General features: G+C 33.7%; 3 protein-coding genes across 7 annotated transcripts in view; all 3 read right to left on the bottom strand.

Annotated features, from left to right (window-relative positions):
- Positions 1-1,378: 1,378 nt before the first annotated feature.
- On the bottom strand, positions 1,379-38,181 carry LOC148620514 (fatty acid synthase-like). Its single transcript, XM_088581430.1, has 29 exons — positions 38,058-38,181; positions 36,610-36,824; positions 35,404-35,556; positions 33,866-34,039; positions 33,255-33,455; positions 31,783-31,905; positions 29,882-30,112; positions 28,166-28,590; positions 27,430-27,663; positions 26,866-27,055; positions 21,957-22,186; positions 21,086-21,387; positions 20,283-20,665; positions 19,454-19,687; positions 18,867-19,040; positions 17,455-18,640; positions 16,657-16,799; positions 16,012-16,316; positions 15,166-15,523; positions 13,977-14,099; positions 13,368-13,591; positions 12,769-13,107; positions 11,515-11,761; positions 10,803-11,048; positions 10,087-10,413; positions 9,069-9,187; positions 8,078-8,338; positions 6,136-6,381; positions 1,379-5,245 (listed from the first exon to the last, which is right to left on the bottom strand). The coding sequence occupies exons 2-29, from the start codon at positions 36,818-36,820 to the stop codon at positions 5,144-5,146; spliced, it is 7,491 nt and encodes a 2,496-aa protein (XP_088437556.1). The 5' UTR covers positions 36,821-36,824; positions 38,058-38,181; the 3' UTR covers positions 1,379-5,143.
- Positions 38,182-42,171: 3,990 nt separating this feature from the next.
- Positions 42,172-59,630, bottom strand: LOC148620515 (ubiquitin domain-containing protein UBFD1-like). Of its 4 annotated transcripts, none has more exons than XM_088581433.1 (8): positions 59,584-59,630; positions 51,175-51,291; positions 50,227-50,373; positions 48,616-48,651; positions 47,909-48,084; positions 46,678-46,852; positions 45,268-45,350; positions 42,172-42,427 (listed from the first exon to the last, which is right to left on the bottom strand). In XM_088581433.1, the coding sequence occupies exons 1-8, from the start codon at positions 59,615-59,617 to the stop codon at positions 42,317-42,319; spliced, it is 879 nt and encodes a 292-aa protein (XP_088437559.1). In that variant the 5' UTR covers positions 59,618-59,630; the 3' UTR covers positions 42,172-42,316. The 4 variants fall into 4 exon arrangements, with proteins under 4 accessions (XP_088437559.1, XP_088437560.1, XP_088437562.1 ...); XM_088581434.1 differs by having other exon boundaries at positions 51,175-51,288; positions 59,584-59,627; XM_088581436.1 differs by lacking the exon at positions 59,584-59,630 and adding an exon at positions 59,488-59,533 and having other exon boundaries at positions 51,175-51,288.
- A 2,317-nt stretch (positions 59,631-61,947) lies between these two features.
- LOC148620516 (uncharacterized) overlaps positions 61,948-72,089 on the bottom strand; it is a 20,907-nt gene continuing 10,765 nt past the window's right edge. For both annotated transcript variants that reach the window (XM_088581432.1, XM_088581431.1), the window contains exons 14-27: positions 72,009-72,089; positions 71,613-71,816; positions 71,031-71,158; positions 70,086-70,215; positions 68,750-68,946; positions 68,414-68,507; positions 68,038-68,263; positions 67,619-67,800; positions 66,976-67,128; positions 66,174-66,319; positions 65,245-65,387; positions 64,703-64,800; positions 64,101-64,245; positions 61,948-62,690 (exon numbers count right to left, since the gene is read on the bottom strand). The exon at positions 72,009-72,089 is cut by the window's right edge and continues 72 nt beyond it. In XM_088581432.1, the coding sequence (XP_088437558.1) occupies positions 62,617-62,690; positions 64,101-64,245; positions 64,703-64,800; positions 65,245-65,387; positions 66,174-66,319; positions 66,976-67,128; positions 67,619-67,800; positions 68,038-68,263; positions 68,414-68,507; positions 68,750-68,946; positions 70,086-70,215; positions 71,031-71,158; positions 71,613-71,816; positions 72,009-72,089 (2,001 nt within the window). In that variant the 3' untranslated portion in view covers positions 61,948-62,616. The remainder of the gene's footprint in view (positions 62,691-64,100; positions 64,246-64,702; positions 64,801-65,244; positions 65,388-66,173; positions 66,320-66,975; positions 67,129-67,618; positions 67,801-68,037; positions 68,264-68,413; positions 68,508-68,749; positions 68,947-70,085; positions 70,216-71,030; positions 71,159-71,612; positions 71,817-72,008) is intronic.

Genomic DNA, 72,089 nt, shown 5'->3' on the forward strand with positions numbered 1-72,089 from the left:
GGCGGATCAAGAATATTAAAAAGAAAGAGGGGCTCTGATCAAGACGATCAAAAAACAGGGGATACTATCTATCGTTTGCTATATTTACTGTCTATAAGTTGGTATAAACTTTCTTTTTTTGCGGCGTACACATACATGTACAGAACAGTTGTAGTAAGTGGTTTGTGCATTAAATTGTGCGTTACTTCTGTTGTCACATTTTGACACGGTAAAAAGTTGTTTTGAACATTTACAATGTCATAATGTTTTAATTTTCGAACAGCTAATCATGTCTGTCTGCTTCACGCAAAGAATGAATAAGTGAGCCCCTTTATGGTTCACTCTTATTCTAATTTGTTATACTCTAAATTAAACTGAATATGGGATCACAACTGTAAAAGTATCTTCGCTACCCTAGGGTTACGGTCTTGCCCCCTCCCTTTACGCAATGTGAAGGGCAGGACCGTAACCCTTGGCTAACGAAGATGGTGTAATATATAGGAATCGGAAATAAGCCACTCATAATTTGGAAACTTTTAATCGGTCTATATGATAGTAAATGTCGATTTTATTTGAAATAATCCATTTACAAAAAATCTTTGTAACGTTCTCTTTTTCACCGTCACATACTAGATAACTTTTAAGCAATGCCAGAGTTTCCCTCCTTCGTTTTAACCGGAATGGCATCATTTATATAAGAACAGATCGACGGGGGCTTAAGGAAAAACAGAGAAAAGGCATTAAAATTAATATCATAGCAATGAACTTGGTGCAAACTCCAGAATATTTTTTTTTATCAAGCTTGGCTTGCTAGTTAATTCTTTAAGTTTATATATGTTATTCTCATGACTACTTTGTTATTTTTGGTGCTTTGTCTTGACTATGGATATCATATTCTTCATTCCAATTTCCTGAAAACTATCATTGTTGAGCGCTCGATTATTGAATAACAGAAAAAAAAATATGTCAAACTTTTTATCTATCTGCTTAAAGAAGCACTTAAAATCTTGACCATGTCAAAAAATAAATTACTTTGGATGATATTCATGCTTTTCTGTTGTACCAACGTTACAGTTCGGAAACAGAACAGGGTATCCGGGCATTGATTTCATATTTTACCATTTAGTATAATTAGCAGTTAAAATATGGGAAAATTGTAAACTCATTTTGCAAAGCCCATGTTGCAGATCGAATCAAGAACTTTGTGTTTATTTTATTTGTTATTCAGTAAAAAATATTTAGACATACATTGTAATACTCTACAGTGTCTTATTATCGCTTAATCATTGAAAATGCACTAAAAGGCAACCAATTTTAGGGGCATTTTTGTTCTGTGTGTTGTGCTGATTGTTAGGGTTTTTTTCTGTTTGATATTGTAAGTTACTAAAATAGACAGAAGTTCTGTAAGTTATGATGTTTTATTTTCAGGTTCCAAAGATCAAGTTTACAATACATATATATTCAATAGACAATTACAATCAATCATTTTATAAAATCATGCAACAATAAATCAATAAACAATGATGAACCTATATAGTCCCCAATACAACTTATTTCAAAGGGGAATAACTCATCAGGGGAATAACTCAATAGTTATTTCATCAAAAAGGGAGAGACCTAACTCAAGAGCTTAACTCATATAACTAAATATATTTATTTGAACATGTCAGACAATTTACAATATTATAAATAAATGTTGTTTCTTAATAATTGCCTTTTCATAAATGCAAGTTATCTAATTAATCAAATGTGATACCTAAATATATGTATTAAAAAGGGGACTTTATATTTCTTATAATAAAAATACTGTATGCAAGACTTGCTAAATTGACATAAAAAGTAACAATATGTATTTTTGCTATCAGAGTCAATCTGAATTTTATGCATTCAAAACATGAACATATTAAATCACAATATAGCTATATTATATAATGGATATCTCAGTCTCCTGGCTTCAATCATTTCTGCAATTTCTATTAGTTAAACTTATTCAAGTAATCACTAGAATTAGCCTTTGAAGAATATATGTGTTCAAAATCTTTAGCGACAGAAATTTACACTTACAATTATCTCCCATGAACTAATTAATTACAAAACTTACTCCGGAGTAAATATGATAAATTCCGTAATTTAGCGGTGTTCTCTTTTTAAACGCCCCGAGCAGGTCCGGGTGTTAAAAGAATAGGCCTGCAGCAGCGCTAAGCTTGTCGTAAAATGCGACTAAATAGTGCTCAGAAACCTAGCCGGGGGCTAGGCGCTCTGCCCACAGAGCAACTGGGATGTGTGCCCCCAGGTGGTGGAATGGGGTATTCCTGGCGTGTTACATGCTGGGGTTGTCAGGCTATAATACGGAAAACCTGACCGCAAACCATAGTGGTGCACCGTGTTGGGAAAGATGCCACGTTCCTCGCACGTTAAAGAACCCTGCTGTGGTATTCGATAGGAGTAGGAACCTTTGCGCTTCGCCACAGGAGGCTAAATTGCCCGACCTTACCCATCCCCCTTTTTCCAGTGGCAATCAAAATTTGTCGACCCTATTATCCTTGTGACCCATCCTTTTTTTTTCATTTCATGTTCATTTTATCACCCATTTCATGTTCATTGTCTGAATATAGCTGAAATATTGCTGCTCGGACGTTAAACCCCAACAAACAAACAAACAAACTCTTTTTAAACATTTAACCTTTTTAATTATTTTTAAACCTGATATCATTCAAACTTATAATAACTCATTATTACCATAAAACTTAGTTACAGCTCACTTTAACATTTCAGAACTTATTGAAGAGAACATGTTCATTTTTCATTAAAAAATGTTATGTACAATTTATCCCTTAAGTACAACAGATAGTAAGAAATCTTGACACAAATTAATTATAAAATTAGTTTTAACTTATCTAATTCAAAAATCATGTATTAAATTAATTGTAACATTAACTAATCTAAAATAGACAGAAGTTCTGTAAGTTATGATGTTTTATTTTCAGATTCCAAAGATCAAGTGACGCTAAAACATAATTTTGGATATTCGAAATTTTAGTCACATGACCTTTGGACTTTACTATTTTATCTTATCAAAATTGATCGTACTTTGTCTTTCTTTCAATGGAAATATAAAATTTCCATATTTTGTCTATTTTTCTCTCATGACATGTGATTTAATAGTCGGATTAATTTTGACGGAAAAAGTTCTTTTTTTACATTTTTGAAATTGTATACATGTGATCTTATCCAAGTGTATTGGGGTCGATTTATCTTTGACCCCTCCTCTAATTAATGCAAAATAGCAGAAAACTTTACCGTTTTTCACTTTGATAGTACGATATTCAAAAAATACATTGATCTATCTTTCCATTGACATATGATACAGCCTCTAGGCCCATTAAACTCGAAAACTAAAGCAGTTTTTCATACCTGCCGCAGCACTAAATACATGACTATGGATATTGTATACTGATAATATCTACTATACCTATAGAGCATTTTAACTATTGTATTCTATGCATTAATGTGATTTAGTTGTTATACTATACTGGGAAGGGAAACTGTATGTATTTTTTCGAGTCACCCGGTTACATGAATAACGTTACTAAAACGTTACAATGTTAATTTTTTATAAAATTTCAAAGCCAATAGACTTTGACTGCAGGGACACATGCATGAAATAGATACATAATTTTAATAACGTTAATGAAACTGCATTCCATTTATGATTAACCGGTAATAAATATATTTTTAACAAATTAATAACAAGAACAAAATAGTTGAAAAAATTGGAAAAACAATTCAAGCAAAAATTCTGGTAACAAAACAAACCAAAGTCTTTTGATCCTTTCAAAAATTATAGGGTCAGATACAGTCAATTTCAAAGATTATATGGTGTACTATAAAACTGTTATTAAATATAAAAGTGAATGTTAACCACCGATTGCAGGGATACCAATAGTAAACAGTATCTAACTTCATACTTTATTGAAATTTTGCTCCACTTCATACTTATTCTGAAATTTTGTTCCACTTCATTTTTTTTACTAATTTTCAAACCTGTCTATGAATTGGTTTGCAATTACATTAAAAAAGCTATTATTTTCTTACACTGTATTCATACTCAAATAAAACCAATTTCAGCATAAAAATAATTTCAAAGATGGACATAAGATTTTCCATATTTAATCAGTTTGAATTTTTCCGCCAACTGTATTTGGTAAAGATTAATTCTCTTCATCTCAATCACAATATTTTAATGAAATGATGAAGAATTTGAATAAAAAGTATGTTAAATGTAACATGCCTATTGAATTTAATGTTCCTTGACACACTCTGCAAAAGATATATTTCCTATATGCAAAGTATTTTCCTTAACATCATTCCAGGTCAAAAACACGCCCCTTAAATCTTCAACTGAAGACTAGATAATAATATTATTTGCAGCAATGATAGAATACTTTCAAGTCTAATAATTGCCTAAATATATTTTCTGATTATGAAAGAGATATTGATTGATATGAAAGGAATAACGTATTGACTATAATAAGTGTGTAGTGACCAGAAACAGTAGAGAACGGGTGTCATAAGGTATTTTCATCCCGAAGGATCAAAATTCATATAGGATTTTATTTCAACTGGTGGACGTTTTCTAAATTTTCATATAAACCGCTCACCAGTCAATACATATTCTAATATGACGTCTTCATATCGTCATACAGTATATGTCAGTACAACCCCACCTGACACTGTCTCTTTTCTTTCGTTGTCGCTTCGAGACAAAATACTCATTTAAAAAAGTTAACGCGCGCGATGATTTAGCGGCTGAGAGGTTACCTAATTGAAATCAATTATATAAGTACACACATTTAACACATACGATGACATAAATATGCAAATTTAATCCAACTTCCATACGGGGGAGGTTAAACGGAACAGTCGTTATTTTGGGTACGCCTAGGTAAATTTTTGTCACAAAAATTACCGTATTTGTCATATTAGACAAGAAATAATTACTTCCGGGGGTAGATTTGTACTCATTTTAACAAGGGTAAGGCATTTATATTCGATTATTTAACACCGAGCGACAGCGACAGCAAATCTACCCCCACCACGAATTATTTCTTAAACAACATGTATGAACATGTTATTTTACATTAACAAATCAGTTAATTCATAATCAAATCTTGAGCAAATTGGCAGTTTCCTGTGAGTTTTCTCCTCTTACAAATGTTTCATTGTCTCCCCGTACCTTACGTATGGAAATTTTTTCCATGCACACCTGAAAAAATAATGAAGCCAAATTCATTAATCTTGGCTATATTGTAATTTCATATTAAATTAAAATTTCCTTCACATATTAATAATAAATAAAAACTGTTCACTGTTATTAATATGTTTGAAAAGTTTTAATACATGTACCATGTCAATGAACTTGTTGACTGTTTTGTTTAGTTTGTTTTGTATATGGATTGACATGAGCACCTCTCAATGTTACAGGTCAACCAGATAACACAAACTCTTCTTGCGCATGTTACATGCTACAATTTTATTTGGAACTATCATAGTTTGCTTCTGGCTATTTCTTTTTTCAATATTTTTAGCTACATTATTTTCCTCAAGCTTCTTATATTCGAATACGACTCAAACCTTGGTTATCAATAACACGTGTGTTAAACTTTCATTATGCTTTTACAAATAACCCTAAAGAAGCTATGTATTTAGCGAATATACTGCTTTTTTTTTCTAAAATGTGCACTTTATATCGAGAATGGAATTGGTGACTATCCCAAAAGATAACAACCCCACCGGGATGAAAAATGTCAGCTTAAGGCCATTCATGAACTTTAAATGAACAACGTTTTAAGAGTTATCAAGGGTACCAACGTTCTAGAGGAAATCAAAAGAAAGTAATCCAGGGACAAAGACTAATGATGGAAAACAGAAACACACAACAAAGCACATCAAGTAACTAAAGATATTTTGATTCACAGACCAACAAAATTATAAATATTAGCACTGATGTAGGCAGACAAATGCCAATAAAATCGTGACTTCAATATTGTTTGTGAGTGCAAAATATATAATTGTAGTGGCAGACAGATGTAAGTTTACACACAGTCCAGTTGTTTGCTGAATTTGGAATAAACATGTGTTACCACGGTAACTAACCTGGTGCAGTCCATAGTCATCATTCTCTGAGTTGTCCGAGCTGGATTCTGCCTTAATCAGTGTCACCTCACATCTGATTAGACCCTGTGGTGTATAGTTATCTGATATCAGCAGTCGCTGTAGAAAACCCTTTGCAGCCAACAATATATCATTCTGGTCTTTAAATAAACCAGTTGCCATCAGTGTTTGAGAAGTCAGTGTTAGTCTGGACTCTAGGTCTGGCTCTGATTTTAATGCTTGGGAATCCTGCCAAGAACAGAACATATGAAACAATTGAAATTATATTTTGAGTTATCTACACTTCAGAAATGTTCTGAGTTCCACAGGCACATTTGACAAGAAAATGTTACACGAAAAAAGGATTAAAATAAAAAAGAAATAATAAAGAAAAATCGATCAAAGTATACTTTACATTCAAGTCAATGATCAGTTTGATAAAATCAATCCCATTAAACAAGTATCATTCACATATCCAATATTATACATATTTCGTCTGTGAAAAAAAGTAAGTTTTAATCAGCAAGGAAAAAAGTTTAATTTTAGACACCGAAAGTAACTTCTCAGCATTTCATTATCAATGTTGGTCATCTAAATTGAACTAAGCAGATGTATTGGAAAAAGTCCAGAAGCATCAAACATAATTATTAATTAAAAGACATCATAATCCGAAGAAATAGTGATGAAGTGAAAACAACGAAATGAGACGATCTCTACAAACTGCACATGATATAATAATATAACAATTTATTACCTAATTATAAGGTTTTATCTTTTTTATTAAATATACACATATTTTTCTCTATTTTCAAAATTTATTCAGGACAGGGCGATCTATTGCACTGTCGATGTACTAGTGAACGGTGCAATAGTCTCATTGAGGAGTCTTTGCACTGACCCCATAATGACCTTTATCTAAGCCTTTTGATTGGTTGAACTTTTTTAAGCGCTTCATTGAATTGGAATTTACACACAAAAAACTCGTGTGTAAAAACGTAGATGTGACTTTCGTCTGCCAATTCGTAAACATGGAGCGGTTTGCCAATGTCGGGGAATGTATTTGAGACAAAATACCCACAAAATGGATTTTGTTATTTTCAGGTGACAGTTTTGACAAACTTGTATTTTCAATGCAGACATAATCAAAATACTTGGAAAACAACAAAGAAAATGCATTTACAAAAAATTGCTATAGGTCCTCTAAGGCTGTCAATTTCTTATTCCTGGTCGAATGGTTGTCTCTTTGACATATTCCCCATTTCCATTCTTTATTATATCTCATAGACAAATTAGATAATAAAACAGTTATTAAATGGGTTGGATGCAATAGACCAGAACATTTGTCCTTTGGTACAAATGTTTTGGACTATTGCCGTTGGCGTCGTGCAATAGAACACCTGATCATTCTCAGTACCTCAGGACAAATATTCTGGTCTATTGCATCCAACCCATTTAATAATTGTATACTATTCTCCTTGACCAATAACAATTTACAATTTTTGTATGAAACAAGGGCTAACAGGTGAAATAATTTATATTAATTCATAATATTTTCAAACTTAACTTAGATCGATAGTATCAACCATATTTTATAATTTGGAATTAATAATTTTATTGTAATTATTCAACAAAGTTCGAAAGAAATTGGTAAAAAAATGAAGGCTCTATGAAGGCAAAAACAATTTTTGACGAATGGAAGGAGGGATTAAAAACATAATAACCCGACAACTTTGTTGCATTGGGGTACACATATTAATGTAATTAGGCAATGTCTCAAAGTACAGGTACAATATTAATGTAATTAGGCAATGACTCAAAGTACAATCAACATAATTGATAATGCAATCAAATAAACAAGAACATTAATCTGACGGACATACAAAACTTTCCATTACCATTGGCTGAATAAACACACAAACCCCATTAGACAGACATAGCTACATACCTGTAAGACTTTTCCAGTTGTAAACATCTCGACGAAGGACATCAGTGCTTCAATTTCTGTCATCACATCATTATCTATGGTTTTGGCCTGACGTCTTGCCCCAGTGTGAGTTGATACAAATGTATGAGAACCATCTAACAGGTACAGATGTTCCACTTTCTGGTTCACCTCTAACTGCAAAGTCATCTCCATAGCAACCATAGCTCCAAAAGTGTATCCTCCAATAAAATATGGTCCCTCTGCCTGTATAGTTTTGATTTTCTAATGCGAAAAAAGGAGATATATCATTACATGAAAAACCGAGTAAGGTGTAACGATTTCATTCCGTCGACATCCCATACATATCACGATTCTTGCACTCATTTAGTATACAGATAGGACACACTTGTGTTGTTTCCACATAATTTCAATGAATTATAAGAAATGACACATTGTCACGACCTTACGGTATGGCTAGATTTAATCCAATACAGTTTTAGAACTGAATAGTTGTTTCACATTGCAGACAATAAAATTTCAGATTGAAAAACAAAAATATTCTGTCTTTACTCCGTTTTTGGTTTCTGATTTAGCTAATCAAGGAACCACCACCAATACTCCCTAAAACCAGAGAAAAACTTTACATATTTGCATATTTTTTAGACCTGGATTATGTTGGTCTCAACAGAACGAGTTTACATGTACAACCTAAAACTTCAAACTTGAAAGTCATATTTATTTCTAGAGTTTATTAACAATAATAAGCAGGTCTGATTTTGATGGTGAATGGAAATCAGAAATTAATCAAGTTTTATTGATGGAAGGATCTCACATGGTTACCTGAAATAAATCATCGAGAGCCTGAAATCTCCTGTACATATTGTAATTTCTGCAGTACAATTATTTCAAGTTTCAGTAATAAAGTGCCACAACGAAGGAATGAACCAGTTTGCACAGCGTTCATACATTTTTAGGTGGACTCAGTCCCCCTCATTTTACAATAATCGCTCACCTGTATATAATAAGCCGCCATGATATACACTGAATCATCCGGCACTTCTGTTGAACACTGTAGTCCATAAACTGTACATGTCATGTGACTTACTACTTCTTGTAGACTTTTCAAATTCCCTAAAAATAAAAAAAAAGAGCAGGAATCAACTGATGGTGAACAAATGAAACTAGTTATAAGAATGAATGAGACCAACTTCCACAACAAATTAAAGAGTTGAAAGTACATTATACCGAGCTAGAATTATTAGAATTAGGGTTGGGACTGATTACTTTCAAATGTAATCTTTTACATATAAATACTTTCGGGGAAAAAATCAGAATTACATCCTGATTACAAGATATTCTTCATTCAATCTTTTGCATAGATAATATAATGACATACATGTGTGTATTTTACAAAATAATTCATATAATTTTCAAGCAGAAGAAATGATTTATGAAAAACAAAATTATATTACTAATTTATACTATGAGAATCAATTAATAGTCATAGATTCCTCTCCTCGGACATAAAAAAAAGTAGTACGAGAACCATACCAGTGCACCTGGTCCATGCCCTCAGTTTTTAAAGGAGTCTAGGTTGGCCATTTACCTTTTGATTACCATTCAAATACTGGTCCCTTTGATTTAAATTCCCTTATATACATCAATGAACTCCCCAAATCAGATTTTATTCCTTATAATTATAAACCTTATAAACTATTACAAGAAGTGGCTTTGCAGCAATTCGTTTCATTAAAACGAAAAGTCAATCTTACCATGTGCAGATTTATACAAAGCAACAGTTAATTAAAAAATGAACAACTACAACCACCAGAATCAAATCAATCAATGCTAGAATCATAAGGTCAAAACAGAAAAGTTTAAAATTTCATTCTACAAAGACACACTAATATACAAGTTTCTCACTGAGACGACCGAATCAGTAGAAGAAATCACGATGATAATCTTTAGTCAAACTCGTGTTTAAAACTAATAATGATTTTGAAAAAAGTTTTACTATGTACAAAAGGTACCTTCAATAGGATGCACCAAGAAAATAATTTTAGAATTATCTGCCCCTTTCTTCATTAGAATACAACTATCCTTAGGAACCAAACATTCCATATCAAATCTGTAAATATAATTATTCTGTGTGTCTGATGCTTTTGAAGATTCATTTTTACAGATATGGCAATCTATTTCCCTTAGTTTGGCAAGAGACAGCAGTTGAATTTCTCTCATGGACAATGAAATTTCAAAATCTCTCTCCAATGTCTGCTTGACTTCCACTCCCGTTAGTGAATCAAGGCCAAGGTCACCAAGACTCGCGTCAGGTTTAATAGAACTGAAATCTTTTATACCTATAGATGAATAAACAAAAATAATAGGATGATCAATTTTCAATTCAGTTTTATAAAGATAGTACTGAATCAAATGTTAGATACCTAATAATTTCAATGTGAATTAAATTCTATAATCCCGCTTCTGGATTTTGTTCAGCCAAGTGTCACAATACTTTTATCGTGATTGTACTACTGATTTTGAACATTATTTCTCCTATTTCATACACTGAAATGAATTTGGAAACCAAACTTTCTATAAAGAATACCTATACAAAGCTTGTTTCAAAATATCAAATAAATGTGATCAGTAGTTGTAAAGACAAATGTAACGAAAATGTTGTTGGTGGACAAAAAGACACCATGACAACAATAAACCAATCAGGGATATAAACTATCCTATTACAAACCTAAAATATGACAAACAGCATCAACCAGAATGGCCTGAGAATTTCCATCTGAGTTTTTTTTACTCTGTTTCTCGGCCGGAACATAACAAGATACAACTGAATGATGCTGGTTGAGAAACTGATCGAGTACATGTAAACAAGAGTTCATCCTCTGAGGAAGTGTACCACTAATTACTGTATCATTGGTTCCAATGGTTTCCAAGACAACACCAACATCTCCTATAGCTCCCCACTGTATTGCTAAACCTGAGTAAACAGATGAGAAGAAGCTATAACTCACTGTTTGCCATTCAGTAAGACAGACATTAAAAAAGTATTGCTGCATTTTTATACATATATTAGTTTTCATGGAAGAAGTAGTATTAATGGAGAATTCAATTTGTTAAGTAAGGACTACCTAATGCAATGACTCAAATAAGTGTTAGTCCTGGTCCACAACCCAAAATACCGGAACTACCAAATTTCATTTACACAGGTACTGGACTATCAACCCTTTGTTATTATCCGCAAGTGGTCCTATGTTTCAAAACTTTAAAAAATCCAGGACATTCAACTCTTAAAATGAAATTTTAACCCTTGAAATGTAATACTAAAAAAAAAACAATGAAAAAAAGTGTAAATCACGCAGAGTACAAAAGCCTTATTTCATTTCAATCACCAAGAATGACAACTTTTGAAATATGAACATGTCAGACCAGAACAATGAACATACCAGGAAAGCCATGATCTTTCCTGCTTTCACATATTCTTTCCATCACAGAATTGGCATATCCATAATTTGATTGACCAGCATTGCCACGCCCACAGCTAACAGATGAGAAGACAACAAACCAATCAAGACTCTCCTTACATAACTGCCTGGTGATTGTATCTAAATTGAGGGTACCAGTTACTTTTGGTTTACAAACAGCATCAAAATTTTCCTTGGTCAAATTTTCAAGGAAGCCATCTTGTAATACCTGTGAAAAAGAAAGATTTCATATACTTCTTCATGTTAAAGTATTGTATGAATGTTAAATAAAAATGTAAAAATAACATAGCTCAATAAAGTATGGGTATAATAAGTTACGAAGACCATATCGTTTTTAAGAAAGAAGAGTAAAAACACAGGTTTGGGTTAAATATATTATAAAGAGTAACCTCCCATGCTCATTTTTGCACTCTGGGTGGCTTAAATATCCAAATATCAATTATAATGCAAATTAAATCATGCCTTTAGGGAAAAAATGTCTTCCAAATCATGTCAACCCTATTGGCGAAAAAAGTGACATTTTGCAAAAAAGGACATCTAAAGGGACACCAAAATGACATCCCTCAATGTTGTGTTGTATTTAATATCTATGGACACGTACTAAAATACAAATCATCACATAGGAAGAACAAATCAATCTCAGACTCCATAATCTCAAAAGAACTAACTTTCCCCTGTTTTAATTATTCCAGGAAAGATGAATCCAATTACTTGAAAAAAAAATTAAGTAATTTCACCTATTCATATTCCAAGAAAGGTGACTACTATTCATCAAAAGATATTTGGGGGTGGGGCACGGGGTAACGATAACTATGGTCCTAACTTTTGTGTAAATAATCCACTCTTACTGAAATTTGAAATCAATCGGTATTTTATGATACTCAGTATCTGTACAAAGTTTGAAAAGATCGTTTGATATCTAGGGAAGTTATCATCAGGAAACTGTCAGGGGATGGACAGACAGACAAACGGACACTTAACTACAATATTTTTATTGGGAATCTCATAATACTTTGCTAACTGGTGTGACCAGATATAAAGATATATCAGGTCAACTGAATCACAACAGAATCTATGAGTCTTTCAAGTTGCATTTCAACCATCCAGTTGGTTTTCTCAATTCCGCAGATCAGCTCATAAAACAAAAATGGGAGAAACAAAAGTAAACACAATTAGTCTCCTACCCATTGTGGTCAGAGACAATCATTTACTTACCATAGCAAGGTGAAAGAGTCCTCCTACTTGTCCCATCTGAGTTGTCTCCCTGATTAGTTCTTCTGTATCCCTAATATCAACAATATCGTGTTTTGAAACCAATACACTGATTCCCTGTCTTCTCCATTTCTCTACCTTCCTTGCCTGGTACCCTGTTCTAATACCTGACCTTGATGTGAGGGTCAAGAACTTTGCTCCTCTGTCAATCAACCACTGGGCCAGTTCTAGACCAAATCCGCCCAGACCTCCTGTGACTATATAGGATTTCATTGGATGACAATAACTCCTTGGTAAAGCTGGAATAGTTAGTGTAGAAGTTGACTGGATTTCACTCTGTACCTGAAGCGATAAATTGTTGGGATCAAAAACAAATAAACTACCAAAACTATAAAACAACTTCATGGTTAAATAGACCATCACAAAGAACGTCAACTGTAAACTTGTATAAGAAAAAATGTTAAACCTTTATATTTTTCTGTTTTTCTAATTTGTAGACTATATTTTTGATTTATTCCCTTTTTACTTGGTCAAACTGACCAACAAACAAGTCAGTTTTAATGTCAATATGTACAATGTACAAGCTCTCATTTCTACTATACCTCAATCAGCACTTTTCCAACGTGTTTACCCTGGGCCATGAATCTGAAAGCCTCCTCCACTTGTGTATTATCAAACACTGTAGATTTCAAAGGTCTAACTGCACCAGACTGAATTCCTTGGGTCAATAATTTCGACACCTCTAACCAGTCATGGTTATCTTCCTCAAACAAAGCATCTAACAAGATACCATGGAAACTGATATTCTTCAGAAACACTGACATACCTGAAATAAAATACATGTATAATCTTATTGAATAAGCATTACCATATTTGTATAAAATTGACTGCAATTAATTGATAAATGCAAAATTGCTGCATTTTTTAAGTTGATAGTATAACATGGGGTCAAAACTATTTTATGGTCAAAATAATGTCAGGAAATGTAAATAGTGTAACTTAAGGAACAATTGTTAAAACTCTGATGTTTTCAAAAACCAATTGTTTTTCTGTTTATTGGTGACATCAAATATTTTCATTGGATATTGCAGATTACTTTTTATACCACTGCAGTTGCCTGGCTGAGATAGTGAAAAAACATCAGTAAGAACAATATACAAATCATAAATTAACATTCACTCTAAAAGAATAAAAAAACTTCATCAACCTACCCAAAGGAGTGTTATTAGAAAGATCAAATTTGCCGATCTCCAAAAATCTTCCATGTTGGGCCAAGACCCTTACACTGGCCTGAAGTTTGTCTTCTGATAGAGAATTCAATACGACGTCTACACCTGAAAAATTCTGAAATTCTGAAATTTACAGGCTTATCATTGTAGACCATGTGATTGAGTTTATTTCTTCATAAAAAGTAGAAAGGATTTCTTGACTTCTATATATCTTTGCATGAAGTAGTTTGCCTCCATTTTGTGGGTTAATACTAGTACCTTTTATGGACAGATGCGGACACTTTCTTAATTTCCGTAAGTACAATTGAGGAAAAGCTAATAGATCTACTATCATCACGAACTCGTGGATCGTTACTTTTTATCCATCTGCACCATGAATACTGATTTGTTCAACGTTTCCCAGTTTTCTTTTCCTCTTTCGCCTATCCCGGACTTGACTTTTTATGAGCAACTCGGCGGGTGTTTCTAGAAAAGCAGAGGACACTTACCCTACCTTGCACCTGGTCCATGCTCCCAGTTTTTGGTGGAGTCCGAGTTGCTCATTTACTTTTGTTTCTTTGTATGCATTATTTTAGTTACTTTATGTTCCGTGTTGTGTATGTTTCCTATGTCTGGTCTTTGTCCCTGGATTACATTCTTTTGATTTTCGCTAGAATTTTGGTTCCCTTAATTACTCTATTTATCAAAGTAACGTATTTCAATTCTACCAAATATCGAAACAAACCTTTCGTTTCTGGCTTGAAACTTTGTTAAGAAACTGATAAAAACGAACCAACTAAAATCCAAATAATCGTACGAAAATCAAGTGTCTTCAAACGATGAAGACGCTGTCAGCGCAATGCACGACCACATATGTTTTTGCAGGCGTATGAAGATTGATCTTAATTTTGTTATAGATCTAATTAAATGAGAATTTTCTTTTTGCGGAACTTCACTATTAAGACTGCGTACAACCGAACCACATCTCGTTTGGATGGTAACTGTCACTGTCTAACAAATGTTATTTTCATATGAAAGCTCACTGTGTGCTTTCTATCAAAATTTAAGACGTAATTAATTAAAATGTTTGATAGAAAAATTACACCTATCAGATTACAGACAAAGTTCATTGATCCAATCAGAGAACATTTCACTTCTGAAATTAATTATTAGTCTATGGAAACTGCAATACCTTTCCCTTTTGTGACTTTCATGATGTGAGAAGCAAACTCAGTTGATCTAGAAGAACTGAAATGTTTATCTTTGAGCTGAGGGAACATTTTCTGTAGGTATTTCTTCTTCTCTGCAGATCCAACGGTTGTATACACCTCACAGTCATAATGTAAAGCTATATTTATTGCAGCCTGGCCAACTCCACCACTTCCTGAATGTATCAGGATTCTGTCCCCAGGTTTTATCTTCCCTCTCACCACCATGGCGTAGTAAGCTGTGGTGTAAACAACTGGTACTGTGGCAGCTTCCTTCATTGACCAACTGTCAGGAACTGACCACAGAAACTTTTTACTGATATCTACCGCGGTGGCAAGACCCTGATGCAGAAAAACAAACTGTCACGTGGTGACCATAGACACTTTTTACTGACTTCTACTTTGGTGACAAGACCCCGAAACAGGGATAAAAACTGTAAAATACTGACCATAAAACCTTTGCTGACTTCTATTGCGGTGGCAAGAACCTAATAAAGGCATTCACTGTAAAGCATTGACAACACATAGTAAGGTTTAACTAATGAAGTGGCTTAGAACCTGAAACCTAAACTGATGATAAGGTTCATTATTTGACATTCTGTCGTAGCGGTATTGTTTGATTAATGATAATTTGGACTTCCAAAAAATGAATTAAAATTTTTGCCGGCCAAAAAAAACTTTCTACAAAATGCGCTGAAAGAAAATGACTTTAAAAACATAAAAAAAAACAATCCAAACTTTCATTCCCATTAGAAATAATAAGTAATAGGGTTTGCCTACAGAGTAATAAATAAGTTAATACTTTGCTATTTGTTCTTATATATTCCTACCCTTGCAGGGACAAGGCCCATGACTCTGTTTCTAGTTGCATCGACGCCAGACACTTCCATTCCGAGAATGCAATCATGTTCGTGTACAGCAAGGTCTCCTGGAATAGCATCAGCTGGAAGTCTACCTGTGGCTAACATCACATCTCTGAAGTTTAGTGCAGCATACTGGACATAACAAAGCTCTTTACCCTTGGTATTTGATAAGTTTTTCAGGGGAGATTCAACCCACATTAGGCTGGAAAGGTCTCCTTTAGTATTGACATTGATATAGGCATGCCGACAGGATTTCTTCTGATACAATGTATCTAAATTGCAAAACATGCTTACTCAATATTTAAGATTAACTTATTATTATTATTATTTTTCTTTCAGTTTTATTAGAGCTTATATCGACACTATAGTAAGATACTCTGAAAGTTCCTTGACAAAATTTCTGTTGTTAATTATATCAAAATAACTGCTTTTCATTTTGAAATACACAGAACCAGAAATGTTAGATAATAACAGACTATGTCTGTATATGTATATGTCTCATGAACTTTATGGAATTGGTACAGATTAGACTGCTTCATTTTTGTCATTATAGAAATGAAACTTTCTACAAGAAAAAAATTTACAAGAAATGTATCATTATATTCTGCAAACCTTTGTCTAAATGAATATGTCTAAATGATCCCCATTTTCCATTTTTGTAAACATTCATTAACAAGTCTCTGTCCAAAACCTGTCTGAAGTCTTTATCTTCAAATGAAAGGTTTAATTCTATTCCATCACAGTTGAAAATGCATCTGAAATATATTGATTGTTTTTAGTTGTACATAAAAGTCGAAGATTATCAAAATCGTGGACTTTTTTGTTAGAAGGGGAGAATAAGGTCTTCGTTTAAATAAGCTTAGACAATTCAATTTGTATTGTTCAACGAAGACTGACAAGAATTCATGACTGCAGTTGACAAATGAACAGATATGGTGGAACGTGACATTCTTTTTTGTCATCTAGCAAAATCATACATACAAAATATTGGCGGGAAAATATTCCCTAGAAATGTAATGAGTAATCAATTTTTTGTTAAATGCTACTATCAAACAAGAACCTGGGGAATCCCAGTTTTCCTTTTTAAAAATGAAAGAATATCAGGTTACTGTTCTGTATTAAAATTTAAAGAAATTTTATATACCAGTTTTTAATGAAATAATAAAAATTCCCTGCACAATCTAAAACAGTTAAAAAGTGCATATTGTGGCCTAAATTATCTCCAAAATAACTTCGGTGACCTATTTTTTTTCATATCAAAATTTAAAAGTATTTGCATTGAAGGTCATCCTTGAGCAAAAATGAAAAATTTTGTACTAAAAATATTAGGTACACTGCAAATATTACTAAAATACATGCATAACAAATATAAAACTATGTTTCTTTTTAAGATAGAAAAACATTCTACACCTCAACTTATCACAACCAAGCTCCTGTTTCAGACAATTGAACATTCCCAGAATTCCACTTTTGGGTTCAAAGTTCACAGCAAGCCAAAGGGTCTCCTCCTGGTAATTGAGTACTGCCTGTTTTAACTGACTGAACCAGGAACCAGTCAAATCTTCAATAGGCAATAATAAACCAGACTTAACATCACTTCTGGTTTTTGGACGGATCAAAAACACTGTAGACAAATTGCCAGATCTTTTAAAAATGACATTGAAACCAACTTCATCAAATATTTTGCACCATCTTTGTTCATCACAATAGCAAATACAAGTCCGATCATCATCTAGCAACAAGTCTTCCTCCCATAGTCTATCTAGCGCTAATGCTGTTGGAAAATTTCTAGTTATTTCTTCTATTAAAAGGAAGCCATTGTCATTCAAAGCAAACGACAAATTTAGAAGTGCGTTGGTTATGTTTGTTTGCCTACAGAGAAAGTCTTTCAAGATTAAAATATCAACATTTTTAACATTTGCAGGAGTATTTATCCCAAGATCCCACTCAGTGATATCAAAATCTAATTGCTCATTTTCACTGGCACCAGGTTGGTCACATGATATGTAAGAAACTGACACCATTGGCTGAGAATCGATCAATGGGATTACTTGTTTGTGTAGCTGAGTTCTGCTGGCACCCATCTCCACAATTTTTAAGGATTGATGCAGCATATTTTCTATAACAATGTCTAAACATAGCTTAAGTATTTGTGGATTGCACAACAATGATAAAGAACTTCTTATATCTCTTGATGAAACACGTTCGCTGTCAGCATCAGTATTTTCAAACACATTGTTCAAGTAAATAAATATTTCACCATTCGAATATTGGAAATCCTTCAATGATTTTTTCTGAGAGTCAAGGCGTCTTAACTGCTTGCAGAACTTTTTTATTCTTTCAAATTTAGATCCATAACCCTTGTTATTGTAGAAACCCTGAAGTTTCTGAACAACAAAATCAGAGCAGAAGCATAAATATTCACTGAGATTAGTGTTATATTGAATATCACAAATATATGGGACAAAACTATATTGCTCTAGTACAGGTCTGGGCTGTTGATGGCGTCGCGGTGCCACAGTGGAATGCAGTCCTAGGATTTCAACCCCACCTGCTTTACAGGTGTCCAGTTCTTTATCGAAACTCACGTAGGTTACTGAAAATAGGAAAGTTAAAATCATATAGAATGATTAGATATTATCTGAAAAATTGAGTTATATCAGTTTATCGTCTGCAAAAATGTTGAATGTTAAAATTCGAAGTTAAATACCTTAGGTGTATACACGAAAGTTGTAGAGTCACAAAATACATCCGTATCAAAATTTGTAACATCGGAATGACCATAGAAGGAGAATAAACCCAGAATGATACATGTTGCTCACCATTTTTACCATCTGCAGTACAGTAGACTCTGTTCAGGTGTATGGAAGGATCAACTGATAGTGATGTTATCCTTGTATGAAGTCGTAGACATACGTGAGAGAGTATTGACATCTGTAGCATGGCGTCTAAGTACGGTACCCAGTTACCATTCCATAATAATTCACCAACATCACCTGCAAAGAATTATACCTGTATATCTGTTCCAAGGTGGTAGACTTAATTCTTCATTTACATTATATCAGATATCATAAAACAGGAAAAACTAGTCCGCCAGACGTGAAAAGTGGCAGTTGTTAAAGTTAGTAGCAAACAAAAATACAGTAGATAGTAAAATCTATCTAAACTTAATCTTGAGCAAATCAGAAACCTGTCTGAACCGAACCCTGAAAAATCTACAAAAGTTTATATAATCCTGAAACCTGTCTGAACCAAACTTTTTCTGAATCTTTAAAGCTGGTCACCTTCCTAAACTGAACAATATTTTCAGTCTTTCATTCGTCCGGTTCATTTCTGCTATATTTATATCAAATTTAGGGCCAAAGTTCAAACAAGGATTGCATAATTCAAATTCTGAAAAAAAATCTACCTTCTAAAGTAGTTCTATGTATGCCTCTGAAGTCTGTTCCATAGTCATAACCCCTGAGTCTCAATTCTTTGTAGATATCAGATGATATCAGAGTGAAATCCACCTGCTCTCTGTTAACTGGGTCAATGGTCGTAGTCAGTTGATATATACACCCATGACAGGTCAAAGTGTTCCTCTCAGAGATCTCAAAGATTCCTGTAGATTCCATGATTTTAACATTAAACTTTACCTTTCCTAAAATAAGACACAAGATCTTGCAGCATGTATTACTGAAATTCATATATCAATTCAAAATTTACTGATGTAGTTAGTATTTATTCAACTCCAATTGATGACTAAATAATCAAGTGTGAAAAGACATTTTTCAACAGCTTGCAATTATGACTTAAACTATTACCTTCAATTTATTTCCATCTGGAAAGAAAAGTAGTTGAATTACACTGTTGTGTAAGACTAGTTCTTGCATCAACGGATTTAGATTATACGCTGGTAGATTGTTTTCGTTTCACCATATCCGTTCTATTTCCATTGACTCTGATATGTATTAGATACATCATTTGCATGTATAACTTTTCATTGTATAATACGGCAAAAAATTATTTATATTTTACGTGATTTTATTGTTGATTTAAAAATGTACGGATTGCTTACCGTTTTCACTTGACAGTTTGTATTTTGTAAAGAACTTGTGGTTTGATTAAATCAAGAAAACCACAAACAATGGTACCTTACTATCAACGATTTTTCTACAAAATAATCAGGAAGGTATTCAATAATGAGAACTAACGTAGCAAAAATACAAATTATTATTTGTCATGGCAAGTTTTACCTTCAGATTGAAGAATTGTTGCCCTAATAATATTCACATTCTCAAACTTGACAGGCATTTCTTCATAAACATGCCCTTTCATTTTTGCAAGAGTTTTCCAAGCCAAAACAAGATAACCAGTTGCAGGAAACAAAACACGTCCATCGATTGCATGACCAATCAGATAGCTGTCAGATGAGTTGGCTGCTATTTCAATCTCATAGATAGCACCGCCTTGAGAATCTGAGGCTCCAGTAGGAAAATCGTCAACTTTTGGAACATCCCAGGATACAGAATGATCCCATCCTACTAATGGAGAAATCATTGGGGTTCCCCTAGGAACTGGAAATTTCACTGGTGAGCAGATTTTCATTGGATCCATATGTACTCCATTCAAGAAGCATCTGAAACAATTTCTAAGTGTTAGATGGATCAAGGGAAAATGATGGCATAGTAATTTTATAATTCATGAAAATATCGGAAGTGAACAGGTGACTGAATCTTTACATTTTCTACATTTTGTCTTTATTAAACATATACATGTACATGTATTTATATTTAAGGAATAACACACATCTACTACATAAACATTGCATTTTACTATATGTGTAAATGGTTGAATTTTCTGTAGTAGTCATTCTCTTCAGAAATTGACTTACCATACCTCATTTTAATTAGAGAAAGTTAAATCTTTATATGAATTGTTTTTCCGTAATAAAGTGCAATTTTTTCATAAGCATGGAGTTCTTTCGAAATGTAAGTAGCTATATCAACCCAAACTATCTACTGAAAATTAAACGGAAAGGTACTCAGTTGAAATTTACTTTCCAAGACTAGACAAGAAGAGTTCCACATTGTCCCGATGTCCTCGTTTCATTAATCCAACAAATGTGCACTTCGACCCCAGGGACCTTTGCAGTATAGTCTGCAGAAGACAATGTGGGGCTATCTCTATGACAACAGCGTTCTTTGGTACATGGTTTAGTGCCTCTTGGAACAATACGGGACTAACCAAGTTGTTAACATAGTACTCAGCTGATGAATATTTGGCCAAATCTGTATGCCAGTTGCTTGCTGGAATTGATGTACTAATCCATTTACTGCTTCTTTGTTTTGGTACAATAGTCTACAATTTGTGATATACTTTGTATTTTTTGTACCAACTTAATGAGTTTTATAAGATGAAAGTGTTGAGATAATGATATGTATCTACTTATGACAAACCTTTTTTAAAAAGCAATCATCACAAAATAATTACATTTACTAAGCAAATCATTAAAATACGCAGGTCTAATTGGATAATCGGGTATATGTGATGTCTCATGAGTTGATGAATCTCATCTTCATATATAGCAGCCCCACAATCAAGTGGACAGCTGTTATTGATAACTGTGTTTTGCCAATTCTTGATGTATAGCTAACATTGAATACAAATGAAGTGGAAAATCATGTGACATGTAATTATAAGAATTGAATATTTCATTTTTGATTGTTCGTGGTCGTGTAGAAACATGGACCGTTACACTATTTGGACACAAAGCTTTAGCACCCCATTGAATGCTTTAACACGCCGAAAAAAAATACACACATAATACATCTCAATTCAGTCCTAGTTAACTTTACCCAAACACAGTACTAACAACACCAATGATATTTTGTTAGAACAAAGCTGGCCTTAAGACTTTTAATGCTTACATTTAAGAGAGCAGTCTTAAGGGTAGGTGCTGTATCAGCCATGTATTGGGAATGGAATGCTACCCCAGAACTGTTGACTTCTTTAGCAAATATTTGTCTTCCCTTGAGCTCTTTTACAAATTCTGACACCAGTGTAGCTGGACCTGATACTGTGACAGTATCTTCTGAGTTGTGACAGGCAGGTACAACTCCTGGAGGACACTGCTTCTTGGATTCTTTCCACGATAGCCCTAGAAGAAAGCTCTGATAATAAAATTTCGTGTTGTACAAAACCTGTTTATGCTACTTTTAAAACAAATCGTATTAGCAGTTGGTACAGTGACAGAGAATCAATTTATCACCATATTGGGGTTAATACTTAATGTTCATCATAATTACTGCTAATGAGTATTTTCAAGGCATGATATGTTAACTGTTGAATATAGAGCCTCCACAACTGTAAATATGAAATAAAACATTTGCCAGAGCTTCGTCACACAGTTCTTATGATTTAATGTCTAGCTGTACCAAGCTTAATAAAAATACTGTAAACACAGAGGTAAATCTTAGTGATACCAAGGGCACACCTATTTTACAATTCCATAATTTGCCGACACGAATATAGATGTTCCATAATTTAATTATCATTTATTACATAATTGTTAGGAACAAGTATAATGTGAATGAGGCATATATTTTAAGATATTTTATGTACGTGTATGTTCATACAACAAACAGGAACATAAAATACACTTTAATTACACACTGCTGAAAATAACAATTACAACGAGTGTGAAATTACGAAACCCATGTGCACGTCAATATCATCCTGTAATACCATGTGAATTCATATAATCATCAGGTTTTAGGTTATTCGAATGAAGAACTAGTGAGTGTTTGGGTAGCCTTATTGCTCTCAAAGCTATTGAATAGACTTTACAAAATGATATTTAATGGGTAGTTGATACTGAAAATAGTTGCATCCCTACTTCTGGAACAGCCCTACGTTTAAATGTTTAAAAGATATTATTAATTTGTCGGAATCCCTGATCAAAATTACAACCTGTACAAAACCTTTGTATAATTGAAGTGCAATTCAATGTATCTTGCTGTTTTAGGTAAAACAAAAAGAGAACCATAAGCTGTAGAACATCAACAACAGAGAAGAGCAGCATGATGTATAGAGAGTAATATCAATGTCAAACAATGAATCTACTGGCGCTCACAACATACTGAGTCACAATGTTTTCATTGATAATATGACACTTCATATAATGATAATCCCTTTTTCCATCGGGTCCTGCTATTTCTGCTAGACCGTTGGTACAGCATCCAACATATCTGAATCTTTTAAATTAATGCTAATGTTTGAACCTGTTTATTACAAACTTATCCCTTAATCTAATTCTAATCACTCCCAATTGTCTGGATCTTTTTATACCCAAATGGACAACTAACAATATGATCGATGGCCATCTTAACTCCATAAATGGATCATGACTAATATTGCTACCATTGGTCAAATGGCCATAACCTCTTCTAATGGTCCAAGGAGTAGCCACTCTGCTAATGGTAAAATTGCTACACTTGTAATGATCGAATGACTAACTTCTAATGGCAGAATGACTGACACCACTTTTAATGGTCAAACTGCTAACCACACTTGTAATAGGTGAAAGAAAAACCACCCTTCAATTGGTCGAATGACTAACCACACTTTTAATGGTCAAATTGCTTATCACACTTGTAATGGTCGAATGACAAACCACACTTCTATTGATCGAATGTCTGACACTATTTTCAATGGTTAATCCCTCTTCTAATGGACAAAATACGAATCCCTCTACTAATGGTTCCATTTTTAATAGTTCAAGTAGTCACCACCTCTTATAGTCCAATGGTTAACCTCATTTCTACTGGTTCAAATACAAATCAATAAAAGTGAAGGAACAAATCGGACTCTTTTTTAGAAATACCCATCGAGTTGCTCATAAAAATTCAAATCCGGGGTAGACAAAAGAGGAAAAGAAAACTATGATACTTTGAACAAATTGGTTCTCATGGCGCAGAAAATGTATCATAACGCTGTAATAAATAATCCTGTGTGTTTCTGTACAGATTTTATATCACACGTATGTACATGATCATGAGATCAAACTAAACTGTTTGTCTACTTGTCAAAATTATCTCTATGATGGCATTTACAGCTTTCATCTTGTAAGTATAAAATAAATTTTCATTTTTGCATAAATTGCATTGGACTTCTAGTATTAGAGAAAGAAAACCAAATATTAAGCCACAGAGAACTACCATCAACATCACAATGACAAAAGCTGTAAATACAACCCTAGAACATGGACAAAGCTCAAATTCGCTCACCGTGCAAGAACTGAATCCATCGATTAAACGAAAAAATCTTGTGAAATATATTGATATTATTAAAGTTCAATATTAATTGCTCATGAACCTGCAGAAAATTAAAGAATGGCCAAATGTCTACGCAAATTTATATGTAGAGATGTTTATATGTGCTATTCTCACAAGTATTTGAATAGTTGGACTGCAAAGAAATTTGAGATCTCTAAATGGTACAAACGTTAATATATTAGAGTTCAGATTTAGCGGACTATCTAAAAAGGAGTATGGTTGAAAGCGACCAAATATACATATCATTATTGAAAAGAATAAGCAAATATTCAAAGAAGTAAGAAGAAAAATAATGCATTAAATATTCCCAAATGTATGCGTTATATAACTTAACCACTAGCATTTTGAACTTTGACAAACAACCGGGTGTGACATCATGTGCCCGGAAGGGTAAGTATATCCGCCCCAAGCGGCATCTAGAAAGTGATTATATTTCAGTAATAATCAAGCTACGATAGTACAGCTCTGCAATGTGTCAATCACTATACGCACGCGTGCGAAATCTGTCGTTTTATTATATAGACATAGCTCATTACTTGGAAATTGTGGAAAAATATCAGTAAAATTAAATTCATGAAATGAAATCTTAAAATGAAACATATACCATTATCAATTATCTTTTGAAACCGGTGGAATTTGACCTTGAACGTGATGTCACAAAGCAATAAATCATGCACTGAAATTCATTATCGAGCCAAAAATTCTCTTGAAAATGTCAAAGGAAACAAAATGTACTCTCTCTCTCTCTCTCTCTCTCTCTCCCTCTCTCCCCCCCCTTTCTCTCTCTCTCTCTCTCTCTCAACGCATTAACTCGGGCTGCTCGAAAATAAAATTGCAACAACTAAGCGACAGGAGATAGGTTTCTATCTTGAAACCATATTATTTCTTTATTTTGCTGAAAACAGTCACTGTACTGAAATTTATGCTTTCGTAATTAAAGCAATGTTCAGCTTTGTTTACAGGTCGGAATCATAAGAGTCTTCATCGTGACATTATGCAATATAGTTTTACTACAGAAGTATCTACAGCGTGGTTTTCAAACCATGTTAAGATTTAACTCCAACCTAGACATAACTTGTCAACTATATGTATTAGAGCCCGATGTAACTTGCATATTGCATTTTGTCAGAATCCAGATGAAAATAGGTCAGAAGGATCTTTTTTTCATAGTTGAAAGGTTGGTTGAAATTAGCATCAGACATCAGTAACCATTTCCTGTTAAAGTCATGTAAAATGAAAAAAAGAGGAGATTTGATTTCGTGCGTCTTTCAAAAAAGACAATAAACCAACTCGAATGATTATCGTCAGCTAAAAGCCAACCTTTGTCTTCGATAGACGAGGAGGAAATCCTCATACCACAGGACAGACTGCAGCTGTCCTCAAAACAACATTATACTGTTATCTTTGCAAGAGCTATCTGTCTATCTACCGATCTATCTATCTATGTATCTACATATATAGCACCATATGTAGCTGCTCAAGTGGATGATAAAGGAACATATGACCTTTTTAGGAGTAAACCTTTGTTAAAAAATCACGGCTGATATGAAAAGAAACAAATACTTGCATGTATAAAAAGATTTATTTCAATGTGCTTTGCATGTATACTGTAAAATGGCTTAATCGAGCAAACATTGGTAAGTACATGCAATATTAATCGATATATTGCATCTCTTTCCTTGTAGTTTTTACATTATCTATTTATTTGTATTTTTAGTATAATCATTTTCTTTTAATTTTTTTATCCATTTCCTTGCATTTATTTACGATCAAAATACAAATTTTCTTATGGTATTTTGTACAAGTAATATCCTTCAATGTATGTATGATCTATCGAAAGATGGTTCACTCATATTGTTTCTTTGATTACAGTTTGTTTTATTATCTAATTTGCATAAAGTGTATCGTTATCTCATTTTGTTTTGCAAAATTTACTGCATGGGATGATACAAAAACAATAATTTCAGTATGATTTATTCATATGAGCGACTTGAGGTTTTTTTTTGTTTATTTGTTTGTTTTTTGTGCTTTACTAGCGATCCACAATCCATAGAGCGTAATTTTCAATGAAATTGCATGAATGAATACTGCAGCATGGGAGACATTTGTACTGGTCTAACAAAGTACCACTTTATGAGACACTTGCAAATTAGAGCTCTATATTAATGCAAACAATATCAAATTTCCTTTAATATGCCTGTTGATATTAAAAATGTCTATGACTACCGTGCCAATAAGTTATCGTGTTTCAAATTATATTGAAGCAATTTTTGTTCTAAAAACCATATCAGCCCTTATAAAATAGTTGCAATTTAACCTACAAAAAGCATTTAAAAAAAAAACAAAACAAAACAAACAAACAAAACCAACCCCCCCCCCAAAAAAAAAAACAAAAAAACAAAAAAAACAAACAAAATTAAAATATTGATATTTTTTCTTGTTTTCATCCATCCAAAGATCCATTAAATACAAAAATTGTCAGAATATAAATGCACCCACTTACCTACTGCAGCCATTCCACCCGGGGACAATTTTGCATCCTTGATACATCTTCCTCTCCAGTATGCAGCAATTACTGTCTCCTCAGAAGTGAGTGACCCATCAGCATATCCACAACCTAGCTCTCCTACTGAATGTCCAACTATTCCATCAGGGTGAATACCCGTAGCAAACAAAAGATCCACCAAAGCAACCTTAAAATATACAGGTATACAAATGGTCTGGTCTGACGTCACATCTAAGAAATTATTGCATGCATTTATCGTTGTGATTTTGTGCCTTTGTGGTTAAAAATTTAGTGATATTTAGTAAGATCCCTTCACAGCAATTTAAATTTTTAATATTGTGACTAATCTAAATCACATCATACATGTCGAAATATAACAGAATTTACAAAATACACTGTAGTAAATTACAATAACCCCAAATATAAAGAGAAAGATGGATTGTAATGCCCATTGATCTTTATCAACACCAAGTTTCTATGGATTTTTTTCCACATGAAAATCTTATTTGTGGGGTTTTAAACAAACGTCTTTAAAAAAACTAAAACTAGGGTCAAACTTACTTGTATCGCAGCAATTCCTACGAATGAATTGATAGTATCATTGAAGGCCTCCTCTGAGCCATCCGTCAATAGTTCATACAGTTCTACACCATATGGACGGAGAACAGCGTCTGATTTAAGTATGGACTTCCTAAATCTAGGTACCGTTAACATTTGTTTCCCCATACCACACCACTGTGTACCCATCCCAGCAAATACAAACCACACTGGCCTCTTTCCTCCTAGTGGCACTTGCTTTAAAAATCATAGAATGAGACAATTTAGTTTCACCGAGCTTAATTTTCCTACAAAAATATTGTGGAAATTTATTTTTCTATCATATTTAAATAATGTGCTTACTTGTTGAAGATTGACAAATCTTTTGAGTGTCGATTTGAATTGAACAAAGACATTTTTAAAAAGGCTTGTGTGTGGTATAAATAGCTCTTACAATAATACTAAACGTAAATCCATTAAAAAGTACCCATATTTGTAACATTTAAACACAAATTTCATATTAGGTTCGATTTGTCAATTCGAAGGTCCTGCCAGTCGTGGAAAACAGACACAAAAAATAAAGAACATAAAATAACACAAATAATACGTACAAAGTGATAAAAGTACATGAACCAGTATGGTAAGCGTCCTGAAAGTGCTCCAATTCATCTTCGAAGATAGAACTATGTGTACTGACCTGCATACCTTACATGATGGGTACACACATTTATTATTCGAGAATTTTTTATTGTGTACTGACCTGTATATCTCTAATTTGTTCTCTTGAATTCAACACAGTGTATCCTCTGTAGGTGTGATCAACACTATATGAACCATTCAACAAAGCATGAAAATTAATGTCTTCACATTTCTCTTCTGCTGCATTCAAAACCTTCTCTAATCCTTCTTTTGTCCTTGAACTATATAAACATAATCTCTTTGACAAATCAATACTTTTAGTTTGAATTTCCTGATTTGGTTTAAGAACAGCATGAACATTTGTACCTCCAAAACCAAAAGAGTTCACACCCATCAGTCCTCCATTGAACTCTGTTGCCTGGGTAATGACCTCTAACCTTCCATCTACCAATCCTGGTACATCTGGGTTGGGTGTATTGTAGTGAAGATTTGCTGGTATGAGCTTGTCCTCCATACCAACAATGAGTTTGGTTATAGCTGCTAAACCTAAAATTATTGATCTTTCATTGACACAATTAAAGATTTAAATCTTGGAAAACATACAGTAGTTGTAGACTGGATTTTGAAGACTGAAGACATGAAAATGAAATTGTAATAGTATAAATACATTATGAAAAGCAGAAAATCAGCAGGACTAGTGTACTTGTCATGTTCCTTAATTTTGGGAAATATCATTATACATAACTACGGACCAGTTGTATACAGGCAAACACATACATGGATTTGAGATTTTCCTTTTTTAAATATTAATCAAAGGAACCAAGAATCAAGCAGATTTCAAAAGAACAAATTCCAAGGTTAAAAACCAGACAGAAAAAATACGCATATTACAAAGAACATGAAAAAGCAAAAATAACAAAAGTAAATGAGCAATCATATTTCACTATATTGATTAATTTTAAGTTATATTACTTCAATAAGGTTGAGATCTACTAGTATTTAGTTAAATGCTTAACATTTCAAAATTTTGACGCCAATACATTTTGACTTTGTTATTCTTCACATTTTAAGTCTGGAGAATTTTATTCAGAATCGCAATATGCATTGAGCTTTGGTAGTAAAAACATCTTTCAAAATCACGTGTTTACATAAAAGTGAACACCTCTGAGGCAGAAACACTGTTAAATTTTAAATATCATGAACTTCATCATTCTAAAGCATATCATATAGAAACTTGATTATATGAAGCATCAATGATTTTTAATTAACTATGCATTAAACTGTATCAGAACCGACCTGAAGCAGGTTCTTGATGTCTCAAATCCAATCTGAAGTGGTTTTCATGTTACCAGAAATTGGATGTCCCATTTTAGATTTGACAGATCTAATTAGAAGTAGTGTTTCTCATATCTGAAACAGGTGTCCTATGTTGGGCATGTCAAATCCAATCCAAATTGGTGTTTTTTTTTTTGCTGAATCAACTTTTGGGTGCCTAGTGTTAGATGAGACACAACTAATCCGAATTGGTGTTTCTCTTACTTGAAGCAGTTGCCCCATGCTGGACATAATAGGTCCGATCGAAATTGCTTTATGCTTACCTTAAGCAGGTGTCTTATGTTGGACTTGACAGATCCAATCAGAAGTGGTGTTTTACTTATCATAAACAGATGTCCCATGTTGGACTTGACAGATCCAATCAGAAGTGGTGTTTTACTTACCATAAACAGATGTCCCATGTTGGACTTGACAGATCCAATCAGAAGTGGTTTTTACTTACCATAAACAGATGTCCCATGTTGGACTTGACATATCCAAACAGAAGTGGTGTTTCTTTTACCTGATGCCGTTTCTGGATGTCCCATGTTGGATTTGACAGATCCAATCAGCATTGGTGTTTCTCTGCCATTACAAAATACATCAGTGATGGCATTCAGTTCCTGTGTGTCACCTGCTTTAGTCCCCGTCCCATGGGCCTCGACATACTCAACTGTAGTAGGATCAATAAAGGCCTCAGTGTAAATTTCCCTTAATAATTGTTTCTGTGCAGCCCCTGATGGAAATGTGATACCTGTGAAATACATAACAAAGGCACTTACAATTTATATGTACATAATTTCCACTCGACATATTATTTGATTCCCTGGTGAATTGGCATAATCGACCTTCGACCAGGACGATACCTGTAACCCATTGCCTATCCTGATTCGTCATACCCAAATTAGCCTTTTTCTTCTATTTTCAACCCAGTTTCCTGTTTCATTTTCACGTAAAGCTGAAACTCAATTGCCATGCACAAACGAGTGATTCTGCTAATTGTGAATACCCTTACAAAATTTAAATCAACATTAAGTGGACTATTAGTCTCCTAGATAATGACTGAATATAAATAAATAAATAAATAAATAAATAAATAAATAAATAAATGATTAATGTCTGCAATCAATGCAATACAATTCTGGTCAGTATTATATGACATAATATATTTTTATGGCTTCAATATTGTATCTTGGAAACTTTAACAGAAAGTATATCCAAATTATATGCCATAAGTATCAATTAAATATTCCCCCTTTACTTTGTTATTTTTCACCTTAATATTATGAACATGTACACTAACAGAAATTCCAGTCTAAAATGAACCATAAATAAACAACAAAGTCATATCTGCCAGATGATAAATGATGTGTTGTTATCGGTTACAAAACGTTTTACTTCTGATATTTAATTTTATTGTAAATAAACAACAAAAACTCTACCATGTTCTTTATAGTCTCAGTTTGTCTTTGAGGGTACAACTGTACAATAGGTATTCTACTTTATCATAAAAAGCCACATAAGTTTGTGTTTACAGCAGATGTTATATTATTCCTTCACGCTAAAGAGGCTGACTTCATAACTGATCTGTATCATCCAAAAGATAGACAATCGTTTAACTAGAGCCTTTGATCTCAGTATCCGCTATATAAATGACGTATTATCGTTTAACAATCCTAGTTTTGGGGACTTTATACATCGCATTTTCCCTCAAATAACTTGAGATAAATGATTGTACAGACACTGTGAAATCAGCCTCATTTCTTGACCTACACTTAGAAATCGATTGTAAAGGAAAACTATTGACCACACTATACGACAAATGCGATGACCTTTCATTCAAAATTGTCAACTTTCCTTTCATCTCTGGCAACATTCCTTCAGCACCTGCATATGGAATATAACACAACTCAAACGTTATGCCAGAGCTTGCCGTAGCTACTCGGACTTTTTGTACCGCGCTAGATTTCTTACAATTAGACTTCTGGAACAGGAATACTATAAGATTGAAGTCATCAATACAGATGTTTTAAAGTCGTCATGAACTCGTGGATCATTATGGTGTATCCATCAGCACCATGGGAACCGATTTGTTTAACGTGTCATAGTTTTCCTTTCCTCTTACGTCTAACCTGGAATTGACTGTTTATGAGCTAACCGATGAGTTTCTCAGAAAATTAGAGGACGCTTACCCTACCAGTGCACCTGGTTCATGCTCCCAATGGAGTCCGAGTTGTTCATTTACTTTTGTTACTTTGTATTTATTTTTTTGATTATTTAATGTTCTTTGTTGTGTATAGTTGTTTTCTTTGTATAATCTCTGATAGATACTCTACCTTTTTTACAGCCATCTGAGTTTGTTTTTGAGTGTACAACTAATCTGAGTCTGTCTTTGAGCGTACAGCTATGCAAAAGATACTGTACCTTGTTCTTTACAGCCATCTGAGTTTGTCTTTGAGTGTACAACTGTGCAATAGATACGTATAGCATCACAATCTTTTTGTAAATATAAAGCAACAACACCTTCACTTCTACAATATCCATCTCCTAGAAATAGAAAGATCATACAGTTGGCCGTTTGAAGTCAAATCTGGATCATATAGGTGAGGGAAAATATGAAGTTATGAGCAAATCTGTCGTCATGACGGAGATCATAAATCAAACCATAAAACTGTTGAGATTATTTCACAGCATTTTGAAAAGATCTTTGGTATATTTGGAAAAAAGATTTGGAATCGTTTTTTCAGAGTGTGAGGAATCTCTACCAAGTACTACATTTCTGTTTCTAGATGAACCGTCTTTGTTCGAGTAACAACGATATATAACGTTTTTGTGTCGGGATTAAAACTTAGTTTGGGGGACTAATCAAGGGAACCAAGGTTATAGCGGTAATCAAAAGAATGTAATCCAGGGACAAAGACCAGACATGGAAAACAGACATACACAACAAAGAACATAAAGTAACTAAAATCATACATACAAAGTAACAAAAGCAAATGAGCAACTCGGACTCCACTAAAAACTGGGAGCATGGACCAGGTGCACCGGTTGGGTACGCGTCCTCTGCTTTTCTAGAAACACCCGCCGAGTTGCTCATAAAAAGTGAATAGACGTGTAAACAGTTGAAAAGTCCTAGGTTTTAATGGTTTTGTATATTGAGAATAATCTTGATTTGAGTATTACAAGAAGATCTTTGAATTTTTCAGGATCCACATTGAATTAATACCACTACGAGAGTAACAAGTGTAGTGCTAGCACTGGCGACTGTCTTTGACAGCTGTAATTTTAAAAGTTAAAAAATTTGAAAGAGGTTTTGTGGCAAATTTTGGAAATCCAGCTAAGTAGCGTCATTTATGTGGATTTTTGTGGAGTTATGAATCCATTATATAGACGTAGATCACAATCATCGTCTTTGGTAGAGAGACAAATTAGGATAGCGCATATTTATGGTTTTCTACTATATCTCCTTCGGAGAATGTGGTAGCAGTATACCTGCTATTATGTTCTACGCCTGGTGATAAACATTGGATGTAATACGTTTTGCAGCGATTAACAATGTTGTTTGGGCTATGTCTGCTGATAGGACAACATATTTGTCATGTATAGTAGACAATGTTTTTGTTACATCAAGGCCTTTGAAAACTGATGAGGCATTGACACTCATTGACCTATTTAAAATTTTCATACGTTTCAAAATGAAAGTCTTCACAGCCTTTACCTACTCTGATAGTGAATAATATGTCTTCCTGTTCTCGTTTCATACATTTTCTAGGGTAGTTCTACGCGGCATCCATAAGACGTTTAAAGTTAAAATTCCAATTTATAGAGCTATAACCAACAATAACACGTTTTTTATCAAATCTGTCATTATACTAATGAAATTAAATATAGCAAACCTGAAGCATCAAATGATTTACAAGTTCCATCTTTAGACAACATGCCAAGTTTAAGGAACTGAAGGGAAGTTGTTGGTTTGAGACAGAGGTTACATCCACCAACTATAGCCGAATCACAATGTCCTTGTCTTATACTGTGTAAAGCTTGATCCATTGCTAATAAACTTGAAGAACAAGCTGTGTCAATTGCAAAACTTGGTCCTAAAATGAGACGAAAAAATACCTCATTTATCTTGTTACATATAACTTAAACATAAAATAGATCTATTGTTCGATGAAATCAATCACAGGGTTATTCTTTTTGAATTTTAAAATACATGTGTATAAAAACATATTCTCTTTTCTCCCGAAAATCGTAAAAGACCTATTTTCCCAAATGTCATCTTTTTATGTGTACAGTGTATCCCATATTACTCACATTAAAATATGAAGTGAAGCTATGGATTCATCAAAATATAACAAAATCCAGGAAACACATCCTCACTGTTAAACCCTTATTTCATCGCATTTGCCATTATCAATAGTTCTAAGAAATCCTTATGTCGTATAATTAGTGAGTTTCTTAAATTCAATCTCTGCATGACTAGACAAAAGAAGCCCTAATTTCTAACCTTTAAAGTCAAAGAAATAGGATATTCTGTTTGCAAACATAGATCTTGTACATCCAGTCATACTGTATCCTACAGTTTTTTCTGGATCACATGACCAAGCATCATGTGCTTCTGAAGCGTTACACCCTATGAAAACTCCTGTTTTTGATCCTCTTATTTTGTCTGGGTTAATACCTTGAATGCAAAGTGAAAAACACATTTTAGGCCACTAACAACTCTTTGAAGGACTAATCCCGTTATATTTTATCCTCCTGCAAGTGTTCTACCTCTTATATTTCTAAAATATTAACCTCTAAATGCTACTTAAACGTTATATTAATCAATTGTTTATGTTGTTATGAATTTAATTGTGTTAACTGTTTTGGAGTATCAAAATTTGTTTGGGGTAATAAAACGGCTTCATAACTTTCAAGATTCGTATGATTCTGTAGGAAGTTATAACTCTATTACTCTTTATACAGCACTGCCATATAAACTTATTAAAAAAAAGTTGTCACAGGCATTTCATGTATTAATTGACTACAGTGCTTTTATCCAATGATTATAGACAGGATAAATACACTAACTGGACATATTTAGATATGCTCAATGCATCAATTTTTTATTGACAATATTGATATTCGTTTTGGTTATATTCTATACAGACAGGTTGTTAGTATTCCAATGGGGACTAATTGCGTTCCTCTCATAGCCAATTTGTTCCATTACTGTTACGATTCACAGTTCCTGGCTGAAATCCTTAAAGCTCCTTCAAACATAATCAGTAATGTGAATCTTTTAGGTTTCTTAATAATATTTTGGCCGTAAATAATCGAACACTATGTTCAGGAAATCTCCCAAAAGAACTTAAATTGACAATGTCTAACATAAAGAGTACCTGTACATCTCCTCTTAATTTAAATATAATACTAGAAAATGGCAGCCTTGGTACAAAAATTTATCACAAAAGAGATTAATCTCATTTTTGTCTATATCTTTTATGTTGATATATTCCATGATTGAGAATTTGATATATTGCTGAATGAATTTGATGATGTGTTTATTTGTAGTTTCAGTTCAATTTTTAACATTAAAGGGGGTGGTTAAGGCCCTTCAATACTAGTTTAACCCCAACACAGACATGCACCTGTACACAGTCAGGAAATGTTGTTCATTCATGTTTTCTCGTGTCGTTATTTGACCTTTTAATTTATTTTCAAGAAGTGTCATTATTCTGTTACTACGTTTGTTGTCCGGGCCTTTCAGCGATTACTCAAAGGTGTGTTTACACTAAGTGAAGACCTTTTGATGATCTCTGTAAGTATTTCATACTTTTACCATTGTGCATTTGTTGCGTTTCACCATATCTAGTTTTCTAGTGAGAGCATGTGTGATTTGCTAAAACCAATCTAAAATATTGGTTTTGTCAAGTCTTGCTATTTTTAGAAAGGAATGGTAGATTGACCGTTACAATTTTGATTATATGTTCACACATCATTTGTGGAACATCTTATAAACCACGAACAACAACAATGTATAGTTTTTATACATGTACATACCAGCATCAACTATTGCCTCATAAGTCACCTCCAACATTAATCTTAACTGTGGGTCCATTCTGTTAGCTTGTTTTGGGAGAACACCAAAGAAAGAGGCATCAAATTTACTGATATCTTTTAATTTACCATTCCTCGTTGGTAGTCCGTATAATCCTACAAATAAAATACAATATACTTCAGTAATTATAGCAAAAGGTCTTTCACATGCTATTTGATTACATTGGAAATGTTTCTTTCATTAAAAAAAAACTTGGAGAAGACCCCCTTGAAATTCTACATTAGAAAATTGCCAATCGTCATATCATCAAAAACAAGGTGCTGTAAGCACTGAAGGTATATGATCCTTGTGAGAATTATGGCATGAATACATTTTGGGGGAATGATTTACAATAAGACTGTTATCTTAAGTTCGCATTTTTTGTTATTATTAAATTGTTTTCTGATATTTATAAACTGTCAATCTTTATATCAATAGTTAAACAGTATTCAGTTTTACATACATTTGACGAATTTTGTTTCATATCTCCTATTTCACATATCTAAAATCCAGCTCAAAATTTGATCTTCAATTACATTAAAAAGAACTCAAAGTATTTATTTCGACATTGTTCAAATTCAAATAATATCATTACTGCCATCCCAGTAGTTACAATGACATTTGAATATTTATTACATTAGTATACTGAGATAAAACGATGAAACCAATTTCAGCTTCGGAAGATTATCCAAAAAAAAAAAATGACAATTTTAATCAATTTGAATTTACTCGCACATTATACTGGGTGAAAATGTTCCTGGTTTTTAATATTGAATTTTTATGAAAGGATGAACATTTTGACTAATAAATGTGTTAAATGACTCATTTGTCACTGTTTCTACTGATTTCATGGGAGAAACCGATTAATCTCTCAACAGCCATTTCTTAATTTAAACAATTCTCGATAAGGCTCGCATGTTGAAATCTTGATTTTACCATCTCGAGTTGAGAAATAATCTTTATTTAGATGAATAATTGCCTGGAACATAAAAGATTGGTCCTAAAACCCCAAGTGCACATTCCATGTGGCATTTATCCAAGGGAAAATCATAAGTACTTGAAGTTTATAACTTTAGCAGTATGTTTTTCAATGCACGAACAAAAGTCATGCAGAGGAAAGAAAAGACAATCCAAAAAATATGGACATTGATTTACAGTTGATTATATACCTTGTGGCCATCTTCTATCATCATCAGTTACCATGTCATCTCTGTTCATTAAATGTTGTCTGAACTCTTCAACATTCTCTGATTCTGGAAGGCGACACGATATTCCACTTATCACTACTTTTGATTCTTCCTCAAAACCATTGGCAGTAAGGGGGTCATTACATGTTGCCCCTTCAATGTTAGATGCATCCTCCGGTATCCTGGCCGGCATTTTGCTGTTTTCATAATTTAAAATATATACCAGAAAAAGTAAATGCAGTAAACTTCTATATAATCACATTGGACAAGAGGGCTCCGTGTAAAACTTAAATTTACACAAGATGCACTACATAAATGAATCATTGATTTTAAGACATTTTGAATACAAGTGATTGATTGCTAAGACAGGTTGAATACAGGTGATTGATTGCTAAGACATGTTTGACTGTATATATTCTAAAGCAAACCAAGCAGTAATCAATAGATTAAAATTACCTTTAGTATCAGTGATAACATGAGTCAAGAAATGTTTCGTATAGAAAACGTTAGCTTTGTTGTACATGACTGTTTTCGTTACCATAAATTAGTTTTTACTAAATTCTTTGAAAACTATTGACTAAATTCTACGACAAACATGATGACTATTCATTTAAAACTGTCAACTTTCCTTTTCATCTGTGGCAACATCCCATGGAGTATAACACAACTCATACATTATGCCAGAGATTGCTGTAGCTACGCAGACTTTTTGTATCGCGCTATACATCTTACAATTAGGCTTCTGGAACAGGCTTATGTTGCTACAAGATTGAAGTCATCACTACAAAAGTTTTATGTTCGTCATCATGCACTCGTGGATAGTTACGGTGTATCCATCAGCACCATGAAAACTGATTTGTTAGACGTGCCATAGTTTACCTGTCCTCTTTCGACTATCCCGGACTGGACTTTTTATGAGCAACTCAGCGGGTGTTTCTAGAAAAGCAGAGGACGCTTACCCTACCAGTGCACTCGGTCCATGCTCCCAGTTTTAGTGGAGTTCGTAGTTGCTTATTACTTTTGTTCACTTTGTTTGTAATATTTTAGTTACTTTATGTTCTATGTTGTGTTTGTCTTTTTCATTCTGGTCCCTGGATTATATTCGTTTGATTTTCGCTAGAATTTTGGTCCCCTTGATTACTATTTCATGACTACATATTAAACCATTCATCTTTGAAAAAAAATAATGAACAGACAGGAGAATCCTATTCAAATTTCCGCATTTCCTATTGACTGGTCGAATCGGCATGGATACGGAAGTTATAAACGGTTTACCCTTTCGGTCTTAACGACAATATTATGGAAATTGGAAACATCTTGAGAACTAATTCAACATTTTGATATAGTTTCTATACCAATACGTAACAACATGTCTCATGGACATAGATTTAAATGGCAATACACGGAAACGCCGAAATAACAATACCTACGGTTTCACACATGATTACAATTTAGAGCCAATTAACTCTTAACCAAACTATGATCAATGCCAGTCACTAGATTAAATATTGTTCCAGAGGAATGTATAACTAAATTTCGTTCGGCATTCCAAAACAGGTACTATTCAAAGTATAATTGCCTACTGTTATTTCCCGAAAATTGATCATCCAGAAAGTTACAAAAAGCATTTTCTACAAATTAAATATGCTTATACATCAAAGAAGAATCAAGGGAACCAAGATTCTAGTGGAAATCAAAAGAATGCAATCCAGTGATAAAGACCAGACATGGAATACAGACACAAACAAAGAACATACATTAACCAGGATAATACATACAAAGAAACAAAAGTAAATCAACAACTCCGACTTCACTAAAATCTGGGAGCATGAACCAGGTGCACCCATTGGAATGCCGACCGTTCTTTGAAACACGCGTCCACGACACTGGACAAATATGTTGTTGATCAATATTCCAGCATTTTTAAAACATCGTCTGTGGAGAGTGTGGTAGCAGCATAGGTATTATTACTGCTATTATTTTCTACGTGTACCCCTGATAAAAAAAATATGAATATTACGTGAATATGAATTTACTATGAATATCACAAAGAAGGCACACCTCAATACGATGGAAAACGTACAAAAAAATCAATACGATGGAAAACATACAAAAAAAGTATTTACCTGCCTATGAAAGGTTTCCTTTTGACAATAGATGGATTTGATTGCTGGATAAATATCCTTTATTTATATACTATTTTATGTAATCTAATCGTGTCATTTTTAAACCGTAACCTTCAACTATTGTTCTTTGCTTTTATTTTCTCGTCAACCTTCACTTTTGTTCATGCAATATCTTTTGCGAAGTAGGAATGTACCAACACACGAAGACATGATACGCCAATCAGGTGACAAATTTCAGCAATAAAATTAACACTGAAGTTTGAAGTATTAAATGATATCACAATTTAGGATCGAAAGGTGCACAATTCAATTGATGGACAAATACCCTTTATTTATATGATATTTTATATCATCTAATTGAATGTTTCAATTATAAACCATACCCTTCAACTATTGGCATTTGCTTTCATTTTTCCGTCAACCTACACTTTTGTTAAATAAGAAGGAACTAACAAACGAAGTAACAAATTACAGCTGAAAAGTAAACTTTGAAGTTTAAAATATTGCATAATATAAAAATCAGATTTGGATGCAAAGAAAAAACTGATGTAATTCATCTACATTTGAAATCAAATTTCATGACAATGGTCGATGTTTACGTGTATGCATTTAATCTTTTGAATGCTTCAATTACTTTTGTCAAGGCCTAGGTCAATGCCGGTGCCAGTATGATGATAATTTTGTGATAATGAATGAATCGAAATCAGACTAATTCAAAAGTATATCAAAATAATGGGTAACTATTAATAAACAAATATTTGTAATTTAGAAATGTGTTTTCACCAGCATCAATGGAAATTTTTGAAATCTTTAAGAATAAGGCAATAGCGGGGGAGTTGTTCAGTTTCATCGATTTGTAATAATCATCATGTTTGGGTCCGGGTAGCATAAAAATATGGAAAAATGGGAACATGGACCATGTACACCGGTAGGGTAAGTGTCCTATGATTTTCTAGATACAACCACCGAGTTGCTCATAAAAAGTCAAGTCCAGGGTAGACCAAAGAAGAAAAAGGAAAACTATGACACGTAAAACAAAAAGAGGATTGGGTATGAAATATAAAGAAGGACAAACATATCTCGTCTTTTAATTACAGCTACTTCATTTTTTTTCAAGTCACACATTTCATCATACCGTAATAACAAATTTGATTTTATAGAGGCATATAAAATCGATGAACACCATGTGTAAAAGGCGGTAGACGGAACATTTTTTTCTCATGTAAAATACCCATCGCTGGTTGAGTTGGGGTATATAAATTATTAAAGTATATACATGGTGTTTTCTAGTATTAAGGGACATTTACCGTTCAGGAATTATTAGTACATCTTTTTATTTTGAAAGTTTGGAATGCTGGGGTATCGGCAATCATGTATAAGCTCAACTTCAATTACTAATATGTTATATGCAGTGGCGGATCCGGGGTTGGCCCCGCTTTATTGGAGAATGTTTGGCAGAATCAACCAATTTTAAATTTTAAGAGGGTGTCCATGCAAAAATCAGGCAGTGGGTACATGACAATTTTGTTTTTAAATAATTTTCATATCACAAATGCATCCTTTCTCAAGGTTGAATGTTGGTTTTTTATGAACTACAACAGTTAAAGAGAAAAAATACATAGAAATCATTGCAATTAATTGAAAAGGGAGAAAACTCCTTATTTTGTGCAAAATTTGGTTGTTTTCATAGGAAAAAAATCGTTTTCCGAGCCATCTATTGTCGCTATAAGAAATCATTTACTATTTATCATACATATGATATTAACATTACACTGTAATGAACAATTCAGTGGGATAACATAGACCCTTTGCCAACTACATGTATATTATATGATCTGCCAGTTTTAAATGGACATCCTCTTTTATCTCCGGATCCGCCCATGTGTACGACATATGTAACATTTTTCCTTTCTCTTATGTTGAAAATATTTGTAAGCGATCAAAACCGACAGATTCTGGTAAATTAAGTTTTGAAAACTTCGTCAAGGAATTAATGTAGTACACTTAGTTATCCATACCGTTATTTTCCTGATAAAATATGTCCTTCATCATTGCCATTTAAAACGCCTTTATCTACACTTTCAGGACAAGTGCCAAACATCATTCCTATTTTCTTATATATTTCATTGAACATCTTTCAGTTAATGAACCTTTTTCAGTTTTGTCCATCATTTCAACTGTATTTTGTTTTATTATTAACCAACCTTACAGAACACTAGATACTGAAATACAAGTTCTTGGAATAGGAAATCAAATACTTAATCAAAGGATTTTTGAGTCAGAAATTTGAGTGCCGATATCAAATGATCTCCCAATAAAAAACTTAAAATTCTGAAATAAATGTTCTTTGAATAGGTACATTGAAAATTAATAAAATATTCCTTGAGTTAGGGTAAACAAAGAAACAGAGTTTTTGGGCATTGAATTCTTAAGTAGCACTCCAGCTAAGAATCATGCAAAATGTGATTCATGGGTGAAAAGTTTACATACTTATAGTTTTGATATTTTGTTTCAATTGCTATAGTCTACAGAAATTAACATTCGATTTTTCATATAACCCGTGTTCTTAGGAGATAAAAATTATACAGAATGCACTGTAGAGTTCGAAATTAAGGGAGATAAGTCTGTAAATGACACTCAAATACAATAGCATCTATTAGAATTTCAATGTTGATTATCTTCTAAGAGCAGACAGATTGGAATGAATAATTACACATTTCATAATATACACCCATAAAGCAACTTAATTACAAAAATAAAAAAATATGTAGCCTTTTTGGGGTGTATCACATTTTTCAGATTTTGCATGATTCTTACAAAGAATACTACTTAATTAGATACTAAATTGAAAAGTCCTTTCAGTTAGAACATAGTTTTTTTCAAATTGGAATATGAAATAGGCGTCAAAACACTTTGTCATTAGACTAAGCGTTAATTTTAATGAAAAACAAAACTGAAGGGAAACCACTGAAGCATCTGGAATGAGAACGCTTGGAAATCAGCATACAGAAAACAAAGGACTACTTATAATAATTGATTGAATTTTACATCCTATGACAGATATTTTATGCATTTTAGGACGAAAAATCGATTTAGTTGCTCCTGCCAATGCAATACAATGCAAAACAATTCATTTGTCCTTATTAAGATAGACACATTGTTCATGAAGGCAGCTGTTTGTATATTGAAACAATGCCGTAAAATCTAGATGTTCATTATTCTGCCCCAAATCTTTTCTGTTGAAAGTTTATATTGATAAAAGACTCCCCCCCCCCAAGAAAAAGAAACCACTGTATCAGACAAAAATGTACATGGAACATCATTTTGTGACACTGTCCATCAAGCAACAAACAAATCTCACCAAATACTTAACTTTGACAAGATTAGATTATTTCTACGAGGCAATCTAACACAGAAGGACAGATTGGTATAACGTTTATTGAATCAAATTCAAACAACGCTGTTGTAGTCATTATCACAATCATAGAATACTGTGTGATGGCAGTTTCACTGTCCTAACACAGTAAATGGAAAGTAACATCCCCCTCACACCACACTGCTTATCAAAAGAACTGCCATTTGCCAAGTATAGTGTCTTTGATAGCATCAACATACTGAGCTGGTACCCAATAAATCCAGTAATTTGAGGCCTCTGTTGGTCCTAACTGTATGCCCTGTAAAAGAAGAAAAGGACCTGAGGTAGATGATAGGTTGGGATACATTGATTATAACGTTAACTCCTTGTGAAAAAGTTGTATTTTTCATATATTAAGGTAAAATAATACAATGGAATATTTTAAAATACTGATATGTTACACCTTGATATAAACAACTAGAAGCTCTAGAGAGCCTCAATTACTCACCTGGTCAAAAATAGTCTTTATAGCTTTCGAAAGCTGGACTCCTGACCTTACCGTACTATTGTCACAAGAATCATTTCATCAATACTGAGCATCATATAATCCACCAGGTTTTCATATTTTAAAATAAATCTCCCATAGTTATTTTTTTACTCTTCAAGGGCAATAACTCCAACATTGAGCAACAAAATTTCGGCATAGGTCGGTCTCACCATGCTGATCAATTTTTCCCCCTATAAAATTTGGCTTAACCCATTGGTTTTCAAGTAATTTTAACAAGTCCTCAATTTTTAGTAGTGGTGACCATGTTTTCGACAGATGATATATTTTTAAGGATATCTTACATGTAACAAACATTCATGCAATGTTTGGTTACAATCCATCCTACAAGTCTGAGAGGAGAATATTTTACAAAAAGATCCATTTTAGGATCTATAACATTCATTCATAAACAGATCCTTCTTCAAATTTTGGCATAGGTCAATCCCATCATGCTGAACAATTTTATCCCTTGCAGATTTAAGCTAAACCCAACTGTTTTTGAGTTATTTGCATCATTCTGCAATTTGACCCCATGGTCCATTTTTAGAAACAGTGGCCAAGTTTTTTGCAAGATCAGAAATACCCAAACATAGATTGTTAAACATTTTCTACTTAACATTCATGCAAAGTTTTGTTTCAATCCATTTTGTAGATTCAGAAAAGAAGATTTTCAAAGTCGGAAATGTAAAATTCAGGAAAAATCCATTTCAGGACCAATAACTCAAACCTTCATTAACGGATCTTTCTGAAAATTTCAGCTTTGGTCCATCCCATTATGCTGAATAATTTTTATCTGCCAAATTTTGGCTAAACCCAATTGTTTTTGAGTTATTTGTAAAATACTGCAATTTGACCCCTGTGGTCCATTTATAGTAATGGTAGCCATGTTTCTTTGCAAGATAAAAAATCCCCATGCACAGATTGTTAAACATGTTTTACAAAACATTCATGCAAAAATTGTCTCAGTCCATCCAGTAGTTTTGGAGGAAAAGATTTTTAAAGTTGGAAATATAAAATTAAGGAAAAATCTATTTCAAGTCCCATAACTCATTCTTTTTTTCTGAAAAGGTCCATCCTGTCATGCTGAACAATTTTACCCTCCACTAGATTGTCTCTAAACCCACCTGTATTTGAGTTATTTGCATAATTCTGCAGTTTGACCCCAATGGTCTTTTTTTCAGTAATGGGGCCATGTTCTTTGCAAGAACAAAAACCCCAATACAAGGATTGTTATAAAAACTCTTAGGAACATTCATGCCAAGTTTGGTTACAATCTGTTGGAAACTTTCAGAGGAGAAGACATTTCAAAAAGTTAACAGAAGATGACGACAGACAATGATGGGGACGACAAACACATTGTGATGGCAATAGTTTGCATGGCCTTTCGGCCAGGTGAGCTAAAAACCAAGTTCCTATTGAGACAAACTCCAAAGTAGATGATAATGAGAATGAAGACAGTGGCATACTATTATAGAACAGTATAACTGTGATAACCAGTACACTAATTGTTGTGTAATAGAATTCTTCACACCAAGCATAAATTAAGATCTCATTTTTTTCACCAGAAATAAAACAATTTACTGTTATCACAGATATATGTCTCACATGGATACTGTTATTCAAAAGTATTTTGATAGGGACATTGTTACTAATAATGACCCTATCATTATGTATTTCAAGGTCAAATTAATGATTTTTGCATAATTGTTTTGTGTATTGGCTGTAATGAGTTTTGTGTGATAAACTGAATGTGCTGTGCATGATTGATGTACAGGATTTTTACTACAGCAGAGCCCACAGAGATGGATTCAATCTCAATGATACCTAGTTTTATATTATATTATGGACAATTTATAATTGACGCTACCAATGTGAACAGATTCATCTGGTTTAGTTTATTGTTTGCATACATGGAACTGTAAAGCAGTGATGATAGTACATGTACATACCAAATACAACAGACCTAGTACCAGTATTTCCTGTTTAAATAACCTTATCAGAATACTTAACATTAAATTTGTAATTTTAAAGTCAACAGACCATGACTGAGCGAGCATCTGCATATAATAGATACAAAATTGAGATTAAAGTTATGCTAATGCACAGCACTGCCTACTAAATATGAATGACATAACTCAATTTTACTGACCTAATCAGAATACTTAACATCAAAATCATTATGTGAAATTTGAAAAATTGAGAATTCATTGGCATATGCATGAATCAGATACAGAATTGTAACATAATGATACCAATGCAACTGCATATCAAATTTGATTGCCTTAGCATAAGTAGTTCATACTGAAATGACCTGATCAATTAACTAAACATAAAAATTATAACATGGACATAGACGCCATAAAATTAATACCTTAGTTTTGTTTTTGTGACATCCATTACAGGCAAGACAATCAACTAATGAAGCAAAACCATACACCATTAATATTATGAAAACCCATAACACATTTGAATACTTCCAATAATGATTTTGGTCTCTATAATGTATACAAGTAAACAGTGACATGAAGCTTTGTGAGTGTTAGTTAAAAACATGACTCCTCAAAGAGTTAAGATGTCAACCTGTCTCTACCTTCAATACTACATGTACCTACCAATATATGATATTCTTCATGACCAACAATAGGTTCACTGTGTACTGCTTTTATGGAATTCATAGGAAGTTTTTCTGTTCTTTCTGAAAAAAAAAAAGATAATGGTTAGAATGTCCTGCTAAAAAAAAAGAATGAGATGTAGTTTACATAATATTATGTTTTTACTAACCCAAGCTTTCAAAGTGGGGGGTACATGTATATATATCAGTTTGCTTGTATTTTGATTTTTCTTGCAATTTATTTCTGGAACTGTTAATCACAGCAACTTGACATTTTGGACAGAACAATTATACAAATGTACATGCAGGCAAGGTATATTTAGAGAATTCAGACTCCAGAAACTTCTTGTTATAGACTTTGTTTATATTTTTAGAGTATGATTTGAATACAAAATTTCCTAACAGTTTTAGGACGCTTACCCTACCGGTGCACCTGGTCCATGCTCCCAGTTTTTAGTTGAGTCCAAGTCGCTCATTTGCTTTTGTTACGTTGTACATATGATTTTAGTTACTTTATGTTCTTTGTTGTGTATGTCTGTTTTCCATGTCTGGTCTTTGTCGCTGGATTACATTCTTTTGATTACCGCTATAACCTTGGTTCCCTTGACAACTCTTTCACAATATTCTTTTATAGTGACTTAACATTAACAGCAATCTGTGCTTAATCTGTGTATTAAGAGGCCATCCATGAAAAAATCGGACCATTCTACGATATGGGTGGCACATGGTAATTTCATCCCACTGAATTTTTTTGTTCCAATATTTTTGTATAAAATTCCCTAACAAAGCAACCAAATTTTGCTCAAATTAACAAGTTATCTCCCTTTATCCAATGAATTTCAACGCTTTCTATGTAAATAATTTCATTTTAATTGTTGAAGTTACCATTAATCAAAAACCAACTTTCAACTTTGAGAAAGGATGCACTTGTGATATGAAATGGGTGAACATATTTTTAAACAAAATTTGTCATGTGCCACCTACTGCATTGTTTTTGTATGGAATCCCTCTTAAAAAGAAAACCATGGGTAGTTGCTAATAAATATATCATGTTGGTTTACACTTTTACTCATGCAAGGAACAAGTGCAGCACAATCCTTAAATAATGGCATTCTTCAGCAATTTTTATCTTAATTTGATTATTACTGGTAATCATAAGCAAGCTCTTTACTAGTGTATAGACAGGACCAGCTGAAACTCTTTTGTCTACACTCAAATCTATTGTGGATAATACATTAGTAAAATTAGTTTATGGGGAGCAAGGGAACTCAACAGAAATGTGTGTGTGTGAAAATAACATTCTTCAGATGGTCCCTAGCAAAAGTTATCAGCCAAATAGGATGTGGTTCAGTAATCAGCAAAAAAGAGAATAATTTGTATTAAAGCAATGTATGTCATACATATGAAATACCTTTGGTGCCAATCCATACTTGATCTAATTCTAATTTAAAAGTGAGACGGACTTTTCCTCCAGATTTATTGCACATTCCTGAGAGGGGGGCAGGGGGTAATGACTCTTTCACATTCTTTAGACCAGGTAACACATCCTCTGGTTTCCCATATTTATCTAATACCTTTTTATGCTCCTATGAATGAAAATAATGAATAAAATTTGTTAAAACAGACAAGTTTACAGAGTCAAGAGATACATTAAGAGTTACTCCTCCATATATGTATACTTACAGAAAATAAGAGATCATGAAAATCACATCAGGCTAAAATCAATAATTTTTATCCAAATAATCCCAAATTTTCAAACAGCAAAAAAAAATCCACACTTACATGGTATTTGCTGTAAAAAAGCATTAATCTTATATAATTATGGCAGATCAGTGCATGCAGTCATTGAAGATACAATACATCATGAATTACATAACACTTAAAAGAGATATAAACCTTAGCCATGCAGTGTATGCAATATCATGTGTTATGGAACACTTACAAACAAGTAAATTCTTTATAAAAGACAGTCGACACATATCCTCGCTTTGTTAATACCCAAATCAGGTGAAGATTTTATTTGGTGAACTGCATGATCACTGTGCTATGTTTGTATTTCAATTATATTATTGGTTCAACTTTTGAACTATTTCCAATTATTAATATATAAAAGTGACACCAATGCCCCCAATGGAACTTTAAATTTCATGGTTGCTATCAGATTTGTCCAATGAAATGTGAGGTTGTACATTACATAGGTTAGGTTGCCATTGTTGAGCATCCCGAATGTCACATGATGTCAAAGTGAACTCAATACCGACTGTGTCGGAAAAATATGGTTCGGGGAACATATCTGAGATTGAGATCTCTTTTGAATGATCCATAAAATGATATTGCAGAGAGTTGACATAATTGTTTTACTGCATTTCTCTGTACAAATTTTTAGAATTTCTATCTCAGTGAGTTTCTCTTCATTTCGATTTTTAAAGTCAATATAAATATAAATATTTGTTTTTGAATAATTTGGCCACAGAAAAAAAATAATTTTACTGAGAATGTAAACAGCCGACATCAGCCATGCAATATCACTTGTAATACAAATGCCAAGTGTATAATGTGTGTCAGAAATACATTGTTTAAATATTTAGGAAACTATGAATTTATACAAAATGTAATAAAGGCTATAATCCTAATTAACATACCTTTAATGATGACAAAGGTTCTTTACAACTAGATGAAGATGCTGATATTTCCTTAGCCTCTTTTCCCGTAGGTTTACTGATGGATAGAACATCATTTAATGTTGATCCTACAACCATTACTTTGGCTCCTTTTGTTACTTTTAGATCTTTTAATGTACATTCATCTTTAGCTAATCCTGTAAGCAATAAGAGTCAATCAAAAGCCTATCAAGAGGACCCAACTTTTTCTCAAAAAATTTTTTGTTGTTGTATCTACCTTCTTCCTGTTTCTAGATAAGTTACCACCTCAAATACATTTAACTTTCCAATCCTTATATTATTGTTAATTTTTAATCTCAAATCTTACTTATAATGCACATGATACACAAAGCCATTTTTCATTGTATCAGTTAATTCATTTATTTCCCTTGTTACCTTGGTTACAGAATTTCTCCTAAAAATAAGATATGTTTATAACATGTTTCAGTTGACATTTTTTACTTCCATGGAACAACTTGTAATAAAAGTGTTGTAACAGGTCTTGACTTATCTTTTCTCCCATTGTAGTGACATGAGATTAAGTTGTCAAAATAAGAAAACCATGCAGCCTGACAACAACAAAAATTATGAATTAATTATAATCAACTATATTAATGACATACTGTTGAATCATTGACTTTGTTTTATAACTAAAATGACAACAAACAATTAAAAAAAAAAGTACTAACCTTTAAACATTATTTTCTGCATTGTTGAGGGTACACCTGTACAAAAAAATATACAAAAATAAATAATATAGCTTTAAGACAAAATCAAAAATATCCTCATGCCCTCCCAACCCAATTTGTTTCACCCTCTGCCAAAAATTTTATTTAGATTTTTTTTCCAATTTAGGTCCATTTCTTTCAAATATAAAGCATTTGTCACTTAAATTGATAAAAAGTAGATAATAAACTGCCCCTAATTTTGAAAACGGTTGAAAGAGAATTTTTTTTTATAATGGCCAAATTTTCAAGCTACATGTAGAGTAATTAGAATTAAAAAAAATAAAAATAATACCTACATTATAGCATTCATAAGAGTAATGGCTCTATAAATTCCATTTCCCACACATGATTCCAGCACCACCTTCTTGCTGCCCTTATCATAAATTTTATAATTTGCTACTGTTAAAACTTGTAATTTTGTGTTATTCAATGTTTTTGAATTTGCTTTGAACTTAATCATGCTGTGTTGGCACATATTTTTGACAATTTATACCATTAATAAATTGCTTCGCAGAAGCAATTTGATAGGACTGCAAAGGTTGAATTTAGAATAGTTGGGGCAAGTATGAATACACCATTCAAACTTGCTCAGCTTCAAATTTTGATTATGATTAAAAATTTGACACAGGATAAATATTTGATCAGAACCAAATGGGTCACTTTTGGCCCTTATTCCAAAATGGTTCTAGTCAAAATCTCAAATCAATCCAAAGCTTCCTTTCAGGGTATGGAACCTTATTTTTACTATTGGTTCTCAGCTTTACCCACAATATTAATTCAAGTCTTCCTTTAGTGCTATGGCACCCTGTAGTAAAATCTATATGAGACCCATTCACATTTACTCAAGTTAAAGTCCAGCCATAAGAAAAATGCTTGTTTTAGGTCCTTTTTTGCCCCTAATTCCCAAAAGGTTCAAGTTTCTCACCCCCCATCCACCATGAAAACATGAAAAAAAAAATCACTCCTTGTCTTCCTATGGTGGCACCTTGGTATACAATTTCAAAAAAATCACTCCTTGTCTTCCTATGGTGGTAAAGCACCTTGGTATACAATTTCAAAAAAATCACTCCTTGTCTTCCTATGGTGGCACCTTGGTATACAATTTCAAAATAATCAATTCACTAATAGTAATTGTCTGGAAATTAGGAAAATGACACCACCTTTTGATTTCTAATTCCTTGTGTTCTAGTCCCATACCCACAAATCAATTTCAATCTAACTATTTTGTTGTGTAGAATACTGTTAAGCAATATCACAGATGTTCCTACGCTTTAGAGGAATTATATAGTTAAATCCAATGAAATGCTTGATTTTTTACCCCTTCTAACCACATATTGTTTTAAAATTTTGAAACATGTAAAGGTGGAGTGTCCTCAAATGTTTTTCTTCTTCAAAATTACAATGACTTCAATTATTTCTAGTGAAAACACTATTTCTGTTTACCTTGATACTTGAAATTAGCCAAAAGAAATTTATAAAGTTAATTGCTGTGGGAAAGCTATTTTCTATGCAACACTTTCCCATGGAAAGAAGATAAATTCTGAAACTCCAGAGCACTGACAGTGTACATACCTGTCAATGATTCGACATGAGATTTCAATTTAGCAATAGTATTGTTAACTGGAAACGTTACATCATATTTTTGTTTGTTAAATATCACTTTAAAATCTACTGTTTCTTGTGTATCTATAGGTGTGGTGGAATTCACAGTTGATTCATCTGAAATGACATAAAGAAACCAGTAATTATCATAGTCAGAGAAATCACATTTGGTGGATTACTATCTTATTGGCAATCATACATCTCCTATTTTTTATACCTGTACTACATAACAGACCAAAATAATATGTTCTTGGACACTTGTCCAAGCATATTTTTGAAACAGTCATGCATGTTCTTGTTTTTTGCTTAAAGTAAACATTGAGCCAACAAATGGACTGAATTTTCTATCAGTTATAAAATGTAAATATACAATAATAACAAATAATGGGACATAAATGATACCTCGTCACTTGGCACAAAATTTTGGGGGTAAATACAACTTAAAATGGCTATAACTTTTATGTAAAAAATCTGATAAAACTGAATGCTGAACTGTATTTTTATGATACTCATTAACTATATTTATAAAGATCCTTCAATAACTTTATAAGTTAACATCTGGAAACTGTCATGGCAACAGAGATACAGACAGATAGTCACACAACTTTATGAAAGGTATCACATAATTCTTCATCATGTCGTGTAGCAGTGTATAAAATTATTACAGATATATCACATGTATACTGTTCTTTTTTTATGACACCTGTATTTTTTGAGGTAGATATATACAAGTATGAACAAGAGTAACTATGTTTGGTCATTGACAAAATTTATAAAGAACAAATCCATATGTTTGAAGTGTTTAAAAAAAAAAGAGAAAATTAAGAATGAACAGATTTTGACCAAGCTTGTATACAAAATCCATACATATACTGGTAATGTACAAACTTTAGTACACAAACTGTACACAAACTGTACCTGTTGGTTGAGAACTGTTATTATTATCAGAAGATGGACCACCACTATCTTCAAGTTTTTCTTCTAACTTTATTTCTCTACTTTCTTCTTTTGTAGACATATCAATATCTTGCACTGCTGGAAAAAAAACCACTTCTATTAGCAAAATTGAATTTTAACTTTCATTTAGAAGTATCTCCCGATAAATTCAATCACTGACTCTGACATAAAAAAATTTTTATATATAGCCTCTTTTCAGTATGTATTTTGGCAGAAATCTTGACTTAATTTCTTCTGCTTCATATTGTATAATATTGTTGGTAGATTTTCATTATGATGGAAATAAAAAATCTGGCCTTATCATACCAGAAAATGAATTTCTTTACTTATCAAATTAATGATCCTCTATCCTACATAACAACACCTAGATGAACTGTCCCTTACTACCATTCATCATGTTCTAAGTTACAGCCCTAGATTAATCCTACGAGGAGGAATGACCCGGCCAGCAAAAGCCATATTTTTATATAGCCTAGCTGGCTGAGTGGTCTATGGCGCTGGACTAAGTGCAGGCGGTGTTGCCATAGATGTCGATGAAGTTAGAGTCCCGCAGAGGGAACAATCAAAAATTTGTTTCGCAAATTAGACAGTTCTAACACTGTTGGGAATTTTTCAGATCCTTCTATAAGTTTACATTATCTTCCCTGTATCAATTTGTCAACATAAGTATGATTAGAGTGCTATGTTTTGAAGCACCATTTATCTGAATTTAAAAGAAAATCTATGATCATAATGAACATAGTTAATTAAACAAGGTCAATGTAAAAAAATTAAAACATGAATAACCAACCTGCAGTGACGCATTTTGCAACAAGGTCTTATAATGTCAGTCAAGCACTCCAGTTCCCTTACAAACAAAACCTTTCATACAAGAAGTCACAATGACTTAAGTTGCAAATCAACAAACTTAATATATGGATTAGAATGCAACTTATGTGGTTTAATACATGTCGGAGAAACGCAAGAACGATTAAATAAAAGAATGTGCGGTCATCATTCGGGAATTAACACCACCAAATTTCCGACAATTTATAAACACTTTAATCAACAAGATCATTCAATCCTCTCCATGAAAGTTCGTATTTTAGAAAAAATTTACCATCCTACGAACAGTCCGTTCTAAGTAAAAACAATCGTTGGGAAAGAGAGGAGTACTTGATATGCAGACTAGGTACTGCAATACCTTACAGATGCAATGACAACATCAAAAGTATAGGAAACCTTTAAAGCCAATATAACAATAACATAAATGGGATGAAATTATTTGACAAAAATCCAAGACGGTAAAGGAGTCATGGCCATCGCCACTATACGTCACCTAAGTTACATGATGTCTCCATAGATGGTCTACTTCCTTTCATACAAAAACCTCTTGGACTTCATCACATTAGAACCAAACTTTATTCTGTACCTCTCACTCTACTACACTCCCTTTACAAAACAAGTCTTGACACTCCTGTTTCTGACCCCACCTCATCACTATACATTGTTGCCATCATTTTGGATTTTGGTTTCCACAGACTCTTTAAACCAGTTTGTGTGAAAAGTCAAGATGAAGAAAAACGATCATTTCTTCCACTACCGTTTGTCATCAAAGGAATAGATGCAATTAATTTGGCTAACATCCTCCATCACAAAAACGTTACCAACAAAATTTCCCATATTTCAAAGACAAATCCATACCAATTATTTCATATTCCTATACTTCACCCATCGCATCCAAAATTTTCAATTATAAAAGGCTATTGCAGAACCTCGAGATTGAGGACTTCAAGGCTAAACCACCTGACTGTTCTTGCAAAACCTCTCCATTCAAATATGGTCCTTCTGGTCACATCGTTACGGGAGATTTAACCATTATCGAAAACGAATCTCTACATAATATCCTTTCTAAAGGTCCCAAGTACCATGAACCACACTCCATAAATTGGAATTATAATTATAAAGTTCTTATGGATGCCGTCGAAGACTATGCAAGAAAATGGATAAAACGAGAACAAGAAGACATTGATTCTCTGTCAGAGTGGTTGAAGGCCGTGAGGTCTTTAACTTTGAAACATATGAAAGTTTTAAGTAGGTCAATGAGTGCCAAGGCTACATCAGTTTTCAAAGACCCCGATGTAGCAAAAACATTGTCTACTATACATGTTGTCGTACCAGCAGACAAAGCCCAAAACAACATTGTTTTTGTCTGCAATACGTTTTGTATCCAATGTTTATTATCAGAGGTAGACGTAGAAAATAATAGCAGTGATAAGACCTACACTGCTACCACTCTCTCCAAAGAAGAGATTGTGGAAAACCATAAATCTGTGCTATCCTCTTTTGGTCTCTCTACCAAGGACGATGATTGTGATTTACCGTCTATGTACTGGATTCCTAAACTTCACAAGAATCCATACAAACAACGTTTCATAGCTGGATCTGCAAAATGTACCACCAAACCTCTTTCAAAACTTTTAACTTCTATACTCACAACTGTCAAAGAGGGTCTACAGTCCTACCACAACACTTGTTACTCCCGTAGTGGTATTAATTCAATGTGGATCCTGAAAAATTCAAAAGATCTTTTGGAGACAATCAGTTCAAGACTATTACCTGAATATAATAGCATTAAAACATATGATTTTTCAACACTGTATACTTATATTCCCCATACTCAGTTAAAATCCCGACTTAAAAACATTATACATCGTTGTTTTTCCAAAAAAGATGGTACACCTAGATACAAATATATAGTTCTTGGTAGAGATTCCTCATACTTTGTAAGAAATAATTCCAAATCATCTTCCAAATATACAGAGGAAGATGTTTACAAAATGCTGGAATTTTTAATCGACAACATATTTGTCCAGTGTGGTGGACGTGTTTTTCAACAAACGGTCGGCATTCCAATGGGAACAAATTGTGCTCCTTTACTAGCTGACCTATTCCTTCACTCTTATTAGGCTGACTTTATAGCTGATCTGATCAGAAAGAAAGAATATTGTTTGGCTAGATCCTTCAATCTCAGTTTCCGCTATATAGATGACGTGTTATCTTTAAACAATCCTAATTTCGGGGATTTGATACATCGCATCTACCCAAAAGAACTTGAGATAAAAGATACTACAGACACTGTGAAGTCAGCCTCATATCTTGACCTACATTTAGAAATCGATGGTAAAGGAAAACTATTGACCAAACTTTACGACAAACGTGATGACTTTTCATTCAGAATTGTCAACTTTCCTTTCATCTGTGGCAACATCCCTTCGGCTCCTGCGTATGGAGTATTCATATCACAACTCATACATTATGCCAGAGCTTGCCGAAACTAAGCAGACTTTTTGTATCGCGCTAGAACTCTAACAAATAGGCTTCTGGAACAGGGTTTTGTTGCTACAAGATTGAAGTCATCACTACAGAAGTTTTATGGTCGTCATCACGAACTCGTGGATCGTTGTGGTGTATCCATCAGCACCATGAAAACTGATTTATTCAACAGGTAATAGTTTTCCTTTCCTCATTTGTCTACCCCGGACTTGACTTTTTATGAGCAACTCGGCGGGTGTTTCTAGAAAAGCAGAGGACGCTTACCCTATCGGTGCACCTGGTCCATGCTCCCAGTTTTTAGTGGAGTCCGAGTTGCTCATTTACTTTTGTTACTTTGTATGTATGATTTTAGTTACTTTATGTTCTTTGTTGTGTATGTCTGTTTTCCATGTCTGGTCTTTGTCCCTGGATTACATTCTTTTGATTACCGCTATAACCTTGGTTCCCTTGATTACTCACTCTAAATACAGTGCTATCAAAAAATCCTCTTGCTTTGCTCGCTTCAATACCCTGAAGCTTTCTGGAGTTTGGCCAGACACATTTTAATAACTTACCGACTCAAGAAGACAAATAACAAAAACAGAAACAAAAAAACAAGAGGCTCCCAGGAGCCTGAACCGCTCACCTGGTAATTTTTCACCTTTCAAGGGCAACAACTCTTACAAGGAGTCATCTGACCACTTTCATCCCTGAACTTTTTCAGACCTTACAATAAGGATAATTTCAACAATTGAAAAAATTTAGCTAAACATAATGGTTTAGGAGATATTTGTGGAAAACTACTGTCTGACCCCTATGTTCTATTTTTAGTAACGGCGGCCATGTTTTTCAACGATCCAAAAATCCCCTTATCAGTCCTATGCAGGACACCCCAAGGAACAGTCATACCAAGTTTGGTTTCAATTGGTCAAATACTGTCAGAGGAGGAGATTTCTGAAAGAAATAACATTAAAAATGGCAAAAATCGTTGAAAAAAGGCAATAACTCCAACATGGATTAACGGATATTTGACCAGAGATAGATCTTATCATGCTAAACACTTTTATCCATGTCAAATTAGTTAAACCTAACGGTTTAGGAGATATATGCGAAAAATTACCGTCCGATCCCTATGTTCTATTTTTAGTAATGGCGGCCATGTTTTTCAACGCATCAAAAATCCCCACATCAGTTCTATGCAGGATATCCAAGGAACATTTATACAAAGTTTGGTTTCAACTGGTCCAGTAGCTTCAAAGGAGAAGAGTTTTGTATAATTGATAACGGAGACGACGGACAACAGGACAGACACCAAGTGATGGCAATAGCTCACATGACATTGCCCAGGTGAGCTAAAAACAACTTTAAATAGGACATTCTACATTTTAATGCATATTTTATGGGAACAGATCCCAATAAGCTGCTTTATTATGTTCTTTGTTGTGTATGTCTGTTTTCCATGTCTGGTCTTTTCCCCTGAATTACATTCTTTTGATTACCGCTAAAACCTTGGTTCCCTTCATTACTCTTAAACCTGACCTACATTTCAACCATTTATAGAAAATCATTTTTTGCTAACTAACATCAGACATTCTGACCTGAAAAATCTGCAATCCACCGCCCACTTCCCTCAGAATCAAACACCTGGTAAAGTTACCTCAATCTATTTAAAAGATTGGGTTTTTTTGTTTCACATGGATTCTAAAGGGTTCAATTTTCCTTACTGGAATTTCTAATGTAGAACACATTGAAATCCGCAGAATGATAAGCATTATTGTTTACTACCAGGATCTCCAAACGCTGCATCACACTGTAAAATATTCTATTTTATGCTCTTTCAACCATTTTATCATGTAGAACTAAAATTTGTCATTTTTTTATTAGAACTACATGTTGTATTTTAACAAAAAAAAATGTTTTGATAAAAACCCTCACAGTAACTGAAAAAAATCTATATATTCAACAATAATGACCCATTCTCTTGAAATATAGTCAAACCTGTATTAAGCAGTCACCTTTGGGGAATACTCAAATTGACCTTTATAGAGAGGTGACCTTGGGAATGAGATTACAAATTGTGAGGTAGAAAGACTTTGATGTCAGCATATAATCCCATATTCCTTTAGATTGTATTACCTCTGATTGTCATAAAATTACACGTTTTTATCTCTCATTTTCAGGAGTAGATTCATGTATTTAAAAATATTTTCTGAGACATTTTGTAGCAACTCAAACTTTCATAATTAAACTGAAAACTAAGTTTTTATGACTTAATCCCTGACCAGTGAGTAAATTTCACATCTTTACTAGCGAGTCGTAAATTTTGTTTTCATTGCAATACTGATTTAATAATCCTTTCCCCCACCTAATTATCTATACTTAAAAGTTCTAAATATAATTAAATCATGTGACACAGTACTTTATTGGTTCATGAGATAAACCGAATGTTTACAAAATGGCCGGTATAAGAAGTCAGAAAGACAATTTTGGCTGGAAAATAGGTGACTGTTGGCCCTGTTAGGGAGGCGACCACTGATTTGAGTTAAAATAGAGAAAACAGTTGGGCGGGTGTTGAATTTACCATCAAGTGAAGGTGACCAGTGGTTTGAGGTGACTGGCAGAGCAGGTTTGACTGTACCACAGACATGTGACGAGACTTAGATATGTACATATACTTATCGTATAGGAGAAAAGTGTTAAATTTGAGATTTGGTATATTGCATACCATACATTTGTTTCACAGGAGTTTTTCAATTAGTATTGTAGATTTTTTTTTGTTTGTTTGTTGGGGTTTAACATCCGAGCAGCAATATTTCAGCTATATTCAGACGATGAACATGAAACTGATAATAAAATGAACATGAAATGATGATAAAATGAAAAAGGGATGGGACACAAGGACAATGGGGTCAACAAATTTTGATTGCCACTGGAAATAGGGAAAGGTGGGTAGAGTCAGGCAATTTAGCCTCCTGTGGCAGAGCCATATGGTTCATACTCCGGGAGAATACCACAGTAGGGTTTGTGGCATCTTTCCCAACACGGTGCACCACTATGGTTTGCGGTCAGGTTTTTCGTATTATAGCCTGACAACCCCAGCATGTAACACGCCAGGGGTACCCCATTCCACCACCTGGGGCACACATCTCAGTTGCTCTGTGGCAGAGCGCCCTAGCCCCCGGCTAGGGTTCTGAGCACTATTTAGTTGCCTTTTACGACAAGCTTAGAGCTGCTGCAGGCCTATTCTTTTAACACCTGGACCTGCACCGGGCTGATATTGTAGAAGCTTTTAACATCTTAAGAAAGTGGCTGATGCTTCATAAGAGTAAAACTCTTCCTGATAGCAATGCCATGAAGCGGTGTGTTCTCCATGGTTTTCACATGTACTCATCATCCCCAATATACCAAGGAATACAAGTCCAGGAAGTAATAAATAGTGACTGTGTTTACCGACAAAATTCAACGTTTTCTTAAATAAAAAGAAAAAAAAACTATATAGGTTAAGATTACCTCTCAGTAAAAATAATTTCATCTTCTCTGATACATGTACTTTTAAAGTCTTTGTAAATTTTTTACTTACATGTATTGCGAGAAGTGAATATAATGTGTTTCTAAGAAAGTTTGGGAAACATGGATGTACATACATGTACGTGTATCTCCACTGTTGTCAAAAACCTAACCCACCTTGGAAAAAATATAACGCTGATTGTATTGTTGAAATTGAAGCACAGTTTTTCTAAAATAAGAAAGACAATCATTTTCTTTTGGAAATTTACATCAGTCAGTTGTGTCTAAATTTTGCTTATATCACATGTGAACATGTGCAAACTATTCCCACCATCTGTGGAGTACTGTAATATTTCCAGCACAATGTATCTGTAAAAATTAACATGACCCACTAAAACTAGAATGAATGTTGGTAGAGCTGCCCTCAAGAGTTAACATAGTATAGTATGACAAACTGCTACTAAGTCATTGGCCACTTTGAAAGCAAGGGGAAAAGGGGGGACTGGGATCCTTCTAGAAAAAAAAAAGTAAAAGTTCAAAATTATGGGAAAAAAACATTTTTGCTTACTCATTCATTGAAAAAAAAACATGCACTATAACACAAAAACCAAAGAACCCAGAATGCATTTCGGCGTTATTTTGGATATCTCGGATTTATTTTACGCGAACAATGTACAATACCGAGAAGTTGATCAAGTAGACAATTGTCACCAGAGTTTGATGGGAACTTATGAACTTCGTTTGTAAACAAATCGTCCCGTAGAAACCAACATGGCGGATATTAGTATGGGATTTCCCCATAAGGATTTGTTACGCATGATTTAAGCTAATAAGCGACTCGTTGGTCCTAACACGTCATGCATATATGCGAACTATCTTCAGATTAAATAAAAGAGAGACAACTCTTGCGGTAAGTCCGACGGTTTAAAAAGTAGAGCTTCAATTCGAAAATGTGTTGTATGTGACGTCAAGTATAGTATCGCAGGATTTCACTGGATGATAATACCAAGCAACCAATCAAATTGTGTCATACAAAAAGGAAAATCATTCTGTTGTGGTATGAAATAATTGCTGGACATTCAGTCTGATGGTAAAAACGAAACTATCAGACTGACGCAAATATTACTGGACTGGTCAGGTACTTTTGTGAAGACTACAGCTTGAACTCCTGTGAAGGTTTGGAATAATTTGAACTAACTTGAGTTGAATCTTGGTTCCCTTGATTATACTCTTACCAGACCAACCATTAATGGCATTATAGTGGTAAGGTTCCAACGTTGTATAGAAATTGGAAATCGAAATAGTCATCTTTTAATGACCAACAAAAAGACACTCGTATGATTTTTTTTGTTTTTTCATGTACATGTAGTTTTTTAACTGGTTTTTTTTTTTGTGTTATATGGTGTTACGCATATCATCAAAATTTAAAATCTCAACAGCTTTCCAATTTCAGAAAAGAAATTATAAACCCACTAATCGACACAAATGATAATGTTTTTCTCATGGATACGGTAAATGAGGCAGTTTATATAACAATGCTTAGGTAAATGTGTTTCTGTCTAATTTTACCAGCTTGCGAAATTTCCGTCGATTCAGACGCCATACTTGAAGATTTAACTGAAGGGAGGTAATTTTGATTTCGAGCGTGAAAGCTACGCCAAATGCAGCCCATTGTACTCGCACATCGAGTGTCTCAACACTTAATCCGTATGAAATAAAACATAAGATTTAATTGGCAACAAATCAACATAAATACTGCTCTTATTTTGATTGATTTATAAAATTGAAACTTGAAAACAAATTAATTACATGTACAAGCCAAAATGACCAGCGGGGGTGATCATTTTCAAAGATCGAAGAGGGTAATAAAAGGGGGTAGTGGTATGGGATAGAGTCTAAAATGTGTAACCCGTACCCGTACCAACTTTTCCCCGTACCCAAATAATGTTTTGCGTAAATATTCATTCTTACGGTATGTTAAGAACTGAAAATTGCATAAGATGTGGAAAAGTCCCTTTCAATTCATTTCTCATAAAAAAAATGATCATATTTTTTTCTGATAGTTCTTGTTTGTACCAGCAAAGAATGGATACGATACTATCCAGAATGAAAAACAAAGTCTCATGAACAGAGTCTGGTGCGATTTGAATTTACCATGAATGAAAATTTTGACAATATTATGACGTTATAATGAATATGAATTAAATTAGTACAGATAACAAAAGTACCGAAATATTATCTTTGGGTACAGGAATTTTGGGTTACATATTTTAGACCTTTTGAAAACAGAAAATCAAATAAAATCAATTTTTCGACAGACATTTTAAAAATAATTTATTCTAGCCTAACCATCATGCCATTTTGTAGATGTGTAACAACTTTCATTTGGAAATAGCAAGTAATAATGAAGGAATTGGCAAAAATGGGAAAAAGTTGGTGCGAGTACGGGTAGGGGCTACACATTTCAGACCACACCTACATGTATCTATGGACAAAGCAATGCCGCACCTATACTTATACGTACAGTATACGTATAGGGGGTGTAAACAGAATATGAAATCTGTAGGTTGCTAGCCTAGTCTTTTCCTGTTTTATGAAAGATGTGACGGTGTTTGTGTTTATATAGGTGGTATTGAAGTTCTATTTCTTGCGATATCATGTTACTTATGCTCTATAGCTTCAGAGATTTTGTCATGGCCGGATCTTGTATGGATTATAAATCAACCTGCATTGATGCATGGCCATAGTCACCTAAAGATTTCTTGATCTTGAATACTAGTACTTGTCCTCAAATCCTCCCTCAACTCAAATTTCAAACAATTGATCGCTTGAAATTGAAGATTTGTATTAGGAAAATGAGAGGATTTGAGGAAAATCTCAATTTGAGATTGTTTTTACGAAACGGGCCCTGTTTCATAACCGACATTCAACTCATACGTCATGCTAGATCTTGCCACGCGGAAGGACCCAGACTTTTTGTATCGTCCCTTGATTGCTCTTTGTAATTCAAGACATTGCAGGGGGCTTGTTTGACTATGCTTTATCATTTGATTGGATTGAGGGTACTTTGTTCAATTGTTCATTTATAATTTCTATCAATACATATTAACACGATATCCGCATATTTTCGGTTTGTTTGTTGTTTGTTTTTTTTGTGTAGAACATTATAAAATATAAGGATCAGGGTTGCTCAGGCAGTCACTTTGTCTCTTTGACATATTCACTATATCCATTCTCATTATATTTTACATATATTCTGCTTAAATCATAAATCTTCTTCCTTTATCTGTAAGTTATTTGTTATAAATTCTCAGTAGGTTTATTTATTTTTAAGCAGAAATATATACATATTAAGTTCAGTTTAACGTCAAGAATTTATCCACTATGCTGATATTTAAGCCGGATTCGTTTTGCCATTAATCTATGTACATTTGTGTACTACACTATCAGTAGCCCATGCATATATTGACTTTGTGGAACGATTCCGTGAGAATTGGCTCATAAGTATTTAGTTTAATGAAATTAAAAGGATAATTTTTAATACAAACAAATTTAAATAGGTACGCACTAAATACGATTAAATTAAGCTGACTATGTACAATTTATTAAAACAGATATGTGAGCGGCTTCCGACAAAAGTATAAGGGGAATGCTCATAGTCGTACAACTCTACAGGAAGTATAATGTATCAAGGCCTGCCGACTGTTGTCGAAGGAGTAAACTGTTGGAACACTTCTGAGGGAGACAGCATACATATTTTCAGTAATGGAGAAAAAAAATTAGAGCATAAAGCTATGTGAGGAATAAATACAATTAAAATTGATATAATTTAAAGCATACCAGTGTGAAATGGTCTAGTTTCGAGTTAACTTACTTGAAGTATTTCATTTAGACAGTTTTAAAACCATGACAATTCACAAATACGGAGGACAGATATAATTTTATTCTAAAAAGTTATAACAATTAAAACTAAAAAGAACAACACTTTAGTTTTGCTTATCTAACAAATAAAGGTTCTGTAAAAGGTATAAAATATAACATCGTAAAATGTAAAATTGTGTCGTCTTTCAACAACCATACAACATCATAATATCACAGTTTCACAACGAGTAATGCCGATGAAAGGAATGCATCGTTGTGGATAATATATTCACATTTATAACATATAACGATGATAATCTCAAAAGTATACTCAAATAATCGCAAAAATGTAATGTAATCTCAAAAATATAATTTCAGTATTCTTACAGTAACCAAAAATGTAAATAAAATGTTATTAAAAAGTAATAGGTTCATTGGTATATAAAAGTAAAAATTAAGTAAGAGATAAAAAAAAAAGTAATTACACACTTTGACCAAAAAGTAAATTATTAATAAAAAGAAATAATGTAAAAATAAAACTGAGCAAAAAGTAATCTAAAAGTAACAGAACTGTTCTACACGATGTACGAAATCTCTGCAATCTAAGAAGTAAAATGACTTAACCTAAAGTAATTAATTATCGCAAAATAACCACGAAGATGTAATAATATCATTTTTGTGTTTACTTTTGATCGCGGTATCAGTTTCAGCTACATAAATATCAGTCCTCAGTGACGATGTTTAATGACGCTGGAAATAAGCAGCAAAGAGGACCATTAGTAAAGTTGTCAGCCAGGAAACTTTGGTCATGTCACCTGAAAAGAAGAATATTAGTATATATACATTCTCACAAATAAAAAGTAATTAGACAATGAGACCAGCCAACTTTCTCAACAAATTTGAGTGCAATAATATTAGCATTAAAACCTATGATTTTTCAACACTGTATACTTATATTCCCCATACTCAGTTAAAATCCCGACTTAAAAACATTACACATCGTTGTTTTTCCAAAAAAGATGGTACACCTAGCTACAAATATATAGTTCTTGGTAGAGATTCCTCATACTTTGTAAGAAATAATTCCTAATCATCTTCCAAATATACAGAGGAAGATGTTTACAAAATGCTGGAATTTTTAATCGATAACATGTTTGTCCAGTGTGGTGGACGTGTTTTTCAACAAACGGTCGGCATTCCAATGGGAACAAATTGTGCTCCTTTACTTGCTGATCTATTTCTTCACTCTTATTAGGCTGACTTTATAGCTGATTTGATCGGAAAGAAAGAATATCGTTTGGCTAGATCCTTCAATCTCAGTTTCCGCTATATAGATGACGTATTATCTTTACACAATCCTAATTTCGGGGATTTGATACATCGCATCTACCCAAAAGAACTTGAGATAAAGGATACTACAGACACTGTGAAGTCAGCCTCATATCTTGACCTACAATTAGAAATCGATGGTAAAGGAAAACTATTGACCAAACTTTACGACAAACGTGATGACTTTTCGTTCAGAGTTGTCGACTTTCCTTTCGTCGTTGGCGGCGTCCCTTCGACTCCTGCGTGTGGGGTGTTCATATCGCGGCTCATACATTATGCCAGGGCTTGCCGAGGCTGCGCGGACTTTTTGCGTCGCGCTGGAGCTCTGACGAATAGGCTTCTGGGGCAGGGTTGTGTTGCTGCAGGGTTGAAGTCGTCGCTGCGGGGGTTTTGTGGTCGTCGTCGTGAACTCATGGGTCGTTATGATGTATCCATCAGCACCATGAAAACTGATTTATTCAACGGGTCATAGTTTTCCTTCCCTCGTTTGTCTACCCCGGACTTGACTTTTTATGAGCAACTCGGCGGGTGTTTCTAGAAAAGCAGAGGACGCTTACCCTACCGGTGCACCTGGTCCATGCTCCCAGATTTTAGTGGAGTCCGAGTTGCTCATTTACTTTTGTTACTTCGTATGTATGATTTTAGTTACTTTATGTTCTTTGTTGTGTATGTCTGTTTTCCATGTCTGGTCTTTGTCCCTGGATTACATTCTTTTGATTACCGCTATAACCTTGGTTCCCTTGATTACTCTTTCAACTTAATGAGACCATTTCAAATGTCAATTTGTATAAAGAACTGCCACAGAAAAAGGTCATGATGTTAGAAATGATTGAACTGTTACTGTCTATATGGAGAAAGGCCATTATTTGGTTTGGTTTACCACTGTTTATACTTACCCCCAGACTGCGTATCCGCAAAAGTAGTATTGGCGACATCTGTTAGAGCTGCCATCTGTGATGAGTCCAAAGCACTCCTTTGATCAGCTGTGGTAGATTGAGCTTGGCTGACACTGAATGTGTTAATCTGACTGGTCGTGAAAGCCTTTGTAAGTAAATATACATTCATTGAAAATAATTACTTTTATTTTGATGAGGTAAAATTATCAATTAATCAAAGGTGATAACTTACACACTAGAAAAGGTAATGGTTTAAGTCGATGCATCTCCTTTTAAAGTTTAAATTTTCAATCCATGCATTTCATTTTCAATTCATCATATCACTGAGAGAAGTAGCGCAGTATAAGCAAAACGTTGAAATTTGATTAGTGAACAGTGTCGAGAATACCAAAAGGGGAATAGGCAAACATAAGTCGCGCAAAGTAAAGCAAATTAGTAGAAAAAAATACAAACCCCACATAATACAAACATCAATCAGTTATAATATACCAATGTTGGAATTGCAGTTCTACTACAAAATGGTACCTTATTAGACAAATAAAACCACGACGGACATACCCAACTAAGCTGTATGTAATGACATTAACTCAATGGATACTTACAGCAAAGGTTGATGCAGGAATGTAGGAAACATGGTTAGCATCAATGGCATCGATTTGTGCTTCAGTCAATAGAGGAATATCATTTTGGTCCATGCCACCTGAGATATATAACAAATACAATGTTTTTTATATACTGACCATGGGACAACAATATTGAAACATGCTAGTGTATTTTTATCACTTATCTCAAACATAGGAACATTCTCCAGCCCCTTTGAACCTCTGATTCCCGCTTTTCAATCAGTTCCGATCGATATCACTTGATATCTCACCTCGCATGGAACATCGGTACAAAAATGAATAAAACTGTTCTGGTACTTGATTAGATGTTGATTGGAATGTTACTTGTGTTCAAAGTGCACCCAAAGAATCACAAAAACGTATAGTTTTCATACCAAATATTAGTACAAGAAGCATTTTGTTATGGATTTAATGGAAGAAATGTTCATCATGAATATGTGCTAATATGCCCAAAATTACTATCAATATTTCTTCATTTATAAGTCAAGCTTTCGAGTCACATCTTAAATATCGACACATACCAACCACCGTTCCGATGTTACTGACGGTTGTTGAGTCCCATGTGGTGACGTCACTTCCGTAAGCATTCTTAGCAAGGGCCATAAAGGAAGTCAATTGTCCCTCTTCGCAACTTGTCACATCACCAACTGCATCTGCAGCGGACCTGTAAAGCAATAAAAACACATGATACTAACTTAAGCATCAACAGTCCTAACACGAAGACTTGGTGTAAATCACTAGCGGGTGAATGAAGCTGTTCACAAAATTAAATTACAAAATGCTACGGTGTACATACATATCGTAGTAAGGAATGGTGGTCCTGTCATCATAGTAGTCTTCTTCACAGAAGTAACTTATTTCAAAGTCGTTTTGATATTGAAAAAAAAACAAAACAAAAACAAAACCAAAACCAAAACAAAAGCCAAAACAAAGACAAAAGCTCAAAGACGCACCAAAAATCTGATATATTTTGTAATTTCCCAAGAATTTTCAGACCTATCCAAGTTCTTTCCCAGGAGCAACAACGCATGAATAAGAATTTAATGTTTTATTTAGCCTTCTAAAACAAATATCAAAGCTATTCTATATATAAAAGTAAACTTTATGTACATGCTCGAAAAAATCAAAGAAGACAAAATGAAAACAGAAGTAAAAAAGAAGAGAAAAAATGTAAGAAAAAAGTTCAAACGGAGGTTTGAGACCGATCGCTGCTGGCCTAACACAATAACAACTTTCTTGTTTACTAAGTATCACATCGCCTATTATCCCTGCTGCACAGGATATGGAATTGATCATATGCACGAGCAATAGTTAGCAAGAATCCGCGAAGCCCTTCCAAATGCCGTGTACTAATTTGCATGAAAAATTGAGATTGTACCGATAATGACTGAGATGTAAATGCCCTGAAGAAGAAAATACACATCCGGATATCGGATTGGGATATGCTTACGAATATACACCGTGAGAAATAGCTGCAATATGGCCTGTAGTTGCTCCACAGGTCATATGACCTAGTGACCTCAATTCACTTGATGTTATAGTACTGGCATCACTTGACTTCTCTAATGTTAACCATCTGTCAAACAAAGCCTTTTTCTGTAAGAAGAGTATACCTTCTACTTTTACTGATCAAACGGTTATCCATGTTAAAAAACATAGATACTTTTAATGATACCTTCACTACAATTTTTAAGTAGCTCTTCTGCTATGAATAATGCAAAATGTGATACATTGTTGGAAAGCCTACATATTTTATATTTTTAATTTTTTAGAAATGATAATGTAAACAGAAATTAACATGTTGCTCTTTATATAACCATTTTTCATAGACAAGAGATATAAATGATATAGAAAATAGTATAAATTCAAAATTAAGGGAAATAACTCCGTAAATGACACTGAAACTATTTGATTTTTATGTGAACTATTTCCTGACCACAGACAGATTGGAATTATTGGAATGATTATACATTCCATCTTATAGACCGACAACACAACTTAATGACAAGAATAAAAATATGTTGCATTTATTTTTTGAGAGGGGAGGGATGTATCACATATTACAGAACTTGCATGATTCTTACAAAGACTGCTTCTTTAAAAATGTTTGCCTGATCTGTCATAGAAAAGCTTAAATTAATTCAAGTGAATTTCATTTAATGTTAATGTATATAGACCAATTGCACTACAACTGGATGTTTATATAAATGAATACTAGATTCCTATGGAAAAAAAGAAAAAACTGAACTCACGTGGGCATCTGTCCATCCATCGAATTCGCCCAGTTTACTGATTGCGTCCAGATCTAGTGTCAGCGCCTCAATTTCTGATACTGTAAGTCCTTGTACAATAACTCCGGCACTGTAGACTGTGGCAGCATCCCATGTTGATGTGGCACCCCATACCTGTAAACGAAACTATGTTGTATCTACAACAGGAAGTAAACCAAGACCAAGCGCGATTAAACATACAGAAAGTATAATTGTATAAATAAAGGTAAGAACTTTTGACTTTTCAATAGAGATGCACATCATACATGAACATATCAATTGCATCAAAGCCTGCCTAAGCATAATTTATTACAATCCGAAAAACTGTCTAAACCAGACCTTTTTAAAGTCCCTATATATATTAATTCAAATATATCTTTGAAAACGAACCAAACATATTCTACAGTCCATATATGGTTAGGTCTAGATACGTTTCACTGTCCCAGTATTTAATTTTAAATAAGTATAACTACTGACTGAGCAATCATTGGGTCGGAATTCTTTCGTACTCTATCATTACAAATACATAGTCAAAACTATGATAATAACTAAACGTATCACGTGACACTTATAGCTTTACGAAAAAATGTATAATGTAAGTGCAAATTGAAATGTTTTGGCGTACAGTACTACGTTTTCCAACGTTAGCCAGAGCCTCTGTTTGGTCAGTGCTATATTCCGTAACAGCTCCCAGAATATCTACACAGTCTGTAAACTCAGTGTCATCCAGGTTGTTGATTTGGTCCAGTGTAAGAGCAGATAACCCTGATGTTCCGATGTTTCTCATGTATGAACAGGTCAAAGATGCTTTAATGTAGATCACATATATCAATTTTATAAATGTCACTACTATAAATATCACCAGTTTGCTGATGTTTCCCGCTGTTTGCACATTTTTAATTAAACAAAATTTATGTATATTGTAGTTTACCATTTATAAGATAATTAAGATCCAAATATTGGTTAGCTCTTAATTAAAAACAATGATACTGATGTAATAGCTTAAACGTTTTTAGAAAAATCTAGCTTCTACCGAGTACTCACATGTTGACCTCTTCCTTCGACCACTGCTAGAACCAGACGACGATGTTTCACATGCATCCTGGGATTGCAGCAACCTTTTCATGACCCGAACCTTGTTTGCCTTATACGATGTATCATCTTTGTCGGTCGTATCCATTTTAAACCCCTTCTTTTTCCTCTTTGTTTCCTCATCCTCTTTGTCTTTGAAGGCTTTTGCGACCTTATCACTCATGTCGCACAGAACTTCCTGAAAGCGATGGAACTGTAGGTTAATGTTAATTTTTAAGTACTAGTTTTCATAGATCCATTCTGACATGTCTAAATAAAATTGATTTAAATATGCAGTATGTTCTTATTCATGATCGAATTTTTAAAAGTGAAATAAAATATTCGTTACCTTGTCAATGGAATCGAGTTGAGTGTCAGACATTTCCCCGATGGATGTACCTAATGTAAGTACGCTGGTGGCGTCCACCTTAGAACCATCATTTCTGCAAACAAGTGTTAAGAGTAACAAAACAAAGCAAAACAAATTTCCACCGAAACATATGTACATACAAATAAATGCGTATTGTTGTTTCCTTTGATTATTGGACGTTTTAGGCATAACAAACGTTATAAAATGTTTCCAACAGAAATACAGAATCAAGTGGTATGATTCTAAGAAGTCGTTACCAATTAGAACCTTAAACATTTAACACTTTCATTTCTTTTAAAGTCACTTAATACTCACAAGTCTAACTTGCTCATTACGTTGGAGGCCAAAGCTTTTCGTTCCTTAGCACCTAAAGGACACTTTTCTATTTCAGAGGCGTACTCCTCAAGAGCCTCAGAATCCAATCGACTGATTGCTGAGCTATCAATACCACATACAACGTTACCAGTTTCATCCAGATCATCTTTAGTGATGTCCCCTGTGGTGAATTTACCCTGTAAAAATGTAATCCCGGGTTTACTGCCGGGAAATCACTTTCGTTATGAAGAGGATAGAACTCAAATAGATAATAACAAACTATTCTACAAATTGTTACTAAAAGTGGTTACTATTTTATTGAATTTGACCATAGCTGACAAATATGACATGGGTATGTGCATAATGAACTACATTAATATTTCTATATGGTCAGATTTCAAGAGAAAGCATAAAGCCCTTCTGTCTATATAGCCCCTCTGTCCAAACCTATGTTATATATATATACAACGTCTCAGAATGTGACGACTCTATTCACTACACTGCTCCATCGCATCAAATTGATACAGGGAAGATAACGTAAACTTATAGAAGGGCCTGAAAAATTCCCAACGATGTTAGAACTGTCAAATTTGCGAAACAAATTTTTGTCGTTCCCTCCGCGAGACTCGAACTCGTACAAATGTGACATCTATGGCAACACCGCCTGCACTAAGTCCAGCGCCCTAGACCACTCGGCCATCTAGGCTATATACTGAAATATAACTTTCGCTGGCCGGGTGATTCCTCCTCGTAGGATTAATCTAGGGCTGTAACTTAGTACACGATGTATGGTAGTACGGGACAGTTCATCTAGGTGTTATTATGTAGGATAGAGGATCAAATTAATGATGCATGTCACAACAAATCAATATTATACAACGTCTCAGAATGTGACGACTCTATTCACTACAATGCTCCATCGGATCAAATTGATACAGGGAAGATATCTAGATGAACTGTCCCGTCCCGTACTACCATACATTGTGTACTAAGTTACAGCCCTAGATTAAACCTACGAGGAGGAATCACCCAGCCAGCGAAAGCTATATTTTAGTATATAGCCTAGCTGGCCGAGTGGTCTAGGGCGCTGGACTTAGTGCAGGCGGTGTTGCCATAGATGTCACAGCGGTACGAGTTCGAGTCTCGCGGAGGGAACGACAAAAATTTGCTTCGCAAATTTGACAGTTCTAACATCGTTGGGAATTTTTCAGCCTCTCTATGTTTTATAGATATATCTAGCTCTTCTGTCTTTACAGAGACTATGTTATATATATTTTATATAAATAGAGCCCCTCTGTCTATACAGAGAGTTATCAAAGGTACTAAAGCTGCATACTTTGGCCTCCATGACAAACTTAAATCCATCTTTCATATTATTTTTATCCATGACTTCTTTATCAGCCCCTGCAAGAACACTGACTACGGCATCTTTGTTACTGGTACCAAACTTCTTCATCTCATCATAACTAAAACAGATGTTCAGATTAAAACGTGCTAATATCTTGTGTAGTATAGTATATTTATTTTTATCGGATATATTATACGGCGAATGACTTACTTCGTAGTTTCATATTTTTTTGGTCGCACATGGAAAATGTCATATTTAATGATAAGTATTTTGATGAAATGCTTCGAAATGAGATAAGAAATAAAACGTCTAAATATACCTTTCATAGAAAAAAAACCAGAATATTTTCTTAGGTCCTTGTCCGCAATGGCAAAACCTCAGGGGATATTTCAGGAGTTAAATTTCCCGAACTGTTTAAAAAGTTTGTTAATTTTGGGCTTAAAGTGTGTAAAAATGAACACGATAACCTGGCAAACCCCCTTTTAATATATTTATGAACCTGCCTCTGCCACATCCAGAATGTGGTCTGAAGATTTGTTGTAATAGAATATACCGGTATACTGTTATGAATTACACAACAATTCATGTACTGTTCCAGTTAGGATTTGTTCAATTTTTGACCAAGTTTTGCTTGCTAAATCAGCTTTGCGGTCAATTTACACTTGTTCATAATACTTGATCCTTAATCAAAACATTTAGTTTGGGATTTTTTTTAGAATTACGGACCAATCCGTTATTGACGTCACAGCATCAAATTATTTAATTCAAAACCCATGTTGCACAGAGAGACCAAACCAATAAGGAGGCTTATTACAAATCAAATTAAATCTTAAATTTGAAAATAATGTTATCTCTTTTGAATAACAAATGATCATCAAACCCCTATATGCAACGCAACCAAATAATCATTTATTAACCAATATATCTATATACCTAAATTGTGCCATCAGAGCAGGTGCTGTCTGACTCAGGGTTGAACTGTCAGTACTAGATTCTATTTCATTCTCGGTGGAAGAGTCAAAGTTTGTCGCTTCTTTGTACGATTCTAAAGCTGCTTTTACCTGAGAAGAAACATTGAAACAAATGATTTTTTTCTGAGGAAAAGTGTAAAATGTGAGGGTTCATAAAAATGTATTAGTACTTTATATGAACAACAATTAATTCTACATTATGGTGTTTCCAACTTACTGGTTTAACCTTGATATTGCCATTTGACATACGAACTTTCCTTTTGACTTTTGCCTAGAGTTTATCTGTTCTGTTATTTTCCTTCATTCTAACGTGATTTGGTGATTAATAACATGTATTTAAATGGTTCTTTTTGATACATGATAAAAAAGTAGATTTCAAATGAACAAAAAAGTCAAATAGGTCCTTTTCAATAATTGTTAAAATGGTGACCTTGTTAACGAACAACAGTCTTAAACCAAGCCCTTCTTAATACCTGGATATTTACTTGGTAATTTTTTATACATAGTGAGTTAGTAAGGTTGCTAATACACAAGGAATATTTACCTGGTCCTTTCTGATACAAGGTGAGTTAGTGACGGCATTCATCTTGTCAACACACTCGCTGTCTCTTGAAATGTTTTTGATATCAATTGAGGAAAGCCCACAGGCTATTTTTTCAATATTTTGGAGACGTTGAATGGTGAAGTTGGTATCAGCGGCATCAAGGTCTCCAAGTTTTTCCTTTAATTTTTTCATCAAAATGCCAGCCTAAAAAATGAAAATTTTAATTCAGTTAAAATAATGAAAATAGATGTTTCCGGCTCAGGCGATTACAAAAAAGTTACATGCATGCATCACACATTAAAGGAATCAATATAGCAAGAAGGATAAACATATGAAGTAAATTCGATTATCTGTCTTTTCTTTTATCTTTTGTTTGGTTTAACCACTTTTACATACCCGCTTGTTGTCGACTTCAATAGTGACCTCAGCTGACTCTCCAGTTATATCAGGCAAATCAGAAAGTTGGGCATTTATCAA

This window comes from Perna viridis, chromosome 4 (genome assembly GCF_037379345.1).
Source record: "Perna viridis isolate PV_CMFRI_1.1 ecotype Kerala chromosome 4, ASM3737934v1, whole genome shotgun sequence".
In the NCBI taxonomy this organism is placed as follows: Eukaryota; Metazoa; Mollusca; class Bivalvia; order Mytilida; family Mytilidae; genus Perna; species Perna viridis.

What these genes read in the sequence shown, in the direction of transcription:
- LOC148620514 (XM_088581430.1), bottom strand. Translation starts at nt 36,820, where the DNA reads ATGCCGGCCAGGATACCGGAGGATGCATCTAACATTGAAGGGGCAACA. An exon ending in GACTCTTTCACCTTGCTATG is followed by an intron (nt 11,762 to 12,768) that starts GTAAGTAAATGA and finishes TCTTTTTCACAG; the next exon opens with GTATTACAAGATGGCTTCCT. An exon ending in CTTGGTGCATCCTATTGAAG is followed by an intron (nt 9,188 to 10,086) that starts GTACCTTTTGTA and finishes TTTTATTTTTAG; the next exon opens with GGAATTTGAAAAGTCTACAA.
- LOC148620515 (XM_088581433.1), bottom strand. Translation starts at nt 59,617, where the DNA reads ATGGCGTCTGAATCGACGGAAATTTCGCAAGCTG. An exon ending in GCAGAAAATAATGTTTAAAG is followed by an intron (nt 48,085 to 48,615) that starts GTTAGTACTTTT and finishes TATTGCTTACAG; the next exon opens with GATTAGCTAAAGATGAATGT. An exon ending in AGTATGGATTGGCACCAAAG is followed by an intron (nt 45,351 to 46,677) that starts GTATTTCATATG and finishes TTTTTTTTTCAG; the next exon opens with AAAGAACAGAAAAACTTCCT.